At 33.9% G+C, this 72089-nt stretch overlaps 2 protein-coding genes across 2 annotated transcripts; both read right to left on the bottom strand.

Annotated features, from left to right (window-relative positions):
• Nucleotides 1–29482: 29482 nt before the first annotated feature.
• LOC142343893 (transcription elongation factor SPT4-A-like) lies at nt 29483–31161 on the bottom strand. The gene is made up of 2 exons (XM_075395272.1): nt 30793–31161; nt 29483–30019 (listed from the first exon to the last, which is right to left on the bottom strand). The coding sequence occupies exons 1-2, from the start codon at nt 31036–31038 to the stop codon at nt 29870–29872; spliced, it is 396 nt and encodes a 131-aa protein (XP_075251387.1). The 5' UTR covers nt 31039–31161; the 3' UTR covers nt 29483–29869.
• Nucleotides 31162–43495: 12334 nt separating this feature from the next.
• Nucleotides 43496–62414, bottom strand: LOC142343892 (transmembrane emp24 domain-containing protein 3-like). The gene is made up of 3 exons (XM_075395271.1): nt 62044–62414; nt 59015–59150; nt 43496–43831 (listed from the first exon to the last, which is right to left on the bottom strand). The coding sequence occupies exons 1-3, from the start codon at nt 62260–62262 to the stop codon at nt 43734–43736; spliced, it is 453 nt and encodes a 150-aa protein (XP_075251386.1). The 5' UTR covers nt 62263–62414; the 3' UTR covers nt 43496–43733.
• Nucleotides 62415–72089: the final 9675 nt, after the last annotated feature.

Below are 72089 nucleotides of genomic sequence, written 5' to 3'. Positions count from 1 at the left end.
AAAAAAATTTTTTTGAAGACTTGTGTCTAGAGGCACTCAGTTACCACACACTTTAACGACGATAACACACTTTTACTGGTTTCTAGAAACACCCAGTTAAACCACACTTTTACGAAAGATAATAACCGAAAGGTATTAAGGAACTAATAGCGCAACCGTTGCAGGAGATGAGAGTTGTATATTTGAAGTACAACAAAGTTACACATAATGTCAACCACTCCTAAAATGACTTGGCTAGAACGTCTTTTTTTTCTGTAAGTACCGACTAATGTGGAAATTATTTATAATAGAGTATAACAAAATTTTTGCCTCATTGTGGCCGAGGAAAATGAATTCAGATAGAATGATTACAAGGAGTTCGTGAAGCTTTAAAACAAGTTTAGGTCTGGGACATTTTCAACCTAACGAAAATTTTAGCCCAATATTATACGCAATTAAACCCTATTTTACAGTGGATGTTCTTTGAAGAACAGAAAGTCTAGAGCTCAAAAATCACCCCTTGTTTTGTTCGCGTTCTAATTGAAGCGCAGTGAAAGGTCAAAATTGAAAAAATGATTCGTCATTAATTTGAACTTTAAATACTACATGGAAGTTGCATTAGAAAATATACCAGATTTTTACAATTTTTGTCTAGGCTCCGAAAATAATCAAATTGAAAGGTATTTGTTCAAACGTTCTCTCAAGGCAAATTCATTTCCTACAGAAACTCTAAATTCAATTGCTTCTTCCTGTGTGCATGCAAGTCTGCTTGTGTTTGTTTAAGCGCAGTGGTACCATACATCTGTGGTGAGCATGATTCCTTCTCTTTAGTTACTTTTTCTAAGCTTAAAGAATTCCGAAGAAGAGCGCAAAGCACGAGAAGTTTTAAATAATTTTTGAGAGTTTTAAATAATTTTTTGAGAACTTTTGTAAATTGCCTGACAATTTTTCTTCGCTTAAGTTTACATAAAACTGCGAAGAAAATACTGTCAAAAATAATCAAACAAATACCGGATCTCCGTGTCATAACAATTCATTTTTTCAATTTTGACCTTTCACTGCGCTTCAATTAGAACGCGAACAAAACAAGGGGTGATTTTTGAGCTCTAGACTTTCTGTTCTTCAAAGAACATCCAATTCATAGGATTCAGTACTGAATCATAGAAATTCCGTTATGGTTTTTACTATGAGCAAAGTTCTGATCATGGCACCTATTAGATATTTCAAAGTGAAATTCTAAATTCTGAATTTAGTATGAACACAAGGAGGCTCGCTAATGTGCGTTCGCACATTTTGTTCCGACCCGAGCTCATCTACATTTTTGCCTTAATTGTCAACCAAATGAAGAGATAACAAAAAATGTGTTTGAGTACAAAAAATCGTTACAAAACCTAACTACGAATTGAATTACATTACCAGACCTCATTAAAGCGCTCACGAGTTCTGGTGTTACAAAAAAAAACTAAGAGAAAAAACAAACAGAAAAGTTAGCAAAAAAAATAATTTCACGGCAAAAACTAAATAATTAAATTTAAAAGCACCTAGTGACAATGTCAAAATTTAATCGGCTAAAAACTTGAATTTTTCACTACTATAGAGCAGAAAAAAAATTTGCTTTAATGAGACCAGGTCACAAATCGACAAAAAAAGAAATAATGAGGCGAAATTCAAAAATCAATCAACATTTTGTAAACCAAATAATTTTTAAAGTCTTAACAAACATTGGCTTTTGACTAAATTCTTGTTAAATTTACTAAAAATTCATTACGAAACCAACACGTCCTGTCTTTAGTTGGGAAAAAGCCATAGAAACAGACTTAAGATGTAGAAAAACTCAAAAATTACAAATAATTTGCGAAAACACAAATTATTGAAGCCAATAAAATCGTTAGGTATTATCCAAACACTATGTATTTTTCTTTCAATTTTAATATACTAATTCAGCTAAAACTAGACTTAATGATTATTTAGGTCCTTTTGGCCCAAATTTGAAAGTCATTTGGATTTGTTATTACGCGAATGAGCTCTAGGAAAGAAAACACAAATACAGCACTCTCAAAAAAAAATATGAAACTGCTTTTTGTCCAAAAAACAAAAAATCAGTTAGGACATAATATCAGTAGACATGTATTTTTTGAAACACAAGGAATTGGATCGGACTTCTCAATGATGAGAATATTTTAAAAGTTGATAAACAACATAAACTAAAAAGTTTTAAAAAATTAGTTAATAACTAATGTCTAACGTAATGTCTAACGTAAACTTTGAGACTACTTGCTTTAAACTGAGTGCTTCAGGTAACAATGCTCAATTAATCTTCCACTACATAAAGTCAAGCAATTTACGGCTACCTAATGAAAAAAAAACAGGCATAAACTGCAAATTCAAAAAAAAATGTTGAGCAAGAAAATTGTCGAAGATATTAAAAAATGAACTTCTCAGTAAAAAAATTTCTATTTTCAATTAGTTTTTTAACAGCAAGGCGTTTGTTTTTTTTAAACATGACCTCAAAAAATCAACAATTATGAAAAAATACATTAAATGCACGAAATTTTTCAGAAAAACCGTAGCATCAACGCCATGAAATTTCATAGTTCTCAAAGGAAGACAGTAAATTCGCAATGTTATGCCTCAATGAGACAACAAGGATGTATGTCATTCATAAGTCATCATTAACTCATTACAATAAAAGATTGACAATTAAAGGCAAAAACCAAAAACTCAGTAGAAAATTGCGAGAAGAAAGTGTCGGAGCCATTTAAACCATAACCTTTCAACAAAAAACTTTATCTGTGATCCACTGAACGTCTTCACTAAGCCAACGGGAGCTATCAATAATCGGATAACATGAAAAGATTTCAACAGGAACAAACAAAACGAAAAGATCCAAAATCTTTTGGGCTCAAAATTGCTGGGGCAACGTCTAATCATTGCAATAAGTTTTCCTGAATCTACATCTCTGAAACAACATTGCCATCTATCAACTGTTAATTGGAAAACATGTTCATAGTTGGAGATAAGAGGCAGAAACAACTCCTCTCATATTTACCATTATTCTATGAAGAAAAATGTTTTAAACAGCAAAATATACGTTGAACCATATCAAATTACCTATATCGAAACGGTTTTAAGAATTCTAAATATTCTTACAGTTGTTGCGTGCACAACAATAAAAGCCTGCAAAAAAATTTAGCCCCGTAAATACTCGAAATATTTTTTTAAAAAAAGACAATCATAACTGCACAAACAGATCGATGGCTCGAAGCAAATGAACCCCGGTCAAGATAGTTTCCAGGTCTGCCAAAATACTGTAAATCCATAACAGCACTGAAAAAAACAAGTTTTGGGAAGATTGGTTTCTAGAAACGCTTATTTAACACACATGTTTGGAAGACAGTAACCGAATGGTATTAACGAATTAATAGCGCAACCCACTTCAAGAGATGTTTCACAATATGTCAACGATTCCCAAAAAAATAGCTGAAACTTCACACTTTTTTCTGGAAGCAGCGAATGATGAGGGTTTTTTTTAAATTCCTATAACAAAATTATTGCCTTCTTTTGGTAGAGGGAAACCAATACCGATAGGCTGAATAAAAGGAGTTCGTCAATTTTTAGTACTATTTAAGATTGAATACTGTGTTGTCTTACAAAGAATGTAACCAGTTGCTCTCAAGAAAATTCGAAAACTTACAGGACTTAAAAAATAATTCAGTCGACAAAAAACACGAAAAAATCTTTTATAGAACGTCAACCAGATGAAAGTGGCCAAAAGGTTAATTGATCATAACCTGGGCAAAATAAAGACTCACGCATTTGTCTTTTCCTGAGAAATCAGCAAATTGGATTTGCTACTACCCATCCGGTCATAAAATCATGCAGCAAAATTTGTCAAAATTTTTAACAAATCAAACAAATCGAACATCAGTCACCATTAAGTCAGTGATAAGCTTTTGCCTATTCAAAACCTTGGACAAAAAAATTCAAGGAATTGCCACAATTTAAAAAATGTCGAAACCTTGTTTTTAGAATCCCTGTCTTTTACGTCCATTGCGTCGAGATCATTTCTACTATTGTTCAGGTTCTAGCTACAATTTCATCGATTTAAATTTTTGACGTGGAGCCATAGAAGCAAGTTTTTGTCTAATTTTTTGCTGATAATCAGAAAGTTCTCAGGAATCCTGTACCACTCTTTTGTTTTTCACTCAAAGGAAAAACCACATTGACGAATACAAAAGAGTCAAAGCACACAATTTTGATGAAAATAGTTATTCCTTCAGTACAGGACATTTAAACTTTTTTAGTGTCTTGCCTGTATTCATATGTTAAATGCACAAAACTGCCCTTGAAAATATTTCTGAGTCCACAGCTCTGAAACCACATCGCCTCCTATCAACTGTTAATTGGAAAACATGTTCAAAGTTGGAGAAAAGAGGCAGAAACATCGTCTCTTATATTTATCATTGATACCATTAATACCATTAATAAAGTTTCCAAGGGCAAAATTTAAGTTGTAACGCATAAAATTATCTATATCCAAAGAGTTTTAATTTTTTACAATGATTGCATGAACACCAGTAAAAGCATGCAAAAAAATTTAGCCCGTAACTGCTTGGTTAAACAAAAGAAAATAACAGCCATTATCGGACAAAATGAACGATGACTTTGAGGAAACGAACATGATATAATTTTGATCTGCCAGAAAAACTATAAATCCACAAAATCGCTGAAAAAATTTTTTAGGAAGACTTGTTTCTAGAAACACTCTTAGCAATGTTAACACACTTTTACTGGTTTCTAGAAACAACCAGTTAAAGCACAGTTTAACGAAAGATAATAACCGAATGGTATTAAGGAATTAATAGCGCAACCGTTGCAGGAGATGAGAATTGTATATTTAACGTACACCAAAGTTACACAAAATGTCAACTATTCCCAAAATGAATTGGCTGAAATGTCTCTTTTTTTTCTGTAAGTACCGACTAATGAGGAAATTATTTATAATAGACAAAGAAATTTTTGGGTCATCGTGGCTGAGGAAATTTAATTCAGAAATACAAAAATTTCAGCCCAATATTATACGCAATTGAACCCTATTTTACAGTGGATGTTCTTTGAAGAACAGAAAGTCTAGACTCCAAAAATCATCCCTTATTTTTTTTGCGCTCTATTTGAAGCGCAATATAAGGTAATAATTAAAAAAAAGGTTTACTAGAAATTTGAATTAAAACCAAAAAAAGGTATTGTTGTGTCTCATTTGATGTTTGACGTTTTTTTAAAAAAAATGAAACTTATCGTAATTTTTTGGCATCACGGGGTACTGAAAGTTTTTTGAGCAAACCCGTATAAATACACATAGACATTATGAAGATGGTGAGCATAATTCCTTCTCTTTAGTTACTTTTTCTAAAATTAATGAATTCCGAAGAAAAGCGCAAAACACGAGAAGTTTAAAATAATTTTTGAGATCAAATTCTAAACATTTGAAGCTGTTTTGGTCTGTCTGCAATGGAACAGAAAAAATTTTCAAACACTTTTTTTAATTGCCTGACAATTTTTCTTCGCTTTAATTTACATAAAACTGCGAAGAAAATCTTGTCGAAAATGATCAAGCAAAGAGGATCCCGGAGCTCCGTGTCATAACAATTCAGTACTGAATCATAGAATTCAGTACAGAATCATAGAATTTCCGTTATGATTTTTACAATGAGCAAAGTTCTGATCATGGCACTTATTAGATATTTCATATTGAAATTCTGAATTTTTTATGAACACAAGCAGGCTTGTTAACGTGTGTTTGCACATGATGTTCCGACCCGAGCTCATCTACATTTTTGCCTTAATTATCAACCAAATGAAGAGATAACAAAAAAAAAGTGTTTGAGTAAAAAAAATCGTTACAAAACCTAACTACCATCTGAATTACATTACCAGACCTCATTGCAGCGCTCACGAGTTCTGGTATTACAAAAACTAAGAGAAAAAATAAACAGAAAAGTAAGCAAAAAAAACAATTTCACAGCAAAAACTGAATACCTAAATTTAAAAGCACCTAGTAACAATATCAAAATTTAATCGGATAAAAACTTAATTTTTTGTGAACCATACAGCAGCTGAAAATTTTGCTTTAGTGAGACCAGGTCACAAATCGAGAAAAAAAATAATGAGGCGAAATTCAAAAATCAATCAACAGTTTGTAAACCAAATAACTTTTCAAATCTTAACAAACTTTGGTTTGTGACTAAGTTCTTGATAAATTTACAAAAAAATCATTACGAAACCAACACGTCCTGTCTTTAGTGAGAGTAAGCCATAGAAACAGACTAAAGATGTAGAAAGACTCAAAAATTACAAACAATTTACGAAAACACAAATTATTGAAGCCAATAAAATCGTTCGGTATTATCCAAACACTACGTAATTTTCGTTCAATATTAATTTATACTAATTCAACTAAAACTAGACTGATTGATTAATTAGGTCCATTTGGCCCAAATTTGAAAGTCATTTGGATTTCTTATTACGCGAAGGAGCTCTAAGAAGAGAAAAAAAACACAAATACATCACTCTAAGAAATTATGAAACTGCATTTTGTCTAAAAAACAAAGATCAGTTACGAAATAATATCAGTAGACATATAATTTTTGAAACACAAGGAATTGGATCGGACTTCTCAATTATAATATATTACAAATTGACAAACAAAATAAACCAAAATGTTTTAAAAAATTTTTGAAAACGTCTAACGTAAACTTTAAGACTACTCGCTTTAAACTGAGTGCTTCAGGTAACAAAGCTCAGTTCATCTTCCATTACAAGGTTAAGCAACTTGCGGCTATCTAAAGAAAAAACAGGCATAAACTACAAATTCAAAAAAGATGTTGAGCGAGAAAAGTGTCGAAGACATTAAAAAATGAACTTGTCAGTAAAAACTTCTCTAATTTCAATTAGTCTCTTAACAGCAAGGAGATTCTTTTTTTAAAGATGAGCTCAAAAAGTCAACAATTATGAAAAAATACATTAAATCCACGAAATTTTTCAGAAAAACCGTAGCATCAACGCCATGAAATTACATAGTTTTCAACGGAAGACAATAATTTCGCTATGTTATGCCTCAATGAGACAACAAGGATGTATGTCATTCATAAGTCAACATTAATTCATTACGGTAAAAGATTGACAATTAAAGGCAAAAGCTAAAAACTCAGTAGTTAAGTGCGATAAGAAAGTGTCGGAGCCATTTAAACCATAACTTTTCAACGGAAAACTTTATCTGTGATCCACTGAACGTCTTCTCTAAGCCAATGGGAGCTATCAATATTAGGATAACATGGAAAGATATCAACGGGAACCAATAATACAAAAAGATCCAAAATCTGTCATTTTTTTGACATCTGTGGCATCGAATTCATAAAACCAATAGTTAGAAAATGATACCGCTAACCATATTAAATTTTGTTGCAGTAAAATTAAGGGGGTCCTGTCATTACAGAGACCGAATCACAATTCACTAAAAATTTCAAAATTGGTTAATGTTAGAAAATTTCTTTGAAATATTTTTTCAATGTCTCAACAGCCGTTAATTTTATAAGCTTTCGGCGGAAGTCAATAAAAACGCTTAGGTATGCCTCAATGTGAAGACAAGGATCTTTCTCATACATGGGTAATCAATAAGACATCGCAATAGGATTATTGACTATGAAAACAACATCAAATATAGGCAAAAACCAAAAACTCAGTATCAAAGTGCGAGAACAAAGTGTCGAAGCCATTTAAACCATAACCTTTTATCTGAAAACTTTATCTTCAATCCATTGAACGTCTTCTCTAAGCCAACTTCTTCTCTAATTCAAAAGCTTTCACCGGAAGACAATAAATTTGCTATGTTATGCCTCAATGAAACAACAAGGTTCTAATTCATTCATAAGTCATCATTAACTCATTACATTAAAAAGAATGACAAAAAAACTAAAATTAAAGGGAAAAACCAAAAACTCAGTAGAAAAGTGCGAGAAGAAAGAGTCGGAGCCATTTAAACCATCCCCTTTCAACAGAAAACTTTATCTGTGATCCACTGAAACTCTTTTCTAAGCCAATGGGAGCTATCAATAATCGGATAACATGAAAAGATTTCAACAGGAACCAATAATACGAAAAGCTCCAAAATAATTTTTTCTGAAACCTTGTGGCATCGAATTCATAAAACCAATAGGTAGAAGATGAAATTGCTAACCATATTAACTATGATTGCAGTAGAAAGTAAGGGAACCTGTCATTACAGAGACTGAATCAAAGTTCACTAAAAAAATTCGAGATCGGATAATGTTCAAACATTTTTTTCGAAAAGTTCTCAACAGCCGTTAAAATTAATAGCTTTCAGCGGATGTCAAAAAATACTCTCGGTTATGCCTCAATGGGAAGGAAAGGATGTTTTCATGCACAGGTAATCAATAAGACACCGCAATAGGACTATTGACTATGAAAACAACATCAAAGACAGGCAAAAAATAAAAATTCAGTAGAAGAGTGCAAGAAGAAAGTGTCGAAGCCATTTAAACCATAACCTTTTATCTGAAAACTTTATCTTCAATCCATTGAAGGCTTCTCTAAGCCAGTTGGAGCTATCAATATAGGAATACTGTGATAGGATTTCAACAGGAACCAAAATTACAAAAATATCCAAAAAAGTTTAAAAATTTTTTTTGAAATCTTGAGGCGTCGAAGTCATAAACCCAAAAGTTAAAAAACAAAACCACTGAATTCATTAGTTTTGGTTGCAGCAGAAAATAAGGGGGTCCTGTCATTACTGATACTGACTAACAGTTCAGAAAAATAAGTTTAAGATCGGCAATTCAAAAAAATTTTCAAAAAACTATTTTTAAAGTCTTAACAGCCATTAGCTGTCAACTCAAAGCACTAGATAAGATCATTAATGCTCATTGCGAAACCTATTGCACTTTTAGTCAACAGTAATGTGCCAACAGGAGTGTGCCAATAAGAGTGTGCCATTTGACTGTAAATGAGATTTGTCATTAACGGAACCTCGATATGAAAAGTGATTAGTCTCTAGATGACTAAAAAAGAAACAAAAAACATAAAGTTTTCTTAAAAAAACAGCTCTCAAATAGAATTCGAATTTTTTTATAGTAAACTTCCCTATGAGAGCAGAACTATTCTTTTTTATTGCCCTTTGTCTATTAGGAACACAAAATTTATTCATTTTGTGGCTTGAACTGTAATTTTGAATATATATTTTAACAAAAAATTGAGAATTTGAAGAAAAATTACACTAAAAATGAACAAAATCATGCCAAATATGCGGTGTTCACACAAAAACTCAATCTTAGATAACTCCTCAAAAAATACGAAATTAAAAAAAATCTTTTTAATTTCGAACTCTACGCTGGGCGAGCTTTTTAATGATACCACTCACATTTCTCCACGATGAATACATCGATCGGCCAAAATTGTCTGAACAAAAAAACCATTTGAGTATATAGCCCCCCCCCCCCACAAGTGAGGTCGGAACAATAATGAAAATCAATTTTGTATTCACCATGGACATTATGAAATTTTTCTCTGCATTCAAAGTATAAAAGTTTGCAACCAAAATGACACAGACATCGTTTATGCTTGTATGAAAACTATGCAAACGTCTACGAAAGTAGAAAACCAAGAGGCGTAAAGAGGGTTTGCTAGATATTTGAATTAAAGCGAAAAATGATTGCTGTGTCTCATTTGATATTTGACGTTTTTAAAAAAAACAATCTTATCGTAACTTTTTGGTATCACGTGGTACTGAAAGATTTTTGAACAAACCAGTATAACTACAGAGAGACATTATGAAGATTGAACAATAAAAGTAAAATTAAATGAGGTTTGTTTGGTGGTAGTATAATCGCAAGTCTAGCCCGAGTAAATAATCGTAGGGCAATGACATTAGGCCAAATTAGCTGAAATTTAAGAGTAGCTAAAAATATCAGATAAAGAAAACGAGAGAAATAAGTTTCTTTAATGGGCTCTCGATTTTTAAAAATGGAGATTGTAGACCAATCCTTTTAATTCTCATTCACGTTTTTCCATTTAGGTTCAGCGGAAATTGAGAGGGGATATATATTGTATTACCCTGGCGTGAAAAGACGAGAATTTGACATGAACATCCGCTGTATGGATGAAAAGATTGAAAAAACTTCTTTCAAACTTACCCAGTTGCTGAATTCAACCTAATAAGGCTATTAAGTAATGGTCATACAAAGTGCTCGACATATTTTTGATAATATAAGCGAACAAGTAAAATTTTCGGTTGTAGCCTTTAAAAAAGATCCCATTACGTACGAGTCCTGTTTCAACCATAACTCAAATTATGAATTATTCAGATATGTGTCAAATTTCGAACTGTCCGATAATTATCATATCATGTATCGCTAAAAGAGAAAATGAAACCACACCGGTTTTTGGTTAAGATTTGAGTCAAATTGGGAAAAACTTCATCAAACTTGTGATCATGGTTGCTAGTGCTGAGAAGCTGTCAGACAACTACCTCCCTTAGAAAAAAATCACTAGTCTAATTAGCAGTAGTAAACTGAAGAAGTCTAATCATTCAACTCAACAATAACTAAACTGATCAGTAACTCAATTATGCAAGAACTCGCCTATCCATACTTTTATCTAAGTTCCAAATATTACTTCAAATTTTATGGCAAAAATTTCTTACTTGAATTTGTTTTTTTTTAAAAAAAGAACACTGTATGTCTCCTAATATCTGTAAATGTTTCGGTCATAGTAAAATTTACAGAGATAGGCAGTGTAGAAAGTTGATAATTATATACAGAGAAAACTGATAATTTATAATAACTATTAGTTGTTATAAATTACTTAAAGCAACATCGCTTAAAGAAATTCAAGCTAACTTTTTCGATACGGTACCGTATTACACAACAAAACAGAATAGGCTAGAGCGGGAAGAACTCGTCTCTAAGAAGCGGCGAGTAATGGTAAAATTAAAACAGGTTCAAAGGGGCTGCAACATTACTTAAATAAATTTTAGCTATCATTGCGATACATACTCGATTTCATTTTTGAAAAATAAATCCATTTTGACACATTTTCTTTTGAGTTTTTAGTAGTGAAGTGCTGGCAATTTAGTTAAGCCTCTTAAACTCTGAATGAGAGCAATTTAGATGTAAACAAAATCAAGAAGTCAAAAGTGAAAAATAACTTAAAAAATGTCAGACGAAAAACGGTCAGTCGGAAATTGGCACTACAAATAATTGCCTAAAAAAGACCAAAACCTCTTAAATAAATTTCATTTGCGAGCAACTAAAATTTGTTCAACTTTCTTACAAGCTGTTTAAATGATTGCAAGTTGGTCAGCCATGGATGTTTTATTTCATAATTAAAGAACGGAAATTGCGCAATCAGTTTTGCGTTTTCAATGCTTTAAACTACTTGCTTTGATATATTTCATTACAACGGAGAAGTTCTCTTCAGTTTCCCCCAGAAACTAAGCAAAAAAATCTATTTGGGAAGTCACTCCTGTGTGTTTATTTGGACAGCTGTCTAAGTAATAGTTAGGGACCTACCTACACATGTACGAATTGATTAGTGCAGCGGGCAGAATTGAGACGAGGTGAAGCGGAGTTGAAACGAAGCCCTGTACTAAATAAAGAGGCATCAAAAGTAATTATTTATATCTTTTAGACCACTTATCTAAATAGTCGACCAGGATTCTTCTCAATGAACCAATTTGTTGAAAGTTCCTAAAGAAATTTGTCAAAAAAAATTACTCTGTTAATCAATAAATTTTCAAGCAAAAAAAGTGACTTCAAAAACTGAATTTTTGTTCTAGGAGGAGAATCGAAGGTTGATTATCTTGTTATCATTTAAAAGAAAACTACACAGAGAATAATATAATATGAACAACTGTAGATTATACTCTTTACAAAATCATATGATCCTTTTTCTGAAAAACTTCTAGCTCTTCAAAAATTTAATTTGGATGCTTTGTTTTCGAAAAAACCTGACCAGACTAACTGCTACACCAAAACACCATTTAAGACTTAAAAATACATTTGCTTTGCTGGTTTTGTTATTTAGCACCGAAATACTAGAATAAATACTATGGAAAATTTATACCTGGTTAAACAGATTGTGGCTTAAAACCAAAAACAGCACGCAATTTTCTTTGTAATTTTGAGTTTTTGTTCGAGCCCACTTTACTCGGGAAAATTATATACTGCAATGGGTTTTTGGTTGGCTCAATTTTGGCCGGTCGATACATTCATGGTTGGTTTTACCTCTAAGAAGAGAGAAGTTTTGTCAAAAATGGTAGGATATAAGGTTCTTTGGTCCACTTTGTTTAAATTTGCCCTATAAGCGCAACTTAAATCGGAGAAAAATCTTCGTTAACTCCGAAAAAGGCCAGTTTGACTTTTGAATGCTTGGAGAGTGTTCTTTAATTAAAATTTGGTGAGTTTTTATCTAATATAGTTATTTAACTCGATAATAATGAAAAATGCACCATTTGTTTTTGATATATTGTCTTTTTTATTTTTCCAAATTTATAAAATCTGGAACAATTAAATTGCCGTAATTGACGAACAGCAGTAGCAAGGTTAGTTTTGGTCTACTTGTTATCTCTTACAGTCCAAAAAATTTTCTTACAAATATAAACTCTTCGAAATTTTTTTCGCAAATTTTTTGCTATTTTGTTCGCTAATTACAGAAAACAACAATGCAAATCAAAGCATACTAAAGACTGGTTTACTTGGCTTTTTAGGCAGTTTCCAAGAAACCTATCTAGTTTTTCTGTTCCAATGTTTATGATGGTTTTGCCTTTTGAAAACACATTTAAAAAACAATGGATTAAAGAGCTTTGTGACTTAATCTTTATTCCGTCAACATCCAACTTAAAGTCACCAAAAACAGGTCGCATCGTCTCTCTGATAGACTAACAGTTCAAAATTTTGCGGCTTTTAGTTTTAGATAATGGTTTTTTGCTTGGATACTACGAATTTTCAAATATATTTTTTTCAGTTTTGAGCTTTTTCTCGTCTTTGAGGTCCTTTGTATTGTCTTAAAACTTTATTTACAGGTCAGATAACACAATATTGGCATCTAAAAAATAAAATTGAATAAATGAGCTTTTGAATGAATAGAATCTGCATTTAACTGCTGCGATACAGATATTTGTTTTGGTCTTTAATTATTATCCTTTTTGTGGTAATACGGTAAATGGTGGATAATTACAGGTCTTAGTGTTTTTCTATGAATGAACAGAGGAACAGAGGAACAGAGGAATTTACTGATTTCATTCCCATGACTTTAGAATCATGTGTTTTGCTGAATAGTGTTTTGCTTGTTGTTTCAAATGATGCGGTACCGGTTTTTACGCAACACTTCACGCTTCGACGCCGTTTTCTTGCGAAATTTGCGAAAGTTTTTTTCGACACTATTCTGACTTTGTTATTGTTTTTTCTTCGAAAACGTAGATATTTAAATTTTGATGTAAATGCTTGAAGTTGCAAATAGATATTTTTGTTTGTCGTGTTTTGTAGTCGTAAGAATGGCAGGTCTCACCGGCCCACTAAAGTGGCAATTTTTACCTTTCTAAGTTAAATGAGTTGGAAGAAACTTTTTTTTCAAACACCAATGATTTTGAAAGTCTCCTATCCCGTCCTCACTTGTTACGCAATATAGCCAAATTTGTGGAGAAAAGGGGTCAAAACTTTATGTGAGAATGCATATTGCCTAGTCTTATTGACCGTTTTTGATATGCAAATTGTTATGTTTGCAAAACTTAAGGAATTGTTCCCTTTGTCACTTTCTGTTACCAAGTCTCATTAAAAACAGACTTCAGATAATAATAATGGCAATGAGGAGAAGCATAACTAGTCATATCTAAGGTCTAGAGTGCTTTGCTTGCTGTTTCAATTGCTGCGATACCAGTTTTTCTCAAAGAATTAACCTAAATTTGTTTTTTTTTGTATAATTACCGTACTTTTTGTAAACGCGTGACATATCCTGAAAAAAGAAATATCTATGAAAAGCTCTCTGATGAGAAATAATTGAACCTTTTCCGTGAATTCGGTTAACTTTTAAAGCTTTTATGTCGTTCAAATTAATCCTTTTGAGAAAAAGAAAATGTTTTTTAAACTCTTTCTTTTTGTTCTTTTTAAAACTTGCTACCTAGTACAATTATTCAGAGCCCACAAAGTTCATAGATTGTATTCAAATAAGGCGAAATCTGTAATATCTGAATTTTTACGGATTATTTTTTGGTTTTCACGCCTTCGAAGTTCAATGGAATTTTTGTTTGTCATCAGACTTTGTCGTTTCATTATGTGGAAGTATGGCATATTCTGAATATTGACTGGTCTTAATGTCTTATCTTGAGGTATAAATTAGCATGAAGATATTTAAAGATTTCAATTGTTATCTAATAGCTTTCTTTATTTGAAATTATTTGTTTTCAAAAAAAACGTATTCAGTTTCCTTTAAGCCAATTTTGTTCATCTTTGTCTACATATTGCTGTGTCTCATCAAGGAATAGTCCCATTAATGGCCAGTGAAGCAAATACTATAGTTTATTTTAGGTTTTATTTGACGCTATTTTGCCTTTGTTATTGTAATTTTCTCAAAAAAAAACATTGAAATTTGGATGTAAATGTTTGTTGTTAAAAATTGATATATTTTTTATTTGTCTGGTAGTCCTAATAATGGCAGTTCTCACCGACCCACACATGTGGCAATATTTACCCTTCTAAGCTATTTGGAATTTTCTTCAAATACCAATTGTTTTTGAAATTCCTCTATCCCGTCCTCATTTGGTAGGCAATTCAGCCAAAATTGCTGACAAGCGTGTTCGTGACTTTATGTGCGAACTCACATTGCCGAGTCTCCTTGTCTGGCTTCGAAAAGCGAATTGTTCTGTTTGTAAAATTTTTGGAAATGTTCAGTCTTCTTTGACTATACAGATCTACCCTTTTTTTCTGAATACTAAATTGGAAGTAGATCAATGCGAAAAACCAAATAAAAAACAGCTAGATAAAATAACCGTAGCACTGCGCAAAATGTCATTCATTTAAAAACTATACACTTAACTAAAATAAACAAATTTCGGTTTAACGTTTCTATCTTTTCAAGTTTACGGCCGTTTTGGATTTGAAAAACACATTTAAAAAACAATGAGCTTTGGAACGTTTTCTTTTCTTCGTCAAATTTTAATTTCAGGTCATTAAAGACAGCTCGCATCGTCTGAAAGACGAAAGATCTGAAAAAGGCTCTCTGTTGAGAAATAAAAGAAAATTTTTCATGATTTCGGTTGATAGCTAAGGCTTTTATACCGTTCAAATTAATCGTTTTGGAAAGAAGGATTTTGTTTAAACTTTTTTCCCTTTAATTCTTTTTAAAACTTGTTACCTAGTACAATTTTTCAGAGGTCAGAAAGTTCATTGATTGTGTTCAGATAAATTGCAATCAGTAGTATCTTAATTTTTACGGATTATATTACGGTTTTAACGACTTCGACGCCGTTCTCTTGCAAAGTTTATTGGAATTTTTGTTTTTCGTCTTACTTTGTCGTTTATTTATGTAGAACATGTATAACATGTTCTACATGTTAGGTATGACGCATTCTGAATGATGACAGGTCTCAATGTCTTGTATTGGGCTATGAGTGAGCATAAAAACAATTGAAGATTTCAATTGATATCTAATGGTTTTCTTAATTTAAAATTATTTTTTATTTCCGAAAAAATGAATTCAATTTTAACTTAGCCAATTTTGTTTATCGTTATCTACATTTTACTGAGTCTCATCAAATAATGTCCCATTGTTTGCCAATGAAGTAAAAAAACTTTAGTTTATTTTAGGTTTTATTTAACGCTATTTTGCCTTTGTTACTGTAATTGTCTTAAAAAATGGACATTGAAATTTGGATCTAAATGTTTGTTGTTGAAAATTGGTTTTTTTGTTTGACTTGTCTGGTAGTCTTAATAATGGCAGGTCTCAGCGGCCCCCTCATGTGGCAATTTTTACCCTTCTAATTGATTTGAATTGGAAGAAATTTTTCACTCAATTAGCATTAATTTCGAAATTCTCCTATCCCTTCCTCAAATGGTATACAATTCAGCCAGAGCTGTGGAGAAATGGGATCAAAACTTTATGTGAGAATGCACATTGCCGAGTCTCATTGTCTGTTTTTGATATGCAAATTGTTATGTTTGCAAAATTTATGAGCGTTGTCTTTTTTGTCTACTTCTGTTACCGAGTCTCATTAAAAACAGGCTTCAGTTCGTTTTAATGGCAATGAGGAAATGCATAACTGAAAATATCTACGGTCTATAGTGCTTTGCTTGTGTATCAATTGCTGCGAAACCAATTTTTTTCAGAATCAATTTAAATTTTGTTTTTTTTTGTATAATTACCGTACTTTTTGTACACGCATGAAAAAGTCTGAAAAACGACAGATCTGTAAAAGGCTCTTTTTGAATAAAAAGAAACTTTTTCAGGATTTCTGTTGATAGCTAATGCTTTTTGTGTTGTTCAGATTAATCGTTTTGAAAAGAAAATAATGTTTTCTTAACTTTTCCTTTTAGTTTTTTGTAATACTTGTTACCTACTACCATTTTTCAGAGGTCACAATGTTCATTGATTGTATTCAGATAAAGCGCAACCAGTAGTATCTTAATTTCTACGGATTATATTATGGTTTTATAGGCTTCGACGCCGTTCTCTGGCAAAGCTTATTGTAATTTTTGTTTTTCGTCTGACTTTGTCGTTTATTTATGTAGAACATGTATAACATGTTCTACATGTTAGGTATGACACATTCTGAATGATGTCAGGTCTCAATGTCTTATATTGAGATATGAGTGAGCATAAAAACATTTGAAGATTTCAATTGATATCTAATGGTTTTCTTCATTTAAAATTATTTGTTTTCAGAAAAAATGTATTCATTTTTAACTTAGCCAATTGTGTTTATCTTTATCTACATTTTACTGAGTCTCATTAAATAATGTCCCATTGTTTGCCAAACAAGTAAAAAAACATTAGTTTATTTCAGGTTTTATTTGACTTTTATTGCACTTTCTTTTCAAAATCATAGATATTTAAATTTTCTTGTAATTGTTTGTTGTTGCAAATTGAAATTTTGCGTTTGTCTTGTCTCATAGTCTTAATAATGGCAGGTCTAACCGACCCTCTCATGCGGCAATATTTACCCTTCTAAGTTATTTGAGTTAGACGAATTTTTCAAAAATACAATTTATTTTTGAGTTCTCTATCGCTTCCTTATTTGGTAGGCAATTCAGCCAAAATTGTTGAAAAGCGGTTTCGTGATTTTATATGCGAATGCACATTGCCGAGTCTCCTTTTCTGGCTTTGAAATACAAATTGTTATATCAATTTTGGAAATTTTCAGTCTTCACTGACTACACAGATCTATCCCTTTTTTCTCTAAATACTAGAATGGAATTAGATCAATGCGAAAGACCAAAGAAAACACAGCTAGATAAATTAACCGCAACACTGCGCAAAATGTCATTCAATTAAAAATTATACACTTAACTAAATTAACAAAAACCAAACTTCGGTACAAAGTTTCTATCTTTTCAAGTTTATGGCCGTTTTGGCATTGGAAAACACATTTAGAAACAATGAGCTTTGGGACGTTTTCTTTTCTTTGTCAAATTTTAACATCAGGTCACTAAAGACAGGTCGCATTGTCGCTCGCATAGAGTACTATTTAAAAATTTTGCGGTCTTTTTTTAAATAATGCTTTGATACTACGACTTTTTACAAATATTTTTTTCGGTTTTGAACATTTTGCGAACTTTGAGGTTCTTTTTCTTCTCCGGCCTCAAAAGAAATTACAGTTGGACACATGAGTTTTTCAAGGAATAGAATCTACTTTCAATTGCTGCGACAGAGAATTTTTTGTCTTTGTCTCTATTTTTCATTCTTTTTGTGGCCGTAAGGTAAATGCTGGATAATAAAAGTGTTTATCGGCTCATATCGATGAGTCAAGAGACCTATTTGCTCTGACTTTAGTTGATACATAAGGTTATCGTGCCTTTGAAATCAAAAATTTTAAACAATTAATTAGACATTTTTTAAGGTTGCATTTTGATGTCTAATTATTACCAAGTCTCATTAAGATTAGGTCGCATATCCAGTTATGGATATTGACGAAAAACACAATTCAACCTAACTATGGTTTTTTGTGCATTGCTTATTTTTTTAACGGCTTCAATGCCGGTTTTTGGCAAATTAAATTAAGTTTCAATATTTGCCTTTATTTGTCATTCTTTCTGTTCTCTTATAATAATTTCTGAACAATTGCAGGTCATAGTGTTTTCCTATGAACTAACAAAGGAACTTATTTACTGATTTCAATTTCATGACATTGGAATCAGGTCTTTCTGCTGAATTGTGCGTTGCTTGTTGTTTTAAATGATGCAACACCGGTTTTCATGTGATTTTTTTTGTTTTAACGGCTTCGACGTTTTTTTGCAAAAAATGCCAACGATGTAAAAACTAAAGCTTAGTTTAAATTTTATTCGACATTTTTTTTTACTTTTTTAACGCACTTTCTTTTCAAAAACGTAGATATTTAAATTTTATTGTAATTATTGTTGTTGCAATTTGAAATTTTGCGTTTTTCTTGTCTCGTAGTCTTAATAATGGCAGGTCTAACCGACCCTCTCATGCGGCAATATTTACCCTTCTAAGTTATTTGAGTTAGATGAATTTTTTTAAAATACCATTTATTTTTGAGTTCTCTATCCCGTCCTTGTTTGGTAGGCAATTCAGCCAAAATTGTTGACAAGTGGGTTCATGACTATATATGCGAATGGACATTGCCGACTCTCCTTGTCTGGCTTCGAAATACTAATTGTTATGTTTGCAAATTTGTGGAAATGTTCAGTCTTCACTGACTACACAGATTTATCCCTTTTTTTCTAATTACTAGAGTGTAATTAGATCAATGCGAAAAACCAAATAAAAAACAGCTAGATAAATTAACCACAACACTGCACAAACTGTCATTCAATTAAAAATTATACGTCTACCTGAATTAACCAAAACCAAACTTCGGTACAAAGTTTCTATCTTTTCAAGTTTATGGCCGTTTTGGCTTTGGAAAACACATTTAAAAAACAATGAGCTTTGGGATGTTTTCTTTTCTTCGTCAAATTTTAACTTCAGGTCACTAAAGAGAGGTCGCATCGTCGCTCGAATAGAGTACTATTTAAAAAAGTTGCGTTTTTTTTAAATAATAATTTGATACTACGAATTTTTACAATTAATTTTTTCAGTTTTGAACATTTTGCGAACTTTGAGGTTCTTTTTCTTGTCTCGTCAGATTATTTAACGGCCTCAAAAGAAGGTACAATTGGACACATGAGTTTTGCAAGGAATAAAATCTACTTTCAATTGCTGCGACAGAGAACTTTTTGTGTTTGTCTTTATTTTTCATTCTTATTATAGTCGTAAGGTAAATGCTGGATAATTAAGGGTTTTATCGGCTCATATCGATGAGTCAAGAGACCTATTTACTCTGACTCTAGTTGATATATAAGGTTATCATGACTTGAAATCAAAAGTTTTAAACAATTGATTAGCCATTTTTTTCAGGTTGCATTTTGATGTCTACTTATTACTAAATCTCATTAAATTTAGGTTGCATATCCAGTCATGGATATTGACGAAAAACGCAATTCAACCTAAAAATGGTTTTTTGTGCATTGCTTATTGTTTTAACGGCTTCAATGCCGTGTTTTGGCAAAAAAAAATAATTTTCGATATTTGCCTTTATTTTTCATTCTTTCTGTTCTCTTATAAAAAATTTTGAACAATTGCAGGTCTTAGTGTTTTCCTATTTACTGTTTTCAGTTTCATGACTCTGGATTAAGGTCTTTCTGCTGAATTGTGCTTTACTTGTTGTTTTAAATGATGCAACACCGGTTTTCACGGAATTTTTTTTTGTTTAAACTGCTTCGACGCTTTTGTTTGCAAAGTATGCCAATGATGTAAAAACTAATGCTCAGTTTAAGTTTTTTTTGACATTTTTTTGACTTTCTTATCGCACTTTCTTTTCAAAAACATAGATATTTAAATTTCATTGTAATTGTTTGTTGTTGCAATTTGAAATTTTGCGTTTGTCTTGTCTCGTAGTCGTAATAATTGCAGGTCTCACCCGCCCACTAATGTGGCAATAAATACCTTTCTAATTGATTTGATTTGGAATAATTTTTTTTCACATAGCAATTATTTTTGGAAGTCTTCTATCCCTTCATTTAGAAGGCAATTCAGCCAAAATTGTGGACAATCGGGTTCGGAACTTTATGTGCGAATGCACATTGTTGATTCTTCTTGTCTGTATTTGATATGCAAATTGTTATGATTGCAAAATTTATGGAAATGTTCAGTCATCACTGACTATACAAATCTAACCCAATTTATGTAAATACGAAATTTGAAGTAGACCAATGCGAGAGGCCAAATAAAAATCAGTTAGATATGTTAACAGTAGCACTGCACAAAATGTCATTTAATTTTTTAAAAAAATACACTTAACTAAAAAAACAAAATATGTGGTGGTGGTGGTGGTGGTGGTGGTGGTGGTGGGGGGGGGGGGTATTTACTTTCCCCACGCGAGCGTTTGACCCAATCTAGGCTTGCAGCACTTCAGTGACGTCTGGAACCTCTTTTCAGGATCCAGGCAACGTCACTGACTCTGTGCAGCGGTTGATTTTTAATACAACAATTAAACCTTTGTAACAGAGTTGCTTGGTTCTCTTTCACAACTCGCATCCACAAAAGCTTAATCAGTTAGCACTTATTAGTCATTTTTTAAACTAGCTGAATTATAACTTTGAATTTATAACTTGTTTTGGTAGTATGCTCGATAACAGAGTTTTTAAAAACTTTTAGTTAAATTCAATTAGATAGTTGGTGCGTAAAATTGGCTTATTAAATCCTGTTTTTTCCTGTTCTACTTGAATGGTCTCAGTATAAGTAACTAAATTATTTTAGTATATAATATAGTTTTGGTTATGGTTCTCTGGTTTTGATAGTACTAGATTTCACATTTTTAGGTTTTTGCCCATTTTTCACGTTTTCTAGTTTTGTCACATTATCATATTATTGACAGTTTGTATATCACATTATTGGCTTTAAAGTAAGGCACAACTGATAATACTGAAATCCTTGAAGATATAGATTTTGATTTTAACGGCTTCGCCACTACTTTCTCAAAGAATTTATTTGAATTTTTTAAGTTTTTTTCTTTAACTGTCCTTTTTACTTTGTCTTTTTAGTCGTATGAAAAATCCCGTACAATGACACGGTTTCATTGGTTTTTCATGGAAGAATAGATGATCCGATATTCTGACATTAGTAGATAGCTGATGGCTTTAATGACTCTGAAAACTATTGTTTCATAAATTAAAAAAAAACACTTTAACTTCGCAATTTTGCTCTTTTATTGTCTTTTGTTATCTAGTCTCGTTAATTACAAGCCAAATATGACTTTATTGTTGTCACAGGAAGGTTTCATGAGGGATTGGCGCCACACAATCTGATGTTTTTAAAAATTTCGTTGACTTTACTGGCTTTGACACGGAAAAAATAAATTAATTTTTAAATTTTGGCATGTTTGACGTTCTTTTTGTAGACGTAAGACATATTCTGGATAATTTCAATTCTTAAGGGCTTGAGTAGGACGAATAAACGAACGCATTTAATTGTTTCATTCCGTAATTAATGGCGTTCATGTCTTTGGAAATATTTTTTTAGAAAAAAAATTAAAGTGTTACTTAATTTTGCATTCTTTCATTTTTTTTATCTAATTGTTACCTAACTTCATTAATGAGAGGTTAAATAATACATTATCAGTGCTCGCAGAAAGTGCAGTTGAACATATTTTGATGGCCATAGTATGGCTTTACGGTTTCGAAAGCGTTTTCTGCCAAGTTTTAATTGATTTTTTGTTTGTTGTCTATTTGTTGTTCTTTTTGTAACCCCGTAAAAAATTGAATAACGGCATTTTTTTAATTCCTTCTATAGAAGTATCGGCAATCGTACACCTGTGGGATACTTTAATTGATTTCTAATGGTTTTCATCACTTTGATTTCAATTGTTTAAAAAAATAAGCGAATTTTACAACTTTACTGTTTTTGTTCTTTTTTGTCTAATTTTAACCAAGCCGTTTTATTGAGTAGTCCCATATCATTTCTGGTGAATTAAAAGTTATTTTGCTTAATAGCAGTTTTATCTGACGCTATTTTGACTTTGTTATTAAGTTTTGTTTGCTGAAACGGACATGAAGTTTTCGATGTACTTATATTTTGTTGTTGCTGTTTGATTTTGCTGTTCGTCTTGACTCGCTTTCTTAATATATGCACATCTCATCAATCTAATTTGCTTTGGAGGCTAGCATTTCGTTCATACGTCTTTTTTTTAAAATACTTGATATTTTGGGTTTTTCTATGTTCCTCCTTTGGTAGACAAACATGCCAAATTGTGGATGAGCGGGGTCGGAACCTTATGTGCAATTGCACATTACCGAGTCGCATCATTTGTTTAATTAATCGAAGCCTGATTATTTGGTTCTGAACATAAATTTTTTATTCCGACCCCTCTCGAGAGGGGGGATGAACTATATACTCAAATGGGTTTTTTGTGTTCAGTCAATTTTGGCCGATCGATATATTCATCGTAGAGAGTTGAGACTGGTATCATTAGAAAGCTTGTCCAGCGTAGAATATGGATTTAAAAAGATTTTTTTAATTTTTATTTTTGACAGGGAGATATCGAGGTTTAAATTTTCGAGAAAATAGAGTGAATTCCGTTGATTTCATTCACATTTTATCGGAATTTTTGACTAAAATTTCGCCAATTTTGATAAAATTTAATAAAATTTTCAAAAAAATGTTGTTGATTTTACATTTAAAGACAAAAGAAATTGTCGGCTATTTTCATTGAATTGTTTTGTCACCAATTCCGGCTAAATATTTCACAAAATTCAGACTTTTTCATCAAAAACAGCACGATATAAGATTCTTTAGTCCACTCTGATTCAATTTGAAGGAAGTGCACACCCAAACACAACTAACACAATCTTTCTAGACTGAAAAGTGGGCTAATTCCACTTCAACTTCCGTTGAGAGTGCTCTGTTAAAAAAAATTTGCCGTTTTTTGCTAACTTCATTCGTTGATTTTCAAAAACGCAGCATTTATTTTTGATTTTTCAACTAAACAAATATCTATACCAATTACATTCCAAAAATTAAATATTCCTAATGCACAATCACCATTAACAGGTCTAGTTCTGTACCAATCTTGGACCGTTACAATCAAAAAAAAATTCGGATTGTCGTCAGTCGGTTTTTTATAAAAAAAATCTTCGATCTTTTTTATATTAATTAAATAACAGAACATTTCAAATCAAAGCTCACTAGTGATAGGTCCTATTGGCTTCCTAATTAGATCGACTTTAATTTATCTGATTGATTGCTTGAAAGCTTACGGTCGTTTTGACTTTTAATTTTTGATTTTTAAATAAAAAATGGCTCATTGAACTTTGCCTCCATTTTTCTCTCAATTTGGTCAACTTGTAGCTTAGTGTCAGCAATCAAAGAGTGCTCCTTTTTTCTGCTGAATTCAATTTTTGCGCCAATGTATTGCGGTTTTGCGCCTTAAGTTGTGTTGTTCTGGCTTTGATATTACTAGATTTCACAATTTTCTTTTTAATTTTTAGGTATATGCCCAGTTTTCAAAAAAACGCAAAGCACAATTGATAAAAAATAAATACTTACAGATATAGTTTGTGGTTCATTAGCGCTTCGACAGTATTTTCTCGAAGAATTTAATTGAATTTTTTAATTTTGTCTTTAACTGTCGTTTTTAATTTGTTTTTTTAGTCGTATTTAATTTACTGTAGAATGAACCGGTTTGATTGGCTTTTCCTGGAAAAGTAAATGAGCCGATGTTCTGATATTAGAAGATAGATAATGGCTTTCATGACTTTGAAAACAATTGTTTTCTAAAAAAAAACATTTCAACTTCGCAATTTTGTTCCTTTTATTGTCTGTTTTTTTAGCTTATTTCGTTAATTAAAGGTTAAAGATGACATTATTTGTGTCAAGGGAAGGTGTCAATAGGGATTGGTGTCACAAAATCTAATGTTTTTAAGGAATTCGTTTTGACTTTACTGGCTTCGACACGGGTTTTTCACAAAAAACAGTAAACTAATTTTTGATTTTTGTCATATTTGACGTTCTTTTTTTAGACGTAAGACTTGTTCTGGATAATTGCAGGTCTCGAGGGCTTCCTTTGGAAGAATAAACGAATCTATTCAATTTTTTCAATTTGTAATTAATGGCTTTCATGTCTTTGGAAATAAATTTTTTTCGAAACAAACAAGTATTACATTATCTTGCTTTTTGTCTCTTTAGTTTAATTGATACTTAGTTTCATTAATGAGGTCACATAATACATTTCAAGGGAAGGTATAAAAGGGATTGGTGTCACAAAATCTAATGTTTTAAGAGAATTCGTTATGACTTTACTGGCTTCCACACGGGCTTTTCACAAAAAAATGTAAATGAATTTTTGATTTTTGTCATATTTGACGCTTTTTTGTAGACGTAAGACATATTCTGGATAATTGCAGGTCTCAAGGGCGTCCTTTGGAAGAATGGACGAACATATTCAAATTTTTCATTTTGGAAATAACGGCTTTTATATTTTTGGAAATAAATTTTTTTCGAAAAAAAAACAAGTATTACATAATTTTGCGTTTTTCTCTTTTTTGTCTAATTGTTGCTTATTTTCAAATAAGCAACAATTACGGTCGTTTTGACTTTTAATTTTTGATTTTTAAATAAAAAATGGCTCATTGAACTTTGCCTCCATTTTTCTCTCAATTTGGTCAACTTGTAGCTTAGTGTCAGGAATCAAAGAGTGCTCCTTTTTTCTGCTGAAATCAATTTTTATATGTATTGCGGTTTTGCGCCTTAAGTTGTGTTGTTCTGGCTTTGATATTACTAGATTTCACAATTTTCTTTTTAATTTTTAGGTATATGCCCAGTTTTCAAAAAAACGCAAAACACAATTGATAAAAAATAAATACTTACAGATATAGTTTGTGGTTCATTAGCGCTTCGACAGTATTTTCTCGAAGAATTTAATTGAATTTTTTAATTTTGTCTTTAACTGTCGTTTTTAATTTGTTTTTTTAGTCGTATATAATTTACTGTAGAATGAACCGATTTGATTGGCTTTTCCTGGAAAAGTAAATGAGCCGATGTTCTGATATTAGAAGATAGATAATGGCTTTCATGACTTTGAAAACAATTGTTTTCTTAAAAAAAAACATTTCAACTTCGCAATTTTGTTCCTTTTATTGTCTGTTTTTTACCTGATCTCGTTAATTAAAGGTAAAGATGACATTATTTGTGTCAAGGGAAGGTGTCAATAGGGATTGGTGTCACAAAATCTAATGTTTTTAAAGAATTCGTTTTGACTTTACTGGCTTCGACACGGGTTTTTCACAAAAAACAGTAAACTAATTTTTGATTTTTGTCATATTTGACGTTCTTTTTTTAGACGTAAGACTTGTTCTGGATAATTGCAGGTCTCGAGGGCTTCCTTTGGAAGAATAAACGAATCTATTCAATTTTTTCATTTTGTAATTAATGGCTTTCATGTCTTTGGAAATAAATTTTTTTCGAAACAAACAAGTATTACATTATCTTGCTTTTTGTCTCTTTAGTTTAATTGATACTTAGTTTCATTAATGAGGTCACATAATACATTTCAAGGGAAGATATAAAAGGGATTGGTGTCACAAAATCTAATGTTTTAAGAGAATTCGTTATGACTTTACTGGCTTCCACACGGGCTTTTCACAAAAAAATGTAAATGAATTTTTGATTTTTGTCATATTTGACGCTTTTTTGTAGACGTAAGACATATTCTGGATAATTGCAGGTCTCAAGGGCGTCCTTTGGAAGAATGGACGAACATATTCAAATTTTTCATTTTGGAAATAACGGCTTTTATATTTTTGGAACTAAATTTTTTTCGAAAAAAAAAACAAGTATTACATAATTTTGCGTTTTTCTCTTTTTTGTCTAATTGTTGCTTATTTTCAAAAATGAGCGGCCACATAGTACATTATCGGTGTTCAACGAAGGTGCAATCGAACATTTTTTTGGGGCCAAAGTTTGGCTTTACGGCTTCCAAAGCCTTTTCTGGCAAGTTTTAATTGATTTTTAGTTTATTGTCTATTTGCTGTTCTTTTTGTAACTGCATAAAAAATTAAATACCAAGAGTTCTTAATTCCCTTCTATAGAAGCATTGGTAATTGTAAACCTATGCGATATTTTAGTTGATTCCTAATGGTTTTCATTACTTTGAAATTATTTGTTTTTAAAAAAAATCAACGAATTTTTTAACTTTAAAGTTTCTGTTCATTTTTGTCTAATTGTTACCAAATTTTAATATGAACTGGTGAATAACCAATTTTTTTCTGGTGAATTACAAGTTATTTTGTTTATTTTCAGTTTTATCAGTGGATGACATTATTTGTGTCAAGGGAAGGTGTCATTAGGGATCTGTGTCACAAAATCTAATGTTTTTAAAAAATTCGTTCTGACTTTACTGGCTTCGACACGGGTTTTTCACAAAAAAAGTAAACTAATTTTTGAATTTTGTCATATTTCACGTTCTTTTTGTAGACGTAAGACTTGTTCTGGATAATTGCAGGTCTCGAGGGCTCCCTTTGGAAGAATAAACGAATCTATTCAATTTTTTCATTTTGTAATTAATGGCTTTCAAGTCTTTGGAAATATTTTTTTTTCGATAAAAACAAGTATTACATTATCCTGCTTTTTGTACTTTTAGTTTATTTGTTACCTAGTTTCATTAATGAGAGGTCAAATAAAACATTTCAAGAGAAGGTGTCAAAAGGGATTGGTGTCACAAAATCTAATATTTTAAGAGAATTCGTTATGACTTTACTGGCTTCCATACGGGTTTTTCACAAAAAAAGTAAATGAAATTTTGATTTTTGTCATATTTGAGGTTCTTTTTGTAGATGTAAGACATATTCTGGATAATTGCAGGTCTCAAGGGCTTCCTTTGGAAGAATGGACAAACATATTCAATTTTTTCATTATGGAATTAATGGCTTTTATATCTTTGGAAATAAATTTTTTTCGAAAAAAAACAAGTATTACATAATTTTGCGTTTTTTTCTTTTTTGTCTAATTGTTGCTTATTTTTAATCAAGAACGGCCACATAATACCTTATCGGTGTTCAACGAAGGTGCAATCGAACATTTTTTGGGGGCCAAAATATGGCTTTACGGATTCCAAAGCATTTTCTGTCAAGTTTAAACTGATTTTTTAGTTTATTGTCTATTTGCTGTTCTTTTTGTAACTGCATAAAGAATTGAATACCAAGAGTTCTTAATTCCCTTCTATAGAAGCATTGGCAATTGTAAACCTATGGGATATTTTAGTTGATTCCTAATGGTTTTCATTACTTTGAAATTAATTGTTTTTTTTTTAAATTCAGCGAATTTTCTAACTTTAAAGTTTTTGTTCATTTTTGTCTAATTGTTACCAAATTTTAATATGAACTGGTGTATAGCCATTTTTTTCCCAGTGAATTACAAGTTATTTTATTTATTTTCAATTTTATCTGACACTATTTTGACTTGTTATTAAGTTTTGTTTTTTGAAACGGACAATTTTTTTGATGTAATTAATGTTTGATGTTGTTGTTTGATTTTGCCATTCGTCTTCGCTCGTTTTCTTAATATCGGCATATCTCATAAATCTAATGCATCATTTTTTACTCCACTGAGTTATTCGCTTTGGAGGCTATCTTTTCGTTCATACACCAGTTTTTTTTTGAAAAATGCTTGAATTTTTTGTGTTTTTCCATCTGTTCCTGATTTGGTAGACAAATATGCCAAAATTGTGGATGAGCGGGGTCGGAACCTTATGTGCGATCGCACATTACCGAGCCCCTTTTTTATTATTACAATTTACCAGTCGCCAGAGATCTCAAAAGTCGGTTGACAAAATGTCGCGTTTACCAATCTCCCCAAAATCTGGATAGATGGTAATGTTCGTAATTGGTCGAAGTTTAAAGTTCGGCATCGAATCGAAATTGTTCCCTATATAATTTTTTCCAGACGGAATTCGACAGAACTTTAATAAGAAAATAGGCTAGCCTAAAATATTAAGCGGACCAGTTTCATGTATTACATCATACAATGGTGCATATCTCGCAAAGTTTCAGTATTTTTTTTTACAGCGCTTATTCGAATAACGTGATTTTGATATATTGTACGACTATTTGAAAACTGATTAGGCTGGTACCGAAGTTAAAACTGACCCTGATTTCTTATCAAAACTTACTACATTTGAACTCATGTAGATCAAACCGAAAGGCGGTTGCAATGTGGGTCTTAAAGGACAGCTTTTTTATACTGCAAGTTTGTTTCTTCGTTTTCTCTAAAAAACTACTGCGCAAAAAATCCAAGCAGTTTGAATTTTTACTCAATAAATTAAATAATTGGGCGAATTCTATATTAAACAGTGGTTCGTATTGGAATTGCGATCTGAAATCCGAAGTTTTCATCATAAGCGTTTCATCACAAACGATTTTGAGGAAACATTATTTCTTAGAAAATGTTTTTATTTCTCTGTTCACTTTTTTGCGGCGTCTTCCAAACAAGATGAACGCAGGGCTCTTTTACTGAAGTTATAGTAGTTTTACGACCTAGAAGCAAGGTTCGGAAAATACATCATTTTAACTCGACAGTTCAGCATGTCAATTGTGCGACTTTGTTCAAATAGTTTTTTCCTCGTTAATTGGTAGCCTGACCCTGGTAACTTTTTAATATCACAACACTGCAAAATCAATATTGTATGGCTTCAATATCAGCATAATTGATTTCTTTTAGCTCTATGTCTATTGGACTTACTGGCTGAAATTCATTTTCGAAAACAATAAAGCTATTCCTATTCTTCCATTTGCTAAATTTTTTCTGAAGTAAAAAAATTTGCTCAAAATGATTCATTAAAAGATCATCGGACGAATGCAAAATACTGATTAGCATTAGTAATTCGGCTATTAATTGAGCATTCAGTCAAATTCAGTTAATTCTGGGAAACTCTTGCGCCTCTCAAATATCTCAACAGCCCGTATGATATTCCTAGTTTTCGTTCAATAAGTGATTAACCACAATGTGGAAAAACTAGGTAAAAACAGACCGAAATTTGACTGAATTCAATCAATTTTCTAGCATAACTTGAAAAATACCCATCAAAACAATACGGCGTCCCAGCAAACACATGCTAACTAGCATCATGGTAACATCCAGTAGACTTTGATCACTATAAGTCCTCTTCGAATTTTTAAATACAAAGTTGTAAGATATGCTGAATCTATTTCTATTGCAGCTATTAAAAACATTTAAGTACAGAATAAGTAAATTAAAACAAGGTCACATTTAAAGACAATTTTTGGCATAAAATAATTTCAACACAATTAAAAGACTATTACGTGCCAAGTTCAGTATCCAAGTCGAGATCATATTAAGGACAAAGAATTTTAATTTTCATCATTGGTCATATTATTATTATTCAGAGATCATTTCAAGTCAAATCAATTCACTTTTTTTGTCCCGATCAGTTTAATTTTCTTTCGAGTTTCCTCTGAGAAACTGTTTGAGATTCGAAAAGATTGCTTAAGCCAATTCAGCAAATCCATCTGCGTGTTGAGTCAATTGGTTCCAGCTTCTGCTTCTAACTTTTCTCATGAGATCAGTAATGTCGATAGGACAAGAACGAGATTAGAGACTACTTATGGCTAGTGTCACGTGACCTGTAGACGATTCCGTGTGACTTGAGTTCCTGCACCATATGTCTGGGTAGATGGCCAGCCACTGAGATTGCATACATGCCCTGCACACACTTGTCCACTCTCTGCCATTTTCCCACCCACGACTCCTTACAACAGTAAAGATTTCGGGATCTTTTCCGTTTGTGCCCCCCTCCCCCCAGTACGTTATACGACCCCCAGTTACAGGGCACGTGCCATTACATAGTAATATGGCACGTGCGTCTGGGGGTGCAAAAAATATGCGCCCACTAAGCTGGGGGGGGGGGGGGGCACAAACGGAAAAGATCCAGATTTTGGAACAGATTCATACCCTACTCCCTGGTAGGAAATGAGCGTCAATATTTGTTATTCTCACAACTTTTAAATTGTATAGAATACTTTCATTGGCTATTTAGACTTCTTATTAATATGTATGAATCATGAGTGCAAAACTACGCATTAATTTTCACAGACTAATAAAAAATTCGCATTAGTATTTACCGTTTCGCATTTTGCAGTAACTATTCAAAGGCGAAAAAAGAAAAAAATGTCAAAAATGACAGAAACAATTTGTATCTCACTTAATTTCAGTTGACGAATAGAATCAGTTCCATATTAAGGACAAAATTAGCGAAGAAATCGACCAGTTTTCTCCAACATAAAAATTGCCCGAATGTCTTTGGTCTGCACGTGTATAAATTTACAGCCATTAATCCAGCAAGGTTTTCCTTTTAAATGTCTTCATAGAAAATGTTAGTGCGAAACTGTTTCGAAATTCCCAGTTCTGCGCACTTGAAATAGCAATTCGAACGCATACTTTTACCGCTGAGTAAGTCTTCAGCTCCTAACTTGTGCCCAAATTCTGTTAATACCCTCAATGACGTAATAAATTTGGACCTACCTCTGGGCTCATAAGAGCAATCATGCCTTCGAAGCTTGAACTTGTGAAGTCGTGAACATTCTCAATGTTGTTCCTCATGTGAAGAAACTCGTCACAATTATCACAACCGTCCATTTCAAACTGGTCTTCTGACTTGATGAGGGAACACAACAGACACGCTCTAAGTTTCCTGATCTCGTGCGGTAGCGCTTGCATCTTCATTTCAGCTGTCGGACCACTGTCTGCATACATGGCCTCTTCTTCCATGATTCAATAAGGGGTTAAATATATTACAAATAGGGGAATAAATTAAAACTATTAGTTGTTAAAATTGAGAACTGTTAGCGTCTCAAAGCTAATCTGAAATGCAATAGAATTTAGTTTCCATTTCGCTTCCGACCAACAAGTATAAAGTATATAGCCCTAGAGAGGATAAGAGATGTGCAAAACATTAGAAACAGCTCTCAATTGATGCATATCACATATGAGAGAAAAAGACAATGAATCGCAGAAACCAATGTTAAACATTTTTTTCTGAAAACCGAACAATTGTTGCATATAACAAAATCGCATCTATTCTGTTTCGGCCTCCCAGTGTTTCTTACGCCCCCAGTTAAAATTTTATGTTGTCATATAGCACGTTACAATGTAATAAAATATCACGTGCGCTTGGGGGCGTAAAAAATGTAAGCCCACTAAGCGGGGGGGGGGCAAAACAGAATAGATCCACAAAATCCCTCTAAAATTCAATCAATCATCTCATATGCTGGGTTGGGATGTTGGATACAAACACAACTGCGCAAATCGTTAAGGTAAAGCAAGGTAAATTATTATCGATGCCTCTTTCTCTTTCTCTTGTTAAACATTGCAGAGTCTGACTCTAGAAGACTTGGAAAATTATACGTCTCTATCATGATAAACATTGACATTAATATCGAACATGCTGTTATTTCAAGAACACATTATGCCTATTTTTACTGAGAGACTAATATTTACAAGAAAGAAATAATACAGTTGAAAAACTCTTATAATTGGCACTGGAAAAATGCACCGAGGCTTCGGACGTGCTTTCTGCTTGCGATTTCTTGTTGCTTCTACATGCTTCACATTAGGCCTATTATTTTTAAATATCCAAAAAAGTTTTTTTAAAGTTTTTTTATGAAGTCAACAAGAGTCAAAACAAACAGTCTACCAAATTATCCTGAAACAATAGTTGCCATTTATCGTTTACATTGAACAGAGAAAATGCATTACTGTTCATTTCCAATCTCGGAAAAGATTCCTGTGAAGTGAGTTTATCCCTTGAATATTTAGTTTTCACCAGAAACCACTCACTGCAATTTTACATAAAACATACTGATTACAACCAAAGCTGATCGTTAATTATTTCAGAAAACAGCAGAATTGCAAACAACCTATGGGCGACACTTTCTTTAGAGTCTTAATGTGCGTTGCACCTTTTAGAAACAACAGTCATGTCAGCTGGTAGCAAAACTTCAAAAAATTATACATTTTTTAACTTTTTATCTATAAGGAATTTCATAATTTGTTTCTGAATACACTTTAACGTAGAAAAATTATTCTTATAATTTTTCTAGAATGCTGCTACACATGCAACCATTGCGTTCAATTAGACAAAGCGTGACAACTTAGACAAGCGTATTTGCTATCAGTAAATTTTAAATTAAATTTGAAACAATTTGTCAATCGAGATATCAGTATAAAACAATATTTCAAGACTAATTAAAATATGAACGTGTGAACGTTTGCTTTAACAGTTTGTAAGCATGATAATAAAAATTTACATAAGATGGGTCGGACCTTTTTGTGCGGGCGCACATTACCAACCCTTTTTGTGATATTTTCATTCTCCAAAATTGAACGGTAATAGCATGTGGTTAAATATGGTCTCCGTTGGTTTTTCACAACTCAGGTTATTGCCACAGCCTTTTCATTTCATGGTTTAAGCATAGCTTTTCGTCTTTATTTAACACCATCAGAGAATGGATTACTTTTTGCAAGCAAGTAATTGAGCTTCAAGTCTCAGTGAATTTATCAACACTTTTAGACTCACTTTTTTTCTTGTCTTTTTGTCCTTGCATTGTACACTTTGTTAGAATTTCGATTCAAACTATAGTCTTAAACTTAGTTAGAAATAATAGAAAAGAAGTTAAAATTACCAGTTCAACCAGACAAGAGCAAATTGATTTCAGTCACATAAATTGTATAAACAAATTGGCAACAAATTCTGCTTAGAATATATTCGGTTCAAACTGATGAACCTAGACAGCTATTATTAGTGAGATACTAAATGTAAAAATCTTCCGAGCATGTATTGAGCGATTATGATACCATTGGAAATGTAAAAGAATTCCTATAAAAGTGTAAATGCATACTATTAATGGTATCCCTTGCAAATGATTTCTGGAAAAATTGCAGGAGCAAACTACATTTGGTAACCCTTACGACAACCGCTATAAATCATGGTGCTATAATTAGAATTATATTTTGACTTTTTCGCACTGATAATGTGTATATATACAGCTAATTTTTGAGCCATCTTTCGTCCCTAAATTAAAATCACCATCTTGATCTATTATTCAGATCTCTCCTGTAAATCTCTAAGTTCTTTTAAAAAATATCATTTTGTTATCCTCTCATCTTTGAGAAGTTAATTCTTTTTATTTAGTTAAAAACGCATTTCATTCCGCCTGCGAAAGTCCATAACCCGACGCACTTACGGTACAATTTTTAGTAACTTAAACTAAATACACGCAGTCCAAAACCCTCAAGGATACTAATAAGCACAGAAAACGATTTCATAATCAAAACTCAACAATTATTCTAATTCTTTGTACTTTTTAAAGTACAATTGCAACAGATCTCTTTCTAGCACCAATTTCGCTTTTAGAATTCTGAAGAATTTCAGCCGAGTTTGAATTTCTTCAATCATTTCTGAATTATGGCACAACAGAAACGCTTCAAATCTTGTCACAGACGAAAAAAGCCAGCCGTAACAAATCAGAACATCCACAATATTTACAAACTGTTCGAAAGCATAACCGATAATAAACTCATCGCGTGAACAAGCTTGCATGTAATCGTGAATAAATTTACACCGCCGTTTCTTACTCGGCAACTTGTTAAAAGCCAATCGTACGTCACCGTGTTTAGATTCTTCCCGACACTGAGTGAAGAAAAATGATGCTATATCGTATCCCCACCAATGAATCGACATCAAATCGAAATCAATAACACATAACTGACCTTCCAGTTTGTTTACAAGAATGTTGTTTGGATAAAAGTCGTTGTGACATAATCGTTGCACAGCGCCGGCGGATAAAAGTTCCTTTTTAATCCAGTAATAACTCTGTTCAAGTTCTACATTTGCCTCAATCGTTTCTTCGATTTCTCGCAACCGCTCAATTAATCTTCGTTCTTGATAGTTCGGATCTTTCAGCCTCTCGGGTAAAATTGCCTCTTGTGAATATGAGTGTATTTTCACATGAACAGAAGCCAACAGGTTAGCAACTTCGGACCAAGCTTGATCAGTTCTGATTGGGTTTCCAAAAAACTCCTGGATTTCAAGGCCAGCTGTGTTATCATAATGATAAAATTTGGGCGCTAAATTATACCGCGCGAGATAAACCTGAAAATTGTAGCAAAATGTTGGCATTTCATTTTGGGTATCGGTCAAATCGTTTGCAGTTCGCTTTTTGCAAATAAATGATTCTTGTTTCTCGTCAACCGATTCTGTTGATTTTTGGAAGAAAGTGATAACATAAACTTCGCTAAATATGCCAGTTTTACACTGCTTCCAGCGGCAATCAGGGTCGCCGTTCAAGTTAGGTCGCAAGAACTGTCGACATAGATTTGCATAATCCTCAACATTAGGAGGTGGATATGATTTGATCATTTTGTACTATTTGACCTCTGATTCGGCTTCTTCTTATAGTGATCAGTAGCTAAGTGCAAATACAGATTACCAGCTCTCACAGAAGAAACATGAATCATCGTAAAGATAATTAAGAATCGTTATTCGTTTTACAATTAAATAAAACAGACCAATTGCACACTTTATGCAAAAAGAAGACACATGTAGATGAGATGCATGATAAACACATACGTAACTATTTGTCAAGGCGGGTGACCAAAATCAGTAACATTAGTTGAACTATTAAGTCGATGATTATCACAGATCAAAAGCATACCGGACTATGAAAATTGTAAATGTGCGATAGCACATGTTCAAAACGCATCAACTTTCCACCCAAAGTTAAGATTTGTTTAAACAAGTACATTCTGTATGAAACCAAATAGTTTAAAATTCTTATAAAATAAAACAGAAAAGGAGGCTCGGTAATGTGCGTTCGTGCATAATGGTTCTCCCCGCTCATCCACATTTTCGCCTAATTGTCTACCAAATGAGAGAAAACTTTCAGAAATTCAAATACAGTTCAAAAATAATTGGTGTATGAATAAAAAATTGCTTCCAACCGAAATCACTTGAAAAAGTAAAAAAAGGCCACATTAGAGGGCCATTGAGACCTGCCATTATAAAGACTAGGAGGAAAGACAAACAACAAAATCAAAAAAGCACTAATTACAACCTAAAAACATTTATTTACTCAATTTCGAAAAAAAAAACATAATAAAAGTCAAAACAGCGTCAAACAAAAACCTAAACTAAACAAATTAATTTGAAAATCACATGGGATCAGTCCTTAATGAGACCCGGTAACAATTAGACAAAAAAAACAAAAACGGCAAAGTTGAAAAACACGTTTATATTTTCCGAAAACAAATAATTTCAAATATCAAAAATAAGATATCAATTGAAACCTTTGAATAGTTTTATGTTTATTCATACCTCCATACAACGCACTCGAGATCTGTCATTATCCAGAATAAGTTGAACCTCCACAAAAACAAACAACAAATACAAACGCAAAACAAAGTTTAATTAAATTTTGCTTTAAAACCATATTCAATTCCATAAAAAATCACACAAACAATTGCGCCTATGTGACCTCTGAATAATGAGACCCGGTAGCAAGTAGGCAAAAACAGGAGAGGTGTATATATACGTATTTTTCGAAAACAATTTCAAAGTCAAAAAAACATCAGCTATGAGATGAAACCCTTAAATAAGTTCAATTATTCCTCCGAACATAACAATTGAAATCATCTGTCAGTATTCAGAAGAAGTCATGTCTAAAAGAGAACAACATATAGACAAAAGTCATAAATGAAAGGAAATATTTGCAAGAAACCGGTGGCGAGGCCGTTAAAACTAAACTAGATAAGTAACATAAACAAATTTAGATATGTTCAAATTTGCTTCCCACCATCGCCAATAATATTATTTGAGACATGACTAAGCAACAAGCAAACAAAACAGCAAAGTCCAAAGCTAAAAATAATTGATTTCAAACAAAAAATTTTAACTGTGAACAGAATTCAGTAAATACATAAGTTTGTTTATGCATAGAAAGCCGCTAAGATGTGCATTTGTCCACAATTTTCCATATGACAACAAAAAGAACAAAAAAAAACAAAAACTCCATTAGACTCTGCTAGTACACAGTGTCGAAGCGGCTAAAAACCATAATATTAAACAAAAAAATGATATCTTCAGTTGTGCGTTCTTTGTGCCAAATGTGTGATACCTGAACAGCCAATAATGCTAGAAGACAAAAAAACTCAGACGGAAAAATGTCCCAAAATCCAAAATTTTGTTAAAAAACTCGTAATATCAAAGCCAAAAAACCATTATTTAAAACGCAAAAACCCGTAACATCAAAGCCAAAAAACCATTATTTAAAACGTCAAATCTTCTTTGACAACCGTAAGCTACAAGTTGACCAAAAAGAGAAAGTAGCAACACTCAATAATCAATTGTTCATTCTGAAAACAAACATTTTTAAAAGTCAAACCGACCGTAAGCTCTAGACTTAAAAAAACTGGGTAAATTTCTTTGAAACTCTTTAGGAAGCGAATTGTACCTGTCATTACTAAGCCTTGATCTGGATCGTTCTGTTCTTTAATTAACATAAACAAATGCGTAAATATTTTCCAAAAAGACAGCGACTGATTACAATCCGAATTATCTGGACTGCGCAAAAAAACAACGATTAGAACAAAACTGACCCTGCGAATGCTTATCGCTCATTGGGAACACATAATTGTTCCGAATATTATGAATACGGTTAATTTGACAAAGAGTCAATACAAAAAAATGGAGTTTGGATAACTAACGAGCTAAATTAGCAAACAACTGGCAAAACTTCAAATCAGGAGCAGTCAAAGGAAGCGCAATTAAACCTATCCGTCTTTAGACTAAAAAATGTGTCAGCACTTTCCAGGTGTGTTATTTCGGCAAACTTAAAGTATACTAAAGAAGCTTATTTCGTGCCTTCTCTGATAAAAAGAAGGGCTCAATTTTTAATATTAGCAAAATTTTTAGCCAAAAGATTGGATCAAACAGTTGAACAACACTTTTCTATCTTTAGAGTTGAAACCAACAGCACCAACGTTAGCTGTTTTAACAATGTTAATTTTTCAGCAAAATTGACAAAACAAACTATGGAAACATACGGAAAAATATGAAACAAAACAACTAAAGTCAATCAAATGTTCACAAAACCTTAAGCATCGATAACTCCGTAGAGTGAAAAAAATTCACAAAAAGTCTTAAATTATATATTCTAAGCTGCACGAGCTTTCTAATGATGCCACTGACAACCCTACGATGAGTACATCGATCGGCCAAAATAGACTGAAAAAAAACCATTTGAGTAAATAGCTCCTCCCCACTAAAATGGGTCGGAACTAATATAATTCCTTGCATAAATAACACACATACAAAAAAATTTACCTGTGTTGTTAATTTGGAATCACACTTTTTGAAGCATTGTTTTTCTAAGTAAACAGAAAAAATGTTTCTATATAATTTCTTTCCTAAAGTTTTTTTCCCTAAAACTTAAAATAATGTTTGAAAGCCCCATTTTACTGTTTCATGGAAGTTTAGGAGCATCAAATATGATTCCATTGAAAGTAGACCTCCAACAAAATTATAAAACAATTCAAAATCTTAATGATAACTTTTGATAATACAATTGTATATACTGGGAGTTTTTCAAAAAGTACATACGCATAGTGCGACTTTCAAAAAATTATTTCAAAACAGTTGCTATTTAACAAGTCATCATTGCCAGTTACACACTTAGTTCAAAAAAACGTTTTGTCATTGTTACACAAAACGTAGAATTATCGTTTCTGCATCTTTATGGTTGCTCTAACTCAAGTTGCCATTTAAATTTAATTATGTATTTGAATCCTGTTTACATTTCAATGTGACTGGAGTCAGTAAAACAACTTCTTACAGGAGAGAAAAAAAATGTATAAACCATGCTAAACACCAAGCTGCGAGACTCTGGAGGGCTCAAAATCACATTTTTGGTGCCTGCTAGACTATATACACTTGACGTCTGCAACAAAGTATACATAGCCGGCAGATAGCCGGAAAATAGCCGCCATGTACACTTGTGGCCTTCCATGGAATTCAAACAATTAAAAAAAATAAGATAGAAAGATTGACCATCAGTCCATTAAAAGACCACCAGACTTTTTGTGTTAGATTCGGACTGTCATTTTTATGAAACACATACTCTCTAAAAGGAAAAACACCCTAGCTTTCTCAAAATTAATATTCGAAATCAAAAACTCAAGACTCTAATACTCAAGAGTTAGTGCATATATATATCGGCACTACTTAGATGCACACTATTGATCTTTAATTATTGAATGTTCATAAAATTTTAAGTTCATTAATCAAGTTCAGAAGTCAAGTTTTTGAGTGAGGTAAGACAAGCAATTCACCTAAAAGCAGAAATGACGTCACGCACATAAATTTTAACTGCAAGGCAGTAGAAGTCACGGAAATTGAAAAAGTCAGTTTTAAGAAATCAGGTCGAAAGAATCATCGATGGAGACGACGAATTAAAAAAAAAACATAGCAGGACAAGTCTTGAAATACAATCCAAAGAATTGAATGAATAACTAATTTACTAGACCAGTAGATCAGATGAACAGCGCCAAAGAAAATCTAAATAATTAATGAAATTTAAAGTTCATTAAGTGAGTTCAGAAGTAATTTTTTTAGTGAAGTAAGTCACGCAAAAGACCTAAAAGCAGAACACATGACGCCACGCACGCAATTTTTAGCTACAAAGCAGAAAAATTGACTTCTACAAGTCATTGGTCGCACGAATCATCGATGTCGACGACGAATTAAAAAAACAATGTCCCCAATAATAGCCGCTATCGCTTCGCGGCAATAAAAAAACAATCTTTGAGTCACTTTTCTGGAAATCAGTCTTTTAAATCCGTTATAACAGTAATGAACATACGAAACTTTCTGTCTAACTACTACTAATAGTGCTACTACTGCTACTTCAGCTACACTCCAGAGTTTCTGATAGATAGGGTAACAAATATTTGAGAGTGGCTGTTTAAGGCGTCTTCCTGGCAAGACCAATTAATTATTCAATAAGGCAAGTTCTTCGATGTTAATCTTGCAAGATCTTGCAAGAGGATGTTAATCTTGAAAGGATCTTGCAAGATTAACATCCTGCCGAAACAACCTCTTGCAAGATAAACAGTATTTTGCAAGATTAACATCCTGTCTCGACTAGGGGAGTGTATTTCCCATCCGAAAAAATCCGCAAATTTATCGCTATTAGCACTGTCGTCTGAGGGCATCAATAAGAGGTGGAAAGACCAAGCAACAAAAGGAGAAAATGATGAGGAATAGATTCGAGCAAGGTTATGCTAGAGAAAATTATGCTCAAATACTATCATTGGATGAAGCAGCAACTGAAAGCAAGAAAGGGTCACAAAACCATCATTAATCAGAGGTAGAGCCCGACAAAAAGCTCTGAGACAAACGAAACCACAGGATCACAGCTGCGAAGCTTTTCATAAGCGAAAAGGCCCTCCGGTTGCCAAATTTAGGGTTTCAGTGCCATCAATAATGTGACCTAAGTATCGGCTTCACATAGAGAGGTTTACTGCACAAATTGTCGGACGTCATTTCTGCAGGGCATCTTATAGCTATTAAAGAATTTGACGCTCGAAAAAATTTCACGATACGAAAATGACGTATGAAAAACTAAGAAGGTCTGAAAATGGTAGCAATCTGCAAATCAAGGAAAAGCAACATATTGATTACAGCTACGAGCCTAAAGCTCAGTGTAGACCCATTTTCAACTTTTTTATTGCCTACAGTCAACTATATTTTACCAACCGTGTGCTTAGAGCTAATCAGGCGCGCAACAAGTGGATCTCCTATGTTGACGTCTGCGGTTCTATAACACTGGCAACTTACAGGCTATCGAGCGAGAACTCTCCAGCTTGGAAAAGCACTCTTGGTACATCGATGACGCAGTTATTTCAGGAAAAGAAGAGACCGAAATTCTGATTTTTTTGGACAATAATGCGGAACAGAACTCCAAAAAGATAATACGAGCTACGGTCAACGTCAAAATTGGACACAGTTGACAGCAGCATAGTGGAATAACAAATGGGGGCTCACAAAACAGGAGTTCCAATTTGTAACCCTAATTTTATAGCCTTGCGTCTGCAAAAGCGGCTTGTCAAAATTGAAGAATTGCCAAATTTAACTTATGTTGATAATCCTCAACGTGCCCTTGGCATATCTCACTACTGTCTTCGAGCTTCTAAAATGCTTCCTAAGATAAAATTCCTCTTCCTAAGAGAGAATTATAATTTTGACAGTTAAATAGGATTTAAAGTTTTGACAACCTGTAGAACAATTCTCGACTCTTTGCAGCCATTTCACCCAAAATATTCAAGAATCACGCTTGCTCACCAAAGAAGAAAACGGGACTTGGAAAAAGAACAGCTCTTGACCATGAAAAAGACACCTATGTGGGCTGAACTTCAATGCTTAGGCTTCATGCAAGCTATTATCTTAACAGAAGTTATTCACATTTCAAGGGGTTATAGAAGCCTTAAGAGTTTTCGCAGCACAAAACAACTAACTTTACGGGATAGATTTTTCAGCACTCTGCTTCAACACTTATCAGCGATAACCTGGCTTTCTGAAGCTCCAACTTCGATCATTTTGACTTTCATCTTCAGCCAAATCAGTTTGGATCAGCTCTAAAAATATCGCCCCTGAGTTACTGTACAAGAAAGCAAGAGAGAACCCCCCCCCCTTCATTTTAGATAGGAAATAAACCCTCACGGAAATAAACCCCCACTTTAATATTAAAGAACTGCGCATTTAGCGCGTTTGACCATGACTCAGCGGTCCGTGTGACTTGATATGAAACTATCACAAGTTAAGTCCCATCTAAAGTTAAGTGGGTTTTTTTTCCGCGGGGATTTATTTCCTAGACCCCAAAAATTTACATGAGCAACACGCAAAAGAAGCAGTGATATAGTGGTTAATTTTATTCCCGTAACTCTTGAGTCTTTTGTAGGCTTCTCTGAGATTTCAAACGACGCTGAAGCAAACAGCACTGCTTGCCGACAACCAAAGTTGTCAGCTTTCGATTTATCCGTTGCATTTTATCAGTCCGCAACAGCTGTCTCTATCACACTCATTCGTGGCTAAGCCAGAATGATAAATTCGAGATACGCTCGATTTTGAAGACTGCAATAAAAATGTCAATTTTGAGTTGTTTAGCTTGCGCAAGCTTTCGCAGTTGATTCTGCAAATCGTTTAGTATATTGAGTTGAACTTGGAATATTAATGCATGCCATAAATTAGCAGTGAACACGATTCAATGGTGTTTAATCAAGATTTTCTTACCTTGTTGGGGAGAAAAAACGATATGCGCAAGCTAGTTTTGTTGTGTTAAACTAAGCTCTGATCATTTTTGTAGAACTAATCAAGCAATTTTCTTGATACAGCTTGATAAGATCATGGCAGGATCTTACCAAGATGTACCAAGAATTTTTGTCCTATCAAGATCTTTGTAAGATAATCCATGTTTTGTCAAGACTGTCAGGATCTTGCATGTCTTGGCAAGGTGTATCAAGTTTCATTTCACTGGGCAAAAGTAAACTTTTTTTGCTTTTTCAGTTAACTAAATAGTCATGTTAACCCAAAGCGTCATGTTAGATGTCAAGCATGGAACACAACTTTGAACCAAACTTAGCAATCCTTGAATTAATTTTGGACTTATTCTGTTGCTTATCGAATTAAAGTGCGATGAACACAGAATTCAGCTTTATTGATAAAAGAGCACAATAATGGTATCAAAATTTGAAAACAAATCCTGACTTTTCCAAAATAATCATTTCATTTTAAATAAAATTATTTCCAGCGCTTTAAAGCTCTACAGGTCACGCGTCTATCAAATCAGCCGCTATAACCCATATTCTCTGAGCTGAGAAAAAAATAAACTCGTACAACGTCAATTTGTTTTGAGAAAAACCATGAATAATAAACACATTCTATACAATAAATTTTAAATTTTAGCAGAATATTTGTACATAAAACGCTTTACTGGTAAAGCCAATATAACAATATTTATTGCAATGAACGAACGCTCTAAATAAATTTGAAATGTAAGAGCGACCTGATATCAAATGCGGAAGATAATTATCAGTAATTAGCAGTTATAATTAACGGAATAAAGAACTCAAGTTTAAAAACCAAGAAATCTTAAACGGCATACACTAACTTGTCAACGACAGATCTTTCCGAATAATGCCCTTCTTCATCTCAGTGGTTGTATTTCACATTATAATCTAACTCATAATGACGTAAAATTAACGAAGAAAATCAATTTTCTGTACCTTGATGCTTGCGTTTGAGTGATTTAATGCTTGGTGGTGGGAGGGAGGGAGGGAGGGAGGGAGGGAGGGGGGGGGGGGTTGGGCATTAAAGGAAAGATCCAGCTGACATGTAACAATGTTTAGGTTATTGAGATGTTTTGACAGTAACCAAAAGTCGCGCGGCGACTCGAGGTTTTTTGCCAAACCGATTTGATAAATCACAAGCACGCATGACGCGATAAATCCTTTCACAATTAAGTTGAAAAATTCTTACTATCAAATTTTTAAATTTACATGAGCGTCATTTCAACGGCTCTCCACCAAATTACCGAAAATACGGAAGTCCCGCACAGCTGTAAATGCGGGGACAGGCTTGATAGGTATAATAAAAACAGCCTTTAAATTAATATTGAGAGCTTCCACAAAAGCGACAGTGAATACTAAATAAAGAGAGCTCGACGATTCCCGAAGCTTGAAAAATTGATGCAAGTACCAAAACCGAATTAATTGCAAACTCAGCACTTGGATTGCAATTTTGAACCATTAGTACGTCCATTAATCATAATATTAGTTATGATTGCTTGTTTCGCAGGTTAAATACGTAATAAATTTCGGATCTATTCTGTTTCCTGAGTGCCGTTGCCGTTAATGATCCCATTTGTTTTGTAAATTGAATCTTAAAACCCGATTAGGGGCTAAATGTATCACAAGAACAACCAAAAGGACAGAAAAATCCCCAAACGCCAGATGAATTCAATGTGCAAACTCAATAACAACTGTTTGATTTAACAGAATGTTGTAATCAAGGCCATTGTCAATATTGAACTTCTAAAATATGCATGAAAAATTTAAAATTTCCGCTGGTATAAAAAAACTATTTGACAATTATTTGCCATAGAGATCATGATGGAGGGGATGTGGGGGGGGGGGGGGGGGGTTGAGGGGGATGCGGGCATAACAGATCCGAACATTCATTTCACAGCTTTCATTGTTCTAAGGCGCGTCTATGTGACCCTAGATGATGAAGAACATTTAGTGATAACTTGTTCTCTTAGTGGTGTCAGCTTTCAGGCTTTCATTCTTGGTAAATGGTGCTGCATTGTACGTTTGTAGTGGAAGGAGATATCAGACGGTTGAGTGGCAATGATTTTTTAGAACCTGGGTGGTTTTCGGTTGGGTTTTCCTCGGAAGAAAGATCGAACTAGCAGCACTTGGCTTAGAGAGAGCACCAATAGAGCTAGACATTCTCCTAAACAAGCACAATCAGTGAAAATTATACTTCTGTTTTAGCTAATCGTTTACGACGAATGAACTAGAAGCCTACTCGGAAACTTTATCAACATTTCAATTCATTAAACTCATACAAAAATCACAACTAATGGCGAACAGATTACTTTGGAATACTGAAGTTCACTATTTCGTTGGGTGTCATGAAAATTTACTCAATTCCATTCAACCCAATGCAATTATAATTAACCTGGGAAATTAACCAATGCCAAACTACAAAAAAAAAAAATTAGCAATACAGCAAAACAATAAGTAGATATTAGTTAATATAATACTACCATTTAGGTACCAGTCTACAAATAACAATATATAATTTTAAGTAACAGTCAACAACGATGTGAAAATTACTCGATTGCACTCAAGTAGTTGATTGCCTGTTTGTTAACCAGGTCCCAAACTTACCACATGAACTAAGGAAACCGATTGGAGTGATCATTCTGAGCAATAGACTGACAAATTTTACTGGCATACAATTGGGGTTGTCCCAGAGAAACTGACTGACTTTGATCATTGGAGGCATGATTTTCATCAACATTGAAAAAAATACCCGGCAGATTGCCGGCAAATAGCCGCCGCTGATTCCAATAAGCATGATTGAGGTTGAAAGAATAGATGTTGAAAAAAAAAAGATTTTTGTACAAACACAATTTTTAAGTCCGATTTATTTTGATGGCATTTCTTAGTTGAACATACTTCTGTTTCTTACAGAGAGGCTACAGGGGCTATTATCAAAACCAATAAGCATCAGAGATGGTAACTAAGACTTATCGGAACGACGTTCGAATAGCGGGCATCTAAAATTGTGCTTCATGGGTTTATCCCGTTTCTATTTCTGACTTCAATTATTAATACTGACTCTGTTCATTTTGAATTCCTTTGCTAAGCAACTGATGTTCAAAATCCCTCTTAGCAGAATGAGAAACGTGAGCAACTAGCCTACAGAAGTCAAAAAGATTTCACGCAAAATGTTGAAAAAGCGGCAAAATGAGGTAAACCGAAACATTTTTTTCGACGAAGTAAAAAAACACAGCAGGACAAGTCCTGACGTACAATTCAAAAATTTTCATTGACTAAACAGAAAACTAGACCTAGAAGGGACTATGAATGGATTGGAAAAACCATTAAGAAAAAAATTCAATCCAAAAAAATAAATAATTAAAAATCAAAGTGAAATTGCCGCATGTGAACAAAAAACCACTAGCGAGAACGCGAAATTATGTTCAAACACCGTTTTCTCACTCTACTTTAAAATTAGAATAAAAAACATTCACGCCGCAAAACCACTCGCTTTTTCGCTCCTTTTCCGGTTTCGGCGTGACCAAAATCATTAAACCAATTTGACTTCAAAAATCATGAAAATGTGTGAACAGATAAAAAATATATAACCGGAAGAATTCCGGAAACGACTCGACGTGGAAATCCATTTAACTCCATCCAACTACTCATCAGACAAAACGTGCCTCCACTAACTTATGATTATCTTGAAACTAAACCATAAAACAAAAAAGTAAAAACAAGAAAATCAAATCTGTATAAATATGATTAAAAAATCTGATCGAATTTTGTTATAAATTGAGATCCCCAAAATAGCTATCTCTGCCAAAATTAGTTTACCAAAACAACTGGTACTTACTATAACCACTTATGAGAATTTTTAAAAGTACTTGAGGCCAAATTATGAAAAAAAAGCACTTAAAAACAACTTGCCCTAAAAACCTGGGAAAAGTCACTAAATTTTTTAATGTTATAAAAATATCTAAATCCAAAGAAAAATTCCTTCCAGCCAATAGGGCATCCAGATGCTCGCAAAACAATAGGCAAGTCATAATAGGCTAGGAAACTGGTCTAAAAAACAGAAAAAAAAAACGAAAAACTGCAAAAAATTAAGAAAGAGTTCCAATTTTCGCCATTTTGTGTCATATTTCTCAACAAAAAAAAGATTCATATCCACGAAACTGTAACCAATTGTTATCTAAAATTTGCTCAAGTACAAGGGGTCTTCTTTAATACCTATTTGAGCCAGTAAAACAAAACAATCGTCAAAAAACACAAAAATTACCCCGAAAATCAGCAAAATAAATGAAAAACCTCCGAATTAGCATAAAATTCATATGAATTGCCAGAAACCTTCAAACCACTCAAGCCACTACCAGAACCAGCCCAAAATTAAAAAAGAATCATAACCAAACCTCTTAAACAAAAAGAAATTAAAATCACTGATTTAAAATGCCGCACGTGAACAAAAATTTCGCTCGCTTACAGAATTTTTTTCACACCTCAATTTCTCGCTCTCTAGAGAACAGCGATATGAACAAATAACCACTCTCTTTTCGCTCCACTCTTGATTTTGTTCAGCAACAAAATCACTCCAAATGTTTTCACGTGTTTCATTTCCCGCTTCAAAATTCACTCCAAAAATTGATTAAAAAAAGGACTTCTCGAATACTCCTCTTCGAGTCGTAAAAAAGACAGCGTCCCAATACAACTCAAATTCTTTGAATTGTAAAAATTAGGAGCGCTATAATAGCCGGCTGAGAAGATGAGGGCGGCTATTCATAAAAAAACAGTGAAATGATTTAAGCTTTCAGCATAAATTAGCATAAAATTCATATTAGCATCCGAATTAGAATAAAATTCATATGAATTGCCAGAAACCTTCAAACCACTCAAACCACTATCAGAACCAGCCCAAAATTAAACAAGAATCATAACCAAACCTCTTAAACAAGAAGAAATTAAAAAACTGGTTTAAAATGCCGCACGTGAACAAAAAATTTCGCTCGCTTACAGAATTTTTGTCACACCTCAATTTCTCGCTCTAGAGCACAGCGATATGAACAAAAAACCACTCTCTTTACGCTCCACTCTTGATTTTGTTCAGCAACAAAATCACTCCAAATGTTTTCACGTGTTTCATTTCCCGCTTCAAAATTCACTCCGAAAATTGATTACAAAAAGGACTTCTCCAATACTCCTCTTCGAGTCGTAAAAAAGACAGCGTCCCAATACAATTCAAATTTTTTGAATTGTAAAAATTAGGAGCGCTATAACAGCCGGCTCAGAAGATGAGGGCGGCTATTAATAAAATACAGTGAAATGATTTAAGCTTTCAGCATAAAAATAGCATAAAATTCATATTAGCATCCGAATTAGCATGAAATTCATATGAATTGCCAGAAACCTTCAAACCACCCGAACAACTACCAGAACCAGCCCAAAATTAAAAAAGAGTCATAACCAAACCTCTTAAACAAAAAGAAATTAAAAAAACTGCTTTAAAATGCCGCACGTGAAAAAATTTCGCTCGCTTACAGAATTTTTTTCACACCTCAATTTCTCGCTCTAGAGCACAGCGATATGAACAAAAAACAACTCTCTTTACGCTCCACTCTTGATTTTGTTCAGCAACAAAATGACTCCAAATGTTTTCACGTGTTTCATTTCCCGCTTCAAAATTCACTCCGAAAATCGATTACAAAAAGGACTTCTCCAATACTCCTCTTCGAGTCGTAAAAAAGACAGCGTCCCAATACAATTCAAATTCTTTGAATTGTAAAAATTAGGAGCGCTATAATAGCCGGCTGAGAAGATGAGGGCGGCTATTCATAAAAAAACAGTGAAATGATTTAAGCTTTCAGCTTAAAATTAGCATAAAATTCATATTAGCATCCGAATTAGCATGAAATTCATATGAATTGCCAGAATTCTTCAAACCACTCAAACAACTACCAGAACCAGCCCAAAATTAAAAAAGAATCATAACCAAACCTCTTAAACAAAAAGAAATTAAAAACACTTATTTAAAATGCCGCACGTGAACAAAAATTTCGCTCTCTTACAGAGTTTTTTTCACACCTCAATTTCTCACTCTCTAGAGAACAGCGATATGAACAAAAAACCACTCTCTTTTCGCTCCACTCTTGATTTTGTTCAGCAACAAAATCACTCCAAATGTTTTCACGTGTTTCATTTCCCGCTTCAAAATTCACTCCAAAAATTGATTAAAAAAAGGACTTCTCGAAAACTCCTCTTCGAGTCGTAAAAAAGACAGCGTCCCAATACAATTGAAATTCTTTGTATTGTAAAAACTAGGAGCGCTATAATAGCCGGCTGAGAAGATGAGGGCGGCTATTCAAAAAAAAAACAGTGAAATGATTTAAGCTTTCAGCATAAAATTAGCATAAAATTCATATTAGCATCCGAATTAGCATGAACTTCATATGAATTGCCAGAATTCTTCAAACCACTCAAACAACTACCAGAACCAGCCCAAAATTTAAAAAGAATCATAACCAAACCTCTTAAACAAAAAGAAATTAAAAACACTTATTTAAAATGCCGCACGTGAACAAAAATTTCGCTCTCTTACAGAGTTTTTTTCACACCTCAATTTCTCGCTCTCTAGAGAACAGCGATATGAACAAAAAACCACTCTCTTTTCGCTCCACTCTTGATTTTGTTCAGCAACAAAATCACTCCAAATGTTTTCACGTATTTCATTTCCCGCTTCAAAATTCACTCCAAAAATTGATTAAAAAAAGGACTTCTCGAAAACTCCTCTTCGAGTCGTAAAAAAGACAGCGTCCCAATACAATTGAAATTCTTTGTATTGTAAAAACTAGGAGCGCTATAATAGCCGGCTGAGAAGATGAGGGCGGCTATTCAAAAAAAAAAACAGTGAAATGATTTAAGCTTTCAGCATAAAATTAGCATAAAATTCATATTAGCATCCGAATTAGCATGAAATTCATATGAATTGCCAGAAACCTTCAAACCACTCAAACCACTACCAGAACCAGCCCAAAATTAAACAAGAATCATAACCAAACCTCTTAAACAAAAAGAAATTAAAAAAACTGCTTTAAAATGCCGCACGTGAACAAAAAATTTCGCTCGCTTACAGAATTTTTTTCACACCTCAATTTCTCGCTCTAGAGCACAGCGATATGAACAAAAAACCACTCTTTACGCTCCACTCTTGATTTTGTTCAGCAACAAAATCACTCCAAATGTTTTCACGTGTTTCATTTCCCGCTTCAAAATTCACTCCGAAAATTGATTACAAAAAGGACTTCTCCAATACTCCTCTTCGAGTCGTAAAAAAGACAGCGTCCCAATACAATTCAAATTCTTTGAATTGTAAAAATTAGGAGGGCTATAATAGCCGGCTGAGAAGATGAGGGCGGCTATTCATAAAAAAACAGTGAAATGATTTAAGCTTTCAGCATAAAATTAGCATAAAATTCATATTAGCATCCGAATTAGCATGAAATTCATATGAATTGCCAGAAACCTTCAAACCACTCAAACCACTACCAGAACCAGCCCAAAATTAAACAAGAATCATAACCAAACCTCTTAAACAAAAAGAAATTAAAAAAACTGCTTTAAAATGCCGCACGTGAAAAAATTTCGCTCGCTTACAGAATTTTTTTCACACCTCAATTTCTCGCATTAGAGCACAGCGATATGAACAAAAAAACCACTCTCTTTTCGCTCCACTCTTGATTTTGTTCAGAACAAAATCACTCCAAATGTTTTCACGTGTTTCATTTCCCGCTTCAAAATTCACTCCAATAAAACTGATTAAAAAAAGGACTTCTCCAATACTCCTCTTCGAGTCGTAAAAAAGACAGCGCCCCTATACAATTCCAATTCTTTGAATTGCAAAAATTAGGAGGGCTATAATAGCTGGCTGAGAAGATGAGGGCGGCTATTGATAAAAAAAACAGTGAAAAGATTAAGCTTTCAGCATAATATTAGCACAAAATTCATATTAGCATCCGAATTAGAATAAAATTCATATGAATTGCCAGAAACCTTCAAACCACTCAAAACAACTACCAGAACCAGCCCAAAATTAAACAAGAATCATAACCAAACCTCTTAAACAAAAAGAAATTAAAAAAACTGCTTTAAAATGCCGCACGTGAAAAAATTTCGCTCGCTTACAGAATTTTTTTCACACCTCAATTTCTCGCATTAGAGCACAGCGATATGAACAAAAAAACCACTCTCTTTTCGCTCCACTCTTGATTTTGTTCAGAACAAAATCACTCCAAATGTTTTCACGTGTTTCATTTCCCGCTTCAAAATTCACTCCAATAAAACTGATTAAAAAAAGGACTTCTCCAATACTCCTCTTCGAGTCGTAAAAAAGACAGCGCCCCTATACAATTCCAATTCTTTGAATTGCAAAAATTAGGAGGGCTATAATAGCTGGCTGAGAAGATGAGGGCGGCTATTGATAAAAAAAACAGTGAAAAGATTAGGCTTTCAGCATAAAATTCATATTAGCATCCGAATTAGCATAAAATTCATATGAATTGCCAGAAACCTTCAAACCATTCAAGCCACTACCAGAACCAGCCCAAAATTAAACAAGAATCATAACCAAACCTCTTAAACAAAAAGAAATTAAAAAACTGCTTTAAAATGCCGCACGTGAACAAAAAATTTCGCTCGCTTACAGAATTTTTTTCACACCTCAATTTCTCGCTCTCTAGAGAACAGCGATATGAACAAAAAACCACTCTCTTTTCGCTCCACTCTTGATTTTGTTCAGCAACAAAATCGCTCCAAATGTTTTCACGTGTTTCATTTCCCGCTTCAAAATTCACTCCAAAAATTGATTACAAAAAGGACTTCTCCAATACTCCTCTTCGAGTCGTAAAAAAGACAGCGCCCCAACACAATTCAAATTCTTTGAATTGTAAAAATTAGGAGCGCTATAATAGCTGGCTGAGAAGATGAGGGCGGCTATTAATAAAAAAACAGTGAAATGATTTAAGCTTTCAGCATAAAATTAGCATAAAATTCATATTAGCATCCGAATTAGCATAAAATTTATATGAATTGCCAGAAACCTTCAAACCATTCAAGCCACTACCAGAACCAGCCCAAAATTAAACAAGAATCATAACCAAAGCTCTTAAACAAAAAGAAATTAAAGAACTACTTTGAAATGCCGCACGTGAACAAAAAATTTCGCTCGCTTACAGAATTTTTTTTACACCTCAATTTCTCGCTCTCTAGAGAACAGCGATATGAACAATAAACCACTCTCTTTTCGCTCCACTCTTGATTTTGTTCAGCAACAAAATCGCTCCAAATGTTTTCACGTGTTTCATTTCCCGCTTCAAAATTCACTCCAAAAATTGATTACAAAAAGGACTTCTCCAATACTCCTCTTCGAGTCGTAAAAAAGACAGCGCCCCAACACAATTCAAATTCTTTGAATTGTAAAAATTAGGAGCGCTATAATAGCTGGCTGAGAAGATGAGGGCGGCTATTAATAAAAAAAAACAGTGAAATGATTTAAGCTTTCAGCATAAAATTAGCATAAAATTCATATTAGCATCCGAATTAGCATAAAATTCATACGAATTGCCAGAAACCTTCAAACCACTCAAGCCACTACCAGAACCAGCCCAAAATTAAACAAGAATCATAACCAAACCTCTTAAACAAAAAGAAATTAAAAAAACTGCTTTAAAATGCCGCACGTGAACAAAAAATTTCGCTCGCTTAAACAATTTTTTTACACCTCAATTTCTTGCTCTCTAGAGCACAGCGATATGAAAATAAAACCACTCTCTTTTCGCTCCACTCTTGATTTTGTTCAGAACAAAATCACTCCAAATGTTTTCACGTGTTTCATTTCCCGCTTCAAAATTCACTCCAATAAAACTGATTAAAAAAAGGACTTCTCCAATACTCCTCTTCGAGTCGTAGAAAAGTCAGCGCCCAAATACAATTCAAATTCTTTGAATTGTAAAAATTAGGAGGGCTATAATAGCTGGCTGAGAAGATGAGGGCGGCTATTGATAAAAAAAACAGTGAAAAGATTAAGCTTTCAGCATAAAATTCATATTAGTATCCGAATTAGCATAAAATTCATATGAATTGCCAGAAACCTTCAAACCACTCAAGCCACTGCCAGAACCAGCCCAAAATTAAACAAGGATCATAACCAAACCTCTTAAACAAAAAGAAATTAAAAAAACTGCTTTAAAATGCCGCAAGTGAACAAACAATTTCGCTCGCTTACAGAATTTTTTTCACACCTCAATTTTTCGCTCTCTAGAGAACAGCGATATGAACAAAAAACCACTCTCTTTTCGCTCCACTCTTGATTTTGTTCAGAACAAAATCACTCCAAATGTTTTCACGTGTTTCATTTCCCGCTTCAAAATTCACTCCAATAAAACTGATTAAAAAAAGGACTTCTCCAATACTCCTCTTCGAGTCGTAGAAAAGACAGCGCCCCAATACAATTCAAATTCTCTGAATTGTAAAAATTAGGAGGGCTATCATAGCTGGCTGAGAAGATGAGGGCGGCTATTAATAAAAAAAAACAGTGAAATGATTTAAGCTTTCAGCATAAAATTAGCATAAAATTCATATTAGTATCCGAATTAGCATAAAATTCATATGAATTGCCAGAAACCTTCAAACCACTCGAGCCACTGCCAGAACCAGCCCAAAAATAAACAAGAATCATAACCAAACCTCTTAAACAAAAATAAATTAAAAAAACTGCTTTAAAATGCCGCAAGTGAACAAAAAATTTCGCTCGCTTACAGAATTTTTTTCACACCTCAATTTTTCGCTCTCTAGAGAACAGTGATATGAACAAAAAACCACTCTCTTTTCGCTCCACTCTTGATTTTGTTCAGCAGCAAAAAAACTCCAAATGTCTTCACGTGTTTCATTTCCCGCTTCAAAATTCACTCCAAAAATTGATTACAAAAAGGACTTCTCTAATACTTCTCTTCGAGTCGTAAAAAAGACAGCGCCCCAACACAATTCAAATTCTTTGAATTGTAAAAATTAGGAGCGCTATAATAGCTGGCTGAGAAGATGAGGGCGGCTATTAATAAAAAAACAGTGAAATGATTTAAGCTTTCAGCATAAAATTAGCATAAAATTCATATTAGCATCCGAATTAGCATAAAATTCATATGAATTGCCAGAAACCTTCAAACCATTCAAGCCACTACCAGAACCAGCCCAAAATTAAACAAGAATCATAACCAAACCTCTTAAACGAAAAGAAATTAAAAAACTGCTTTAAAATGCCGCACGTGAACAAAAAATTTCGCTCGCTTACAGAATTTTTTTCACACCTCAATTTCTAGCTCTCTAGAGAACAGCGATATGAACAAAAAACCACTCTCTTTTCGCTCCACTCTTGATTTTGTTCAGCAACAAAATCGCTCCAAATGTTTTCACGTGTTTCATTTCCCGCTTCAAAATTCACTCCAAAAATTGATTACAAAAAGGACTTCTCCAATACTTCTCTTCGAGTCGTAAAAAAGACAGCGCCCCAACACAATTCAAATTCTTTGAATTGTAAAAATTAGGAGCGCTATAATAGCTGGCTGAGAAGATGAGGGCGGCTATTAATAAAAAAACAGTGAAATGATTTAAGCTTTCAGCATAAAATTAGCATAAAATTCATATTAGCATCCGAATTAGCATAAAATTCATATGAATTGCCAGAAACCTTCAAACCACTCAAGCCACTACCAGAACCAGCCCAAAATTAAACAAGAATCATAACCAAACCTCTTAAACAAAAAGAAATTAAAAAAACTGCTTTAAAATGCCGCACGTGAACAAAAAATTTCGCTCGCTTACAGAATTTTTTTACACCTCAATTTCTTGCTCTCTAGAGCACAGCGATATGAAAATAAAACCACTCTCTTTTCGCTCCACTCTTGATTTTGTTCAGAACAAAATCACTCCAAATGTTTTCACGTGTTTCATTTCCCGCTTCAAAATTCACTCCAATAAAACTGATTAAAAAAAGGACTTCTCCAATACTCCTCTTCGAGTCGTAGAAAAGTCAGCGCCCCAATACAATTCAAATTCTTTGAATTGTAAAAAATAGGAGGGCTATAATAGCTGGCTGAGAAGATGAGGGCGGCTATTGATAAAAAAACAGTGAAAAGATTAAGCTTTCAGCATAAAATTAGCATAAAATTCATATTAGTATCCGAATTAGCATAAAATTCATATGAATTGCCAGAAACCTTCAAACCACTCAAGCCACTGCCAGAACCAGCCCAAAATTAAACAAGGATCATAACCAAACCTCTTAAACAAAAAGAAATTAAAAAAACTGCTTTAAAATGCCGCAAGTGAACAAACAATTTCGCTCGCTTACAGAATTTTTTTCACACCTCGATTTTTCGCTCTCTAGAGAACAGCGATATGAAAAAAAAACCACTCTCTTTTCGCTCCACTCTTGATTTTGATCAGCAACAAAATTACTCCAAATGTCTTCACGTGTTTCATTTCCCGCTTCAAAATTCACTCCAAAAAAAAGTGATTAAAAAAAGGACTTCTCCAATACTCCTCTTCGAGTAGTAAAAAAGACAGCGCCACAATACAATTCAAATTCTTTGAATTTTAAGAATTAGGAGCGCTATAATAGCTGGCTGAGAAGATGAGGGCGGCTATTAAAAAAAACAGTGAAAAGATTAGGCTTTCAGCATAAAATTCATATTAGCATCCGAATTAGCATAAAATTCATATGAATTGCCAGAAACCTTCAAACCACTCAAGCCACTACCAGAACCATCCCAAAATTAAACAAGAATCATAACCAAACCTCTTAAACAAAAAGAAATTAAAAAAACTGCTTTAAAATGCCGCACGTGAACAAAAAAGTTCGCTCGCTTACAGAATTTTTTTCACACATCAATTTCTCGCTCTCTAGAGAAGAACGATATGAACAAAAATACACTCTCTTTTCGCTCTACTCTTGATTTTGTTCAGCAACAAAATCACTCCAAATATTTTCACGTGTTTCATTTCCCGCTTCAAAATTCACTCCAATAAAATTGATTAAAAAAAGGACTTCTCCAATACTTCTCTTCGAGTGGTAAAAAAGACAGCGCCGCAATACAATTCAAATTCTTTGAATTGTAAACATTAGGAGCGCTATAATAGCTGGCTGAGAAGATGAGGGCGGTTATTAATAAAAAAACAGTTAAATGATTAAGCTTTCAGCATAAAATTAGCATAAAATTCATATTAGCATCCGAATTAGCATAAAATTCATATGAATTGCCAGAAACCTTCAAAGCACTCATGCCACTACCAGAACCAGCCCAAAATTAAACAAAAATCATAACCAAACCTCTTAAACAAAAGGAAATTAAAAAAACTGCTTTAAAATGCCGCACGTGAACAAAAAAGTTCGCTCGCTTACAGAATTTTTTTCACACATCAATTTCTCGCTCTCTAGAGAACAACGATATGAACAAAAAACCACTCTCTTTTCGCTCTACTCTTGATTTTGTTCAGCAACAAAATCACTCCAAATGTTTTCACGTGTTTCATTTCCCGCTTCAAAATTCACTCCAATAAAATTGATTAAAAGAACTTCTCCAATACTCCTCTTCGAGTGGTAAAACAGCGCCCCAATACAATTCAAATTCTTTGAATTGTGAAAATTCGGATCACTATAATAGCTGGCTGAGAAGATGAGGGCGGCTATTAATAAAAAAAAACAGTGAAATGATTAGGCTTTCAGCATAAAATTAGCATAAAAATTATATTAGCATCCGAATTAGAATAAAATTCATATGAATTGCCAGAAACCTTCAAACCACTCAAGCCACTACCAGAACCAACCCAAAATTAAACAAGAATCATAACCAAACCTCTTAAACAAAAAGAAATTTAAAAAACTGCTTTAAAATGCCGCACGTGAACAAAAAATTTCGCTCGCTTACAGAATTTTTTCACACCTCAATTTCTCGCTCTCTAGAGAACAGCGATATGAACAAAAAACCAATCTCTTTTCGCTCCACTCTTGATTTTGTTCAGCAACAAAATCACTCCAAATATTTTCACGTGTTTCATTTCCCGCTTCAAAATTCACTCCAATAAAATTGATTAAAAAAAGGACTTCTCCAATACTCCTCTTCGAGTGGTAAAAAAGACAGCGCCGCAATACAATTCAAATTCTTTGAATTATAAACATTAGGAGCGCTATAATAGCTGGCTGAGAAGATGAGGGCGGTTATTAATAAAAAAACAGTTAACTGATTAAGCTTTCAGCATAAAATTAGCATAAAATTCATATTAGCATCCGAATTAGCATAAAATTCATATGAATTGCCAGAAACCTTCAAAGCACTCATGCCACTACCAGAACCAGCCCAAAATTAAACAAAAATCATAACCAAACCTCAAACGAAAAGAAATTTAAAAAACTGCTTTAAAATGCCGCACGTAAACAAATAATTTCGCTCGCTTAGAATTTTTTTCACACCTCAATTTCTCGCTCTCTAGAGAACAGCGATATGAACAAAAAACCTCTCTCTTTTTGCTCCACTCTTGATTTTGTTCAGCAACAAAATCACTCCAAATGTTTTCAAGTGTTTCATTTCCCGCTTCAAAATTCACTCCAATAAAATTGATTAAAAAAGGACTTCTCCAATACTCGTCTTCGAGTCTTAAAAAAGACAGAGCCCCAATAAAAATCAAATTCTTTGAATTGTAAAATTTAGGAGCGCTATAATAGCTGGCTGAGAAGATTAGGGCGGCTATTATCAAAAAAACAGTGAAATGATTAGGCCTTCAGCATAAAATTAGCATAAATTTCATATTAGCATCCGAATTAGCATAAAATTCATATGAATTGCCAGAAACCTTCAAAGCACTCAAGCCACTACCAGAACCAGCCCAAAATTAAACAAGAATCATAACCAAACCTCAAACGAAAAGAAATTTAAAAAACTGCTTTAAAATGCCGCACGTGAACAAAAAATTTCGCTCGCTTCCAGAATTTTTTTCACACCTCAATTTCTCGCTCTCTAGAGAACAGCGATATGAACAAAAAACCACTCTCTTTTCGCTCCACTCTGGATTTCGTTCAGCAACAAAATCACTCCAAATGTTTTCACGTGTTTCATTTCGCGCTTCAAATTTCACTCCAATAAAATTGATTAAAAAAAGGACTTCTCCAATACTCTTCTTCGAGTGGTAAAAAAGACAGCGCCCCAATACAATTCAAATTCTTTGAATTGTAAACATTAGGAGCGCTATAATAGCTGGCTGAGAAGATGAGGGCGGCTATTAATAAAAAAACAGTGAAATGATTAAGCTTTCAGCATAAAATTAGCATAAAATTCATATTAGCATCCGAATTAGCATAAAATTCATATAAATTGCCAGAAACCTTCAGAGCACTCAAGCCACTACCAGAACCAGCCCAAAATTAAATAAGATTCATAACCAAACCTCAAACGATAAGAAATTTAAAAAAGTGCTTTAAAATGCCGCACGTGAACAAAAAATTTCGCTCGCTTCAAGAATTTTTTTCACACCTCAATTTCTCGCTCTCTAGAGAACAGCGATATGAACAAAAAACCACTCTCTTTTCGCTCCACTCTTGATTTTGTTCAGCAACAAAACCACTCCAAATGTTTTCACGTGTTTCATTTTGCGCTTCAAAATTCACTCCAATAAAATTGATTAAAAAAAGGACTTCTCCAATACTCCTCTTCGAGTGGTAAAAAAGACAGCGCCCCAATACAATTCAAATTCTTTGAATTGTAAACATTAGGAGCGCTATAATAGCTGGCTGAGAAGATGAGGGTGGCTATTAATAAAAAAAACAGTGAAATGATTAGGCCTTCAGCATAAAATTAGCATAAAATTCATATTAGCATCCAAATTAGCATAAAATTCATATTAATTGCCAGAAACCTTCAGAGCACTCAAGCCACTACCAGAACCAACCCAAAATTAAACAAGAATCATAACCAAACCTCAAACGATAAGAAATTTAAAAAAGTGCTTTAAAATGCCGCACGTGAACAAAAAATTTCGCTCGCTTCCAGAACTTTTTTCACACCTCAATTTCTCGCTCTCTAGAGAACAGCGATATGAACAAAAAACCACTCTCTTTTCGCTCCACTCTTGATTTTGTTCAGCAACAAAATCACTCCAAATGTTTTCACGTGTTTCATTTCGCGCTTCAAAATTCACTCCAATAAAATTGATTAAAAAAAGGACTTCTCCAATACTCCTCTTCGAGTGGTAAAAAAGACAGCGCCCCAATACAATTCAAATTCTTTGAATTGTAAACATTAGGAGCGCTATAATAGCTGGCTGAGAAGATGAGGGCGGCTATTAATAAAAAAACAGTGAAATGATTTAAGCTTTCAGCATAAAATTAGCATAAAATTCATATTAGCATCCGAATTAGCATAAAATTCATATGAATTGCCAGAAACCTTCAAACCACTCAAGCCACTACCAGAACCATCCCAAAATTAAACAAGAATCATAACCAAACCTCTTAAACAAAAAGAAATTAAAAAACTGCTTTAAAATGCCGCACGTGAACAAAAAATTTCGCTCGCGTACAGAATTTTTTTCACACCTCAATTTCTCGCTCTCTAGAGAACAGCGATATGAACAAAAAACCACTCTCTTTTCGCTCCACTCTTGATTTTGTTCAGCAACAAAATCGCTCCAAATGTTCTCTCGTGTTTCATTTCCCGCTTCAAAATTCACTCCAATAAAATTGATTAAAAAAGGACTTCTCCAATACTCGTCTTCGAGTCGTAAAAAAGACAGCGCCCCAATACAATTCAAATTCTTTGAATTGTAAAAAATAGGAGCGCTATAATAGCTGGCTGAGAAGATGAGGGCGGCTATTAAAAAAAACAGTGAAATGATGAAGCTTCATTTCCCTTTCTAGAATAAGTTTATTTCACTGGCATAAAAATAGGTAATTTCTATGGCCAATAGTTTGCATCGCCAATAAGAATAGAAACAGCCATTACTTACAGTTTAAACGGTATTATTTATAGTAGTTTTAGGAGTAATGTCCGACATTAGTTTTAGCCGACACCTTAATTTTGATTGATCTGCAAATCTTATTAGTCGAACAATCATGGTTTATCCAGCCATTACAAGTGGTGTGCAGTTTTGACAAGTTGGTTGGCTTAAATTCTTTTTTTTTGATAGTAGGCTAAAGCTACCCAATTCGTTCATAGTAGTAGTATATCACTATCTAAACATCACTTTATGGTAACCATTTATTGTAATTAAGATATAATGCTGTGGAGATAGTGTTATACTGCTAGGATTGGGGGGGGGGGGGGGGGGGACATACCTACAGACCACCATTGCACCCGCTCATTCAGTATCTCGGCCAGAGTTCGTCCCCTATACTCTCTAAGTCTGTAGTCCGTCTGATAATCCTTCACTGCATTCAAGGCCTCGTGAATTGAAACACACGAAGATTCTATCTGAAACAATCACAAAAGCATCTCGTAGCCACAAAGAATCATCATTGTTTCTTCTCCATTTCTCACTCTGTAATTTCTTTTGAAAGACCTCGCGAGTACTAATCTCAAGACTTGTTCTTCAGTTCTCTTCAACTCAGTGTAGATAAAAAGAACTATATCGTCTTACAGCCGCAAGAATTTCAATTCCGACAATAACGTTTATTTAAACATTAAATATTGAGATAACTAATTTCAATTTTCCCATTATTTCTCTATTCATTAGATGCTTTCTCATTAGATTAGAGGTCATATTACCATGGGACAATCAATTGTTTGTTAGTCACTATCACATCGGCTAATAGTCATTGTCACATCATCACTGTCACATACTACATGGTTTTAGAAGAGATTCCCCAAAAAATTTTGCTCTATATTGACGACTGCCTTATAATTTGCAACAATAACCCCACGCACTGTGCAAATTCCTCCATAATTTTATTTGAACAAACGCACCAATAGAATTCAACACGAAGTAGTTGCTCTTAAACATATTAAAAATTTGTCAGATAAAAAATTTTTGCTTCCTTCTGTTCACAAAAAGAATTAAACTTTCTAATTCTTTAAAAATAACAGAAGAGTGAAAAGGCTGAAACGCAAAATGTTAAGATAGTCAATTTTCTTCTTCTCTTAACTACTACTAAAGGACCCTTAAAGGACAGCTTTTAACGTTCCCTTACATGTTAGACACAAGTAGAGGCAGAGTGCAAATACTGTCAGAAATCTCAAAAATTAGAAGAATTACAGAATTTTTTCTACAAAAACGGCCGTAGACATGTTTAAGACCAAAAAACGGTCTATTAAATCTAGCTGCTTTTTAAAACTACACATGCAAGATTTTCATTAACAGGAGTGGCCCATTATGCTCATAAAACATCAAAATAAAGAAAATTTTGAAAATCTCAGCAAAAGTTTGTATCAAATTTTGAAGTCAGTTTAAAGATCAACGATAAAATTGCCTCGAAAAGTCAAAACCTGGGTTCTGAGATAAATCAAACGAGACAAAATGTACGATGCGAAACATGAGGAAAAATATTTGCCAGAAAGAAAATTGAAAAAACATCTGTGTCGGGGTTTTTATTTGTGTGTGTGTTTGTGTGTGCGCGCAAATTTCGGAGTTTATCTATGAATAAGTGTATGTAAATTGTGTGTTATGTGTAAGAGAGTGAGAGAGCAATAGAGAGTAAGTCTGAGAGAGTTCGTTCCTTTCAAGTTTCACACAAACAGAGGCAGAGTGGAAAAACTGTCAGAAATGATGAAAATAGAGAAAATATATATTTGTTTTCAATTGCGGCTTTAAATTTGCCCGAAACATGAGCAAAAATATCTGCCAGAAAGAAAATTGAAAAAACATCTGTGTAGGGGTTTTTATGTGTGTGTGTGTGTATGTGTGTGCGAATTTCAGAGTTTATGTATGAATAAGTGTGTGTAAATTGTGTGTTATGTGTAAGAGAGGGAGAGAGCAATAGAGAGTAAGTCTGAGAGTCACACAAATAGAGGCAGAGTGCAAAGACTGTCAGAAATGATGAAAATAGAAAAAATAAATATTTGTTTTAAATTGCGGCTTTAAATTTGCCCGAAACACAACTCTGTTTTTCAAATCACGCTGGTAACACAACTGAGATTTATTTATTATTTAATGAAAACATATTTTCTTTATGCTCATGAGACATCAAATTTGACAAAAACTTTTCGAAAAACCTCATTTTTTTTCAAATATTAGTGGCAAAATTACACTTACAGATACAATTTCTATAACCAATCCACACCCATTTAAATAAAAAAACTGAAAAAGAATTAATTGAACGTGACGAACCCTGAGTAAAGATCAGTTGCCAAAATGAAGTTTTTTGTTCTTGGTCAAAACTTATCTTTGTAGAATGTGCTAAGAAGTTTAATGACTTGTAACCGGAAAAAGACTGCACTTATTTTGGTTCACACAGTAAAATAAATTTTCTCCAATGAATATAAGCTATTTTCGGATGCTCCCAATGGTTTCTCTGACAGTTCGTTTGAGGTTTTTCGCAACCTTGAGGGTTATGTGCTGACAAAACTGTGCAGTAATCTTTTATCAAATCTAGAGGAGTTTCCTTGACACCTAGGGCTGAAAAAACTCGAAAATGACAAAAAAATTTTCAAAAAGCTTGAAAACAAATTGTGAAAATTAATATAAGTTTGCGTTTTTTTTTGCATGGATTACCAAAACATATAGCTCTTAAAAAGGTCATAAAAAGTAGTTATTCTTGCAAAAGACCTTCATCAATTTTAACCAGCCTCAATTTTAGACTGGTCCAACAAAAAAATTTTAAAATGATGAAAAAACAAAAAATGCAACATTTTGGGCTCAAAAACTCCTAAAAATGACCTTTCAACCTTAAACTACGGCCTTCCCCGAACCATCACGCTGAGCATTTTTGGTCTACTAAACGCGGCTAAGGGCCTCTAATGGAACTTAAAGACCGCTGGGCGCTACCTGTTTATCCCGTTTTTAAGGACGAAAAGTAAAATGGGTCAGACGATAAATCGGTCAAGAGAAAAATCGCATAAAAAGACCACGATGACTAATATAATTGCTACAAACTTTGTTTGAGAGCAATTAAATAATGCCATCTCATTAGGCAAGTTGAGCGCATTTAAGGTTGACGCATTTCTGGCTTTTCGAACGTTTTTTCCTCATACAACTTTGTACCAAGAGTGATAAATTAGGCAGTGCTTAGTGGTAATAGAGACCCCTGGCTGTACAAATGTCAATTGAATAAGGTTACCGAAGACAGAAGCAATCCATGCAATCTATATGTAGACGGAGTAAAGGAAAGTCACAGTAATCGCTTCTTGGCTAGCATAAGGAACATGTTACCTGTGTAAGTGCTGTAGCTTTGACCGCCATTTCTTCCGTCAAGGTTTCTTCTTCTCCGATTCCCAGGTAGAAATACACCACCTTATGACTAAAGGATGAAAACTCGTTGTTGAAACAGAAAACATACTGTCCGCGATCAACGGTTTTGAATTTATAGGTCTCTTGCTGTTTGCGTCTATAAGTTTGAATTAACGTTTGAGCAGGTCCATGAATCACCATATCTATGTCATTTTTACCACCAACTAGAACTTGAAATTCGACTTCAACTTCCTGATTGAGATCGATGTCTTCGTAGAAGCATTGTTCTTTGTTGTCAGGAACCTCGAAAGTAAATTCGTAGTCTTTACAAAACACAACTACAGGGACTAATAAATAAACAGCAAACCACCAATTCATTCTGAAACATTTCAATTTAATCGTTGAGTGATACCATCAATTAGTACGAAGTATCAAAATAAATCTATGAAACTGAGCAGTTCCGTGAGTGGACATTAATTTGGTTTGCTGTTATTGAGCTTAGATTTTGGTGAGGTAAATTGTGGACCATTTACTAAAAACTCAAACTTCTTCATGTACTCATGCTGTCAGATAAAAATTTTCGATTCAATTAATTGGCTGTTTGATTATTAAGCGCTGTTTTCCACCCCGAATGACGCGTTATCAAGAATAATTCGATAGGAAGGAAATGCTCTGCGATGTATACAAAACAGAGCCAGCGCCCTTCTTAAACAGAGAACGCCACGTTTCAAACGCCACGATTGTGTTGAGAAATGTGCATGACAAAACAACTTTTGACAAGATTTTCCATTTGTAGCTTTTTATATTGCTGTACTGAGTTGACAGTTGCAGTGGCCGGGTTAGTAGGTCCGTCTTCATTACGTTGGTTACATTTTCACTTACTTTTTACCACTATTCTGAGGCCCAGAGATCGCCTTAAAACATTTTTACTGAGCCGCCATGTAGATTACCATCCCTTATTGTATCCCTTATGAATTATTGTTCAAAAAAATTTTCTTAAGTAGCTGCCTTAGTCGCGAATTCACTACTCGTGTGCCCGAGTCATATTATGACGGTCCCATTCCTGACTGAAGTCTAACTCCTATTGACAACCCGAACAGTTTATGACCCTTCAGGAAATGCACGGAACAGTGAGCCTCACAATGAAAAACCACGGCAGCGTATATGAATTTCCTGCAAAAACGTATTGTATTATTAACTTACAACAATATGCTAGGCTACAGGAGCCGCGTCAAAGCGTTGCATTAATTCTACACTAACTTGTAACTAGGTGTCACGCTTTCCCTGCCACACAACAACATTGCAGGTACTATCAACCTCAGTTACTCGTTGAAAACCAAGGTAACCTCAGACAGTTGCAATGCCTAGGAATGAGAAACTATTCATGTGAGTGTATACTATTGCGTCCAAGCATTTGTTAAGTTTTTCCGAGTTGGATTTTCATGAATATTAGGAGCTCTACCAGCAAGAATCTGACAATAAAATTTTGCTGCAGAGATATTGTTGATATTGCTGCAAGAAAATTAGGCATTTTGTTTCGACACCTTTGCAGTTTTCCCAAGTTTTTGAGGCAAATTTGGAAATTTTTGCGAGGTTGTTTCTATAAAGAACTGAAAATTTTCTTTACTGCCAAGACTGAGATAATAAAACACGTAGCCGTCTATCTAAAAATTTCTTCTAAAAATTTCAGGAGCTCTTGGCAATCAATTTAGAATCCTGCCCATTTGCTAAATTTCTGAAAGTTATCTAAATGGATAGGGTGAACAGCTTCGGTAGGTCCCTCAAGCTTTCTACCGCACTGCCATTGTCCACTTGCAACTTCTGCGTCATGTTCGAGTTCCACACACAGCCAATCAAAAGGTGAATAGCTAAACCAAATGTTTCCAGGTCAATACGATCTATATGGAATGCACGCTATGCGGCTACGAACAGTTAGGATGATTCTGTATATAAACTTTGAAGCAACAAGTTGAAAAGACAAATCATTTTTAAGAGCTGTTTGTAAACGGGACGCATTTTTGACGTGCATTAGGAAAAAAGCTTCATTGTCGGGAGCAAGATCAGTTGACATTATGAGAAATGCGTATTCCATCCAAATCTAGCCAGAGGTGACTATTGCTTCCAAAGAGGCATATCATTCTCGATGCTCCCTTCGATACACTTCACAATAACACGCCGCAAGACTTCTCCAATGCCAACGGGTCAAGCAGTGAGACGTACGAACAAGGCGATATGCATTGCATGCTACAAAACTTTAATCCGAAAAATTTTCGGTGGCAAACCTGTTGGCAATTTTGGATATGCAATTCGCAATATTAGCTCTGAAGCAGAGTTCTCTATGAGGCAGGGTAGAGTCTCTCTCAGTTTGTTGGCTCCGACACTTCGGTACTACTTGTTTCTAGGGGTTTTCATTGCGAACTTTTTAACTCATGTCAACGTTAGGTTTCTAAATTTAAAGGGGTGATCTTGATTGGAATGGAAAACTTGAAGGGTCATCAAAATTGTTCGGATAGTATGTTGAGGTGTGCGTTTTCTCAGGGAGTAATTCCAGTACCGCTTTTCTATTGATTTGGTCTTTCGTAGTGAGAACTTCTAATGGAAACTCTTCAGTGAGGTTCATAGCTACGTTCGATTTTTTTCTTGTTACCTTGAAAAAACTGATGTCTGGTTAAAAAGGTTCCATTTTCAAAAAAAAATTGATGAGTTAATTTGTACACATCTATTGAAACCGCCTTTTCAGAGTTTTTTTACACAAAATTTATTGACGTTTTTCCTACCTAGGAGATTTAAGTGCGGAAAAACTGTTGCATCGTTAAAACACAGCTCTTCTGATTTTGACTTTTTAGACAACTTTTTCAATTTTCGCCGACAAAATTGATAAATGTGGGTCCAGTTTTGTTTTTGCCAACAGATGAAGTATGTTTGCTTATCTTTGACAATCCTCTATGGCTCTCAAATCTGTTGCTTGTCCCTTGCAGACCTCAGGGCTTTCAAGAATGTCCAAGAAAAGTGCTTGGGATGGGTTTACGGGAATACTAGGAACTACTTGGACACTCTTCTCACACATAAAATCCTACCGATGGCCTAACAAATCCAAGTTGAGGACTGCCGACTGTTCATTCTCTTGGCTCAAAGGAAGCTATTGAGCGACTTCTGTGATACTGTTGAAGTTTTATCTCTTGGTGTGACGAGAAGTCGGAGAAAGAAGTTCAAACTCAAACGCAAAGTAGCCCCTGGATCTTTCTACGAACGGTCCATTAACATGATTAACTTTTTCTATCGTCATGAGATAATCGATGATGACATGATGACACTACTTCAAGATAAACAAGATTGTTGAACAATTTGAATCCATCATTCTATTTTTCAGTCACTGTTTTTGATTCTCATGGTTTGTTTGTTGCAATTGCCCCACTTGTACAAGCTCTGTAAATATTAAAAAGTAAAAATGATTTTCTTTGATTTTTATTTATTGGCCCTTAATCGGGAATTAAGTCTCTCTCTCTCTCTCTCTCTTTCTCTCTCTCTCTCTCTATTGGCTCAATCGATTGTTAGATGATGTGCAAAGAAGAACCCAGACAAAATTGTATGGGTTGTCGTTGTTCAACGGAACACGGATGGCTATCAACTGCACACATTAGGCTGCTACAGCGAACCTGGAGCAATCCACAACTATTGCATTGTTCACAGCTGTCGCAAAGCTGCTTCCAGCGTGCACTAAAAACTGTTTGTTTAAGGTTGTTGTTGTGACTTTTCGGCGTCAAGCCGAGGGGATTGCTCCTATAGAAGTTTTGGTTTTGATTCCACTATGTTCTGCAATCGGAGCAATCAAAGAAAATGTTCCATACACAGAACTCTTTCGTTGAAGTTCAACATCAGACGGTCCCACATGAATGACAGAATACGTCTTTTGAGTCCCAAAGGCTGGGAAAAGTCTATCTCTTCAGGCAGATTATTGGCAATTTTGGCAGTTCGAAAGTAAAAGTTCTCTCTGAATTTCTCGGTTCTCAGTTTTTGGAATTTTGAATAATCTGCTTTTAACTCTACCATATTGGTGTTCATAGGTTTCTATCAAAGGAAGTGCGTTTTCTTTATCATGGTACAGTTTAGACAATAGAAGTAAATCATTGAGTTGCAAAAACATATGTAGGGAAGTAATCTTAGGGATACCATGTTTTCAAAGTTCGACGCGTTCCTATAGCCCGTTATTCACTTCAACGGACGTGTATTGAAATGTCATATGAAGTATCAGTCTCACAGAGTCAAGTGCTGGGGAGATGTACAGCAGAGTTTTAGTAATTTGCAAATGTATACAGTAGAACATCAATATTTTTGTAAAGGAATTGAATAATTGATGAAAGAACAGCATCTTTATAGAACACTATGTGTAGATTTCACTAATTAGATGAAGAACATGAAGGACAAAATAATTGTTGCTGCATTCAAAACGTATCAAAAACAACGGTCTGTAAGTAAGCTGCCCTTCAAGGCTTGAGATGTTACTCCATTTGGTTTTCATTGGAATTGTCATTTGTTTAGAAAAACCATTTAGGAAAACATTAGAAAAGGCAGTGAGGCAACAATTTTGAAGCCAGAAAAACCAAAGGTTATTTAAAGTGTTTTCACTACAGTTATCATCCACCTATTTTAATTTATTGACATAGTTGCTACTTCCTTATCTATATAATAAGCCGTGTACATTTGCGTCCTTCACCAAAATTCTTTTAGAAGAGGACTCTCACTTGTTCGTTTTGCATTTCCTAGTGCTAGGACAAAACATCGAAAGTAAAATGTGTACAACACAAAGTTATTTTTGATCATATGATAACGTTTAGTTGTGACTACTTCGTATCATGTCCAACGGAGCGTTGAGTTGTAGTTATGACTGTTCTGGTTTGTTCAGATGCAAATCTTATGCCAAGTTTTGAGTTTTGGTTACATTATTTTTCTAGTGAAGTGTTTGATCAATTGCAATCAATGATTAATTTTAGGCAATTGAATAAAAGTTAGTTCCAATCTATTTTTCCAGTTTTTCTATTTTTGATCGGTTGTTCTTTTGACACAATGTTCTTTTTCATTTTTATGAATTCTTATTTTACCCATTGCATTGAATTTGGATGGGCGGACGGTATTGTTGGTAGTTCTGTAATTTCTGATTTATGTTGAATTGAGCTAGTTTCGATGGCCTCGTATATTGTCTTCGCTGCTTTCAGTTATTTGATGAAGATTAGGCTAAAATTGTTGCTGCTCTTCTCTACAGTAGAGCAAGCAAGTTCAGGGTGACATACATTTCGACACATAAACAAAGTGGATGCAAATTAAGCTCTGTTAGTACCTATCTTTGCAGGAGATTGTTGAGCCTGTTATCCATTTGGATTTTTTTTAGTTTTCCAAATTTGTGTAATATGGTTGGACTCGGGTACTTGGAGTGCGGGCAAATTGGAACAAAAAACACAATGTTCATCGGGCCGTTCAGTTTTGTTTTCAACATGGGAATAAAATTTTTGTGCTCTATCTCTTCTGAATTGTCAAACTTTGTTGAACTTGAGCACAAGTATCATCGGGTACCAGAAAGACAGGCAAATACGAACAACAAGCACGACGTAGCTCAACGGACCTTTCAATTTTGTTTTGCAAAACATGGGAATGAAAAATTTGAGCTTCATCTTCTCTGAATGGTCGTACTTTTTGTTTGAGCGTTTTCAGGTAATGAGGAGGATAAAATTTTGGGCTGCGCAGCAGAAGCCAGGATGGATATCAACTGCACAATTCAAGCTACCACCACTAGTCTGGGCGGGAGGCAATTCGCAAGACTTGCAATGTTCACAACCTTTGCAAGGCTGCTTCCAGCGAGCACTACATTCTGTTTTTCCATTAAAATAACATAAAAATTTTCAGACTCACATTGTAAAGATCTTTAGGGAAAAAAGCAGATAGGTTTAGTAAGGTGCGAGTATATAGACTAAAATTTCAACATTTTTGAGACGATTGATACGAAAAATTTATGAAAGAACAGCATCTTTCCATTAAAATAACATAAAAAGTATCAGACTCATATTGTAAAGATCTTTAGGGAAAAAAGCAGAGAAGTTTAGTATGGTGCGAGTATATAGACTAAACCTTCAACATTTTTGAGAAGATTGATACGAAAAATTTATGAAAGAACAGCATCTTTATAGAACAATCCTTATAGATTTCATTATTAGATGAAAACAAAGTATTTGTTACTGCATTCAAATTGCAATAAAAAACTATCTGTTTTCCTTTTGATCTCATTTTTCTTCTCAGTTTCGCGCACTCATATGTTATTTATTGCATTGGATTTGGAATCAAAGAAGATTTTGTCGGTGTTTCTCTATTTTTTGATTTTTGTCGAACTGATGTAGTTTCCAATGCCTCCTATATTGTCTGCGCTGCTCTCAGTTATTTAATGAAGATTGGTTAGGCCAAAATTGTGATTGTCCTTATCTACGTTAGAGTAAGCAAGTTCAGGTTGACATCCATTTTGACACATACACAAACCTGAAGCAAATTAAGCTCTCTTAGTCTAGCTTTGCAAGAGTTCAATCCGCCTCTTATCCGTTTGGGCGTTTTTTTAATCTTCCAAATTTGTGTAATGTGGTTTGACTCCGGTACTAAAGGTGCGGGCAAATCGGAACGATAAGCACAACAAAATTATCGGGCCCTTAAATTTTGTCTTGCAAAACATGGGAAAGAATCCTGTTGAACTTGGGCACAAGCATTTTCTGTTTGAGTGCTTTAGAGTAAAAAGAAGGATAACTTTTTGCGCAACGGAAGTCGGGATGGATATCAATTGCACAATTCAGGCTACTACTTACCACAAACCTGGGCTGGGGGCAATTCGCAACACTTGCAACGTTCACAACCCTTGCAAGGCTGCTTCTAGCGTGCACTAAATTCTGATTTATGTTGAGTTGAGCTAGTTTCGATGGCCTCGTATATTGTCTTCGCTGCTTTCAGTCATTTGATGAAGAATAGGGCAAAATTGTTGCTGCTCTTCTCTACATGAGTGCAAGCAAGTTCAGGATGACATACATTTCGACACATAGACAAAGTGGATGCAAATTAAGCTCTGTTAATCTATCTTTGCAGGAGATTGTTGAGCCTGTTATCCATTTGGATTTTTTTTAGTTTTCCAAAATTGTGTAATATGGTTGGACTCGGGTACTTGGAGTGCGGGCAAATTGGAACAAAAAACACAAAGTTCATCGGGCCGTTCAGTTTTCTTTTCAACCTGGGAATAAAATTTTTGAGCTCTATCTCTTCTGAATTGTCAAACTTTGTTGAACTTGAGCACAAGTGTCATCGGGTACGAGAAAGGCAGGCAAATACGAACAACAAGCACGAAGTAGCTCATCGGACCTTTCAATTTTGTTTTGCAAAACATGGGAATGGAAAATTTGAGCTTCATCTTCTCTGAACTGTCGAATTTTGTTGAACTTGAGCAAAAGTACTTTTTGTTTGAGCGTTTTCAGGTAATAAGGAGGATAAAATTTTGCGCTGCGCAGCGGAAGCCAGGATGGATATCAACTGCACAATTCAAGCTACCACCACTAGTCTGGGCGAGAGGCAATTCGCAAGACTTGCAATGTTCACAACCTTTGCAAGGCTGCTTCCAGCGTGCACTACTTTCTGTTTTTCCATTAAAATAACATAAAAAGTATCAGACTCATATTGTAAAGATCTTTAGGGAAAAAGCAGATAGGTTTAGTAAGGTGCGATTATGTAGACTAAAATTTCAACATTTTTGAGAAGATTGATACGAAAAATTTATGAAAGAACAGCATCTTTCCATTAAAATAACATAAAAAGTATCAGACTCATATTGTAAAAATCTTTAGGGCAAAAAACAGAGAGGTTTAGTATGGTGCGAGTATATAGACTAAGACTTCAACATTTTTGAGAAGATTGATACGAAAAATTTATGAAAGAACAGCATCTTTATAGAACAATCCTTATAGATTTCATTATTTAGATGAAAACAAAGTATTTGTTACTACATTCAAATTGCAATAAAAAACGATCTGTTTTCCTTTTGATCTCATTTTCCTTCTCAGTTTCGCGCACTCTTATGTTATCTATTGCATTGGTTTTGGAATCAAAGAAGATTTTGTCGGTGTTTCTCTATTTTTTGATTTTTGTCGAACTGAGGTAGTTTCCAATGCCTCCTATATTGTCTGCGCTGCTCTCAGTTATTTAATGAAGATTGGTTAGGCCAAAATTGTGATTGTTCTTATCTACGTTAGTGTAAGCAAGTTCAGGTTGACATCCTTTTTGACACATACACAAACCTGAAGCAAATTAAGCTCTGTTAGTCTAGCTTTGCAAGAGTTCAATCCGCCTCTTATCCGTTTGGGCGTTTTTTAAATTTCCAAAATTGTATAATGTGGTTTGACTCCGGTACTAAAGGTGCGGGCAAATCGGAACGATAAGCACAACAAATTTATCGGGCCTTTAAATTTTGTCTTGCAAAACATGGGAAAAAATCATGTTGAATTTGGGCACAAGCATTTTCTGTTTGAGTGCTTTAGAGTAAAAAGAAGGATAACTTTTTGCGCAACGGAAATCGGGATGGAAATCAATTGCACAATTCAGGCTACTACTTACCACAAAACTGGGCTGGGGGCTGGGGGCAATTCGCGACACTTGCAACGTTCACAACCCTTGCAAGGCTGCTTCTAGCGTGCACTAAATTCTGATTTATGTTGAATTGAGCTAGTTTCGATGGCCTCGTATAATTTCTTCGCTGCTTTCAGTTATTTGATGAAGATTAGGCTAAAATTGTTGCTGCTCTTCTCTACATGAGAGCAAGCAAGTTCAGTGTGACATACATTTCGACACATAGACAAAGTGGATGCAAATTAAGCTCTGTTAGTCTATCTTTGCAGGAGATTGTTGAGCCTGTTATCCATTTGGATTTTCTTTAGTTTTCCAAAATTGTGTAATATGGTTGGACTCGGGTACTTGGAGTGCGGGCAAATTGGAACATAAAACACAATGTTCATCGGGCCGTTCAGTTTTGTTTTCAACATGGGAATAAAATTTTTGAGCTCTATCTCTTCTGAATTGTCAAACTTTGTTGAACTTGAGCACAAGTATCATCGGGTAACAGAAAGGCAGGCAAAAACGAACAACAAGCACGACGTAGCTCATCGGACCTTTCAATTTTGTTTTGCAAAACATGGGAATGGAAAATTTGAGCTTCATCTTCTCTGAACTGTCAAATTTTGTTGAACTTGAGCACAAGTACTTTTTGTTTGAGCGTTTTCAGGTAATAAGGAGGATAAAATTTTGCGCTGCGCAGCGGAAGCCAGGATGGATATCAACTGTACGATTCAAGCTACCACCACTAGTCTGGGCGGGAGGCAATTCGCAAGACTTGCAATGTTCACAACCTCTGCAAGGCTGCTTCCAGCGTGCACTGCATTCTGTTTTTCCATTAAAATAACACAAAAAGTATCAGACTCATATTGTAAAGATCTTTAGGGAAAAAAGCAGATAGGTTTAGTATGATGCGAGTATATAGACTAAAATTTCAACATTTTTGAGAAGATTGATACGAAAAATTTATGAAAGAACAGCATCTTTCTACTAAAAAAAACATAAAAAGTATCAGACTCATATTGTAAAGGTCTTTAGGGAAAAAAACAGAGAGGTTTAGTATGGTGCGAGTATATAGACTAAAACTTCAACATTTTTGAGAAGATTAATACGAAAAATTTATGAAAGAACAGTATCTTTATAGAACAATCCTTATAGATTTCATTATTTAGATGAAAACAAATTATTTGTTACTGCATTCAAATTGCAATAAAAAACAATCTGTTTTCCTTTTGATCTCATTTTCCTTCTCAGTTTCGCGCACTCTTATGTTATCTATTGCATTGGATTTGGAATCAAAGAAAATTTTGTCGGCTTTTCTCTATTTTTTGATTTTTGTCGAACTGAGGTAGTTTCCAATGCCTCCTATATTGTCTGCACTGCTCTCAGTTATTTAATGAAGATTG

The sequence above is a fragment of the Convolutriloba macropyga genome, chromosome 8, assembly GCF_964194025.1.
Source record: "Convolutriloba macropyga chromosome 8, txConMacr16.3, whole genome shotgun sequence".
Lineage (NCBI taxonomy): Eukaryota > Metazoa > Xenacoelomorpha > Acoela > Convolutidae > Convolutriloba > Convolutriloba macropyga.
The sequence above is the reverse complement of the archived record's forward strand: the minus strand, read 5'-3'. Positions and strand labels throughout refer to the sequence as shown.

What these genes read in the sequence shown, in the direction of transcription:
- LOC142343893 (XM_075395272.1), bottom strand. Translation starts at nt 31,038, where the DNA reads ATGGAAGAAGAGGCCATGTATGCAGACAGTGGTCCGACAGCTGAAATG. An exon ending in TTGCTCTTATGAGCCCAGAG is followed by an intron (nt 30,020 to 30,792) that starts GTAGGTCCAAAT and finishes TACTGTTGTAAG; the next exon opens with GAGTCGTGGGTGGGAAAATG.
- LOC142343892 (XM_075395271.1), bottom strand. Translation starts at nt 62,262, where the DNA reads ATGGTGATTCATGGACCTGCTCAAACGTTAATTCAAACTTATAGACGC. An exon ending in AAGCTACAGCACTTACACAG is followed by an intron (nt 59,151 to 62,043) that starts GTAACATGTTCC and finishes TGATTGTTTCAG; the next exon opens with ATAGAATCTTCGTGTGTTTC. An exon ending in GGTGCAATGGTGGTCTGTAG is followed by an intron (nt 43,832 to 59,014) that starts GTATGTCCCCCC and finishes GTGCTTGTTTAG; the next exon opens with GAGAATGTCTAGCTCTATTG.